Below are 60948 nucleotides of genomic sequence, written 5' to 3' on the forward strand. Positions count from 1 at the left end.
GTAATGCAGGGTATTGCCGCGCAGAGACCGGCTCTCTGCACAGCAATACCAGTGTCAGCCGCCGGCCTATCAGAGGCCAGCAGCTGACATCTGCGTCCCAGCGCAGCAGCGTATGACGTCACTGCCATGCGCAGATGTCAGTTGCTGGCCTCTGATAGGCCGGCGGCTGACACTGGTATTGCTGTGCAGAGAGCCGGTCTCTGCGCGGCAATACACTGCATTACAGCGCTGATGTCGGCGGCTGCTGGAGAGAGCCGCTATCGTTACGGGGTCTGTGTCTGGGGGCCACAGGTGCAGGAAGGACTCTGAGGGAACGGAGGACAGGTGAGCACTTTTTTTTTCCTCTGTCCTCAGTATAGGGGGAGCACTGTGGGCAGTATGGGGGACGAGAACCCTGAGCGCTGTATGGGGGGACGGGGACCCTGAGCGCAGTATGGGGCGGAGGGTGGCCCTGTGCGCAGTATGGGGGGGGACCTGGATGGGGGACATGTCTGCAACATAAGGACCAGGATGGGGGACCATGTCTGCAATATGGGGGACCTGGATGGGGGACCATGTCTGCAATATGGGGGACCATGTCTGCAATATGGGGGACCTGGAGGGGGGACCATGTCTGCAATATGGGGGACCTGGATGGGGGACCATGTCTGCAATATGGGGGACCATGTCTGCAATATGGGGGACCTGGAGGGGGGACCATGTCTGCAATATGGGAGACCTGGATGGGAGGCCATGTCTGCAATATGAAGATCATGTCTGCAATATGGGGGACCTGGATGCGGGACCATGTCTGCAATATGGGGGACCATGTCTGCTGGATGGGGGACCTGGATGGGGGCCATGTCTGCAATATGGGGGACCTGGATGGGGGACCAAGTCTGCAATATGGGGGACCATAATGGGAGACCATGTCTGCTTAATGGGGGACCATGTCTGCAATATGGGGGACCTGGATGGGAGACCATGTCTGCAATATGGGGGACCTGGATGGGGGACCATGTCTGCAATATGGGGGACCATGATGGGAGACCATGTCTGCTGGATGGGGGACCATGTCTGCAATATGGGGGACCTGGATGGGAGACCATGTCTGCAATATGGGGGACCTGGAGGGGAGACCATGTCTGCAATATGGGGGACCTGGAGGGGAGACTATGTCTGCAATATGGGGGACCTGGAGGGGAGACTATGTCTGCAATATGGGGGACCTGGAGGGGAGACCATGTCTGCAAGATGAGGACCAGTTCAAAAGGTGTATAGAAGATAAAATGGTATCACTAAAAATGTCACTTTGTCATGCAAATAATGCGGCCCCCCAAATTAAATGTTTTTCCGTGTGCGGCCCATATGCCCAGCTGAGTTTGAGACCCCTGCTGTATACAATGAAATTCATTGTTATTCTCATAGACCCTAAGTGGAGTTTAAATTTTCTCTAATACATAACAATATACGTGTGTCAGTTTTATTACTTCTGAATCAAAAAACTCAGGATAAACAATGCTATACATATAACCTAATGACATATTAATGAAATATACTGACAGAAAAATACATTTCACTTATGCATGTATACAGAAGCATTGTGCATCCTGAGCTTCCTGGTTCTTGTACAGAATGCCAGACATAAAATAGGCTAAAACATGTGTATTGCTCTGTATCAGGGTAAATCTATATTCCATTCACGGTCTATGGGTACAATTATGAATTTCATTGTGTAGTGTTTCATTAGCTTATCTGGTTGGGATCTATGACATTGTTCATCCTGAGTTTTCTAGATGAGCTCTCATCTTTAGACAGACAGTACAGCAGAAATATCAGATACACATAAGATACACTGTACACACATCAGATACATGGTACACACATCAGATACACGGTACACACATCAGATACATGGTACACACATCAGATACACGGTACACACATCAGATACATGGTACACACATCAGATACACGGTACACACATCAGATACATGGTACACACATCAGATACACGGTACACACATCAGATACACGGTACACACATCAGATACACGGTACACACATCAGATACATGGTACACACATCAGATACACGGTACACACATCAGATACACGGTACACACATCAGATACACGGTACACACATCAGATACACGGTACACACATCAGATACATGGTACACACATCAGATACACGGTACACACATCAGATACATGGTACACACATCAGATACACGGTACACACATCAGATACACGGTACACACATCAGATACACGGTACACACATCAGATACATGGTACACACATCAGATACACGGTACACACATCAGATACATGGTACACACATCAGATACACGGTACACACATCAGATACACGGTACACACATCAGATACACGGTACACACATCAGATACATGGTACACACATCAGATACATGGTACACACATCAGATACACGGTACACACATCAGATACATGGTACACACATCAGATACACGGTACACACATCAGATACACGGTACACACATCAGATACATGGTACACACATCAGATACACGGTACACACATCAGATACATGGTACACACATCAGATACATGGTACACACATCAGATACATGGTACACACATCAGATACACGGTACACACATCAGATACATGGTACACACATCAGATACACGGTACACACATCAGATACATGGTACACACATCAGATACACGGTACACACATCAGATACATGGTACACACATCAGATACACGGTACACACATCAGATACATGGTACACACATCAGATACATGGTACACACATCAGATACACGGTACACACATCAGATACATGGTACACACATCAGATACACGGTACACACATCAGATACATGGTACACACATCAGATACACGGTACACACATCAGATACATGGTACACACATCAGATACACGGTACACACATCAGATACACGGTACACACATCAGATACATGGTACACACATCAGATACATGGTACACACATCAGATACATGGTACACACATCAGATATACTGTACACACACATCGGATACATGGTGCGCACACATCATTTACACGGTGCGCACACATCAGATACACAGAGCACACACATTGGATACACGGTGCGCACACATAATTTACACGGTGCGCACACATCATTTACACGGTGCGCACACATCAGATACACGGTGCGCACACATCATTTACACGGTGCGCACACATCAGATACACAGAGCACATACATTGGATACAGGGTGTGCACACATCATTTACACTGTGCACACACATCAGATACACAGAGCACACACATTGGATACAGAGTGTGCACACATCATTTACACTGTGCGCACACATCATTTACATTGTGTGAACACATCACATACACGGTGCGCACACATCATTTACACAGTGCACACACATCACATACACGGTGTGCACACATCAGATACACAGAGCACACACATTGGATACACGGTGCGCACACATCATTTACACTGTGTGAACACATCACATACACGGTGCGCACACATCATTTACACGGTGCACACACATCAGATACACAGAGCACACACATTGGATACAGGGTGTGCACACATCATTTACACTGTGTGAACACATCATTTACACAGTGCACACACATCACATACACGGTGTGCACACATCAGATACACAGAGCACACACATTGGATACAGGGTGTGCACACACCATTTACACTGTGCGCACACATCATTTACATGGTGCACACACATCAGATACACAGTGCACACACAACATTTACACGGTGCACACACATCGGATACACAGTGAGCACACATTGGATACTCGGTGCACACACATCGTATACACAGTTCAAACACATCATTTACACAGTGTAAACATATGATATACACGGTGCACATACATCGGATACACGATGCACACACATCATTTACACGGTGTACACACATCGTATATCGTATACACGCATCGTATACATGGTGTGCACACATCACTTTGGGAAGACATATCTCGACTTCCTGAAGAAGAAGCCAATAAATGGATAGAGGCAACAGAAATAGAAATAAAATCCATGCATGACTCAAAAACATGGACACTAACAGAATTACCAGAAGGAAGAAAAGCTATAGGATGTAAATGGGTTTTTAAAGTAAAGTAACGAACAGATGACACAGCTGAACGATGCCGAGCAAGACTCGTAGCTAAAGGTTATTCTCAAAAATATGGAGAAGACTATGATGAAACATTTGCTCCAGTTGTCAAACATACTACAATAAGAACTTTGTTTGCAGTTGCAGAAATGAAACAAATGGAACTGAAACATCTGGATGTAAAGACAGCATTTTTGAATGGAAGCTTAACAGAAGATATTTACATGGAACAACCTCCAGGATTCAAAGATGAAAGTAACCCAAACATGGTGTGCAAATTACAGAAAAGTATATACGGTTTAAAACAAGCTGTTAAAGTGTGGAATGATAAAATCACAGAGGTGCTCACAAATGAAAAATTTAAAAGAAGCAAAGCTGATCCTTGCCTGTACACAAAAAGACTAATGGTCAGATGGATCTATGTACTCATATATGTTGATGACATTTTAGTTCGTTTTGAAAAAGAGATAAAGAGGACATACTAAAAATCCTGAATCAACATTTCGAGATCAAAGACTTGGGAAATGTGAAACCGTACTTAGGAATGAAAATAGAAAGAGAAGAAGATGGAAGTTTCCTACTTAATCAAAATCACATGATTCAAGACATATCCGAAACATTTGGATTGAAGGATGCAAAACCAGCAAAGTCTCTAATGGAAACTAATTATCTTAAAGAGATGAGTAGTGAGAAAAATGTGTTACCAAATAATGAAGAGTACAGAATGGCGATAGGAAAATTACTGTATCTAGCGACTGTTACAAGGCTAGACATTGCAGCAGAAGTAGGAATTCTGAGTAGAAAAGTGTCCAAGAGAAATAAAGCGGATTGGAATGCTGTGAAGAGAGTAATAAGTTATTTGAAATGAACCAGCAATGTTAAACTGAAACTGCCTACAAGTGATGAATGCATTTTATCTGTATACGTTGATGCGGATTGGGCTGGAGATCCAACTGACATAAAATCTACCAGTGGCTATCTTTTCTTTCTCTCAGGTGGACCAATTAGTTGGACTAGTAAAAAACAATCAATAGTAATGCTGTCATCAACAGAAGCAGAATATGTTGCAGCAGCACATGCGCGTCAAGAAGTTCTATGGTTTTAGACAATTGCTAACAGACCTAGGACAAGCACAGTTGGAACCAACAAAAATAAATGAGGACAATCAGGGATGTCTTGTTCTTGCTCAGATGGAAAGAGTTAACCCAAGAACCAAGCACATTGATGTGAAGTATCATTTCTTGAGGGACCATCAGGAACAAGGAATCCTGAAATTAGAATATTGTCCAACTGAAGATATGACAGCAGACATTTTCACAAAGGCATTGAATGCTGAAAAACATCAGAGAATAATGAAGAAATTAGGTTTGACTGAATAAGTCCTTACTGTTGAGAAAGGGTGTTGGTATATGCAACAGTTGTGGACTTCTTTGTTTGTGTGAAGGGGGACTTTATGCTGATCTGACAGTAGATGGCGATGTTGTGTAAAGTTTCCTTGTTTACTGTATTGTAAAAGAAAAAAAAGTCTCTCTTGTACTTTCAGTTTTGTTCTTACTTCCTGGTGCAGTACTGAGTGACTGCGCATTTTTTCCTTTACCTCATGTTCTGAGAAGTAAAAGCTTGTTATCCCATGTAATCTGCTCTGTGAAGTTTCTACCGCAACTGTGGGTATCCAGAAGCTGTGCAACACCAACGATGTTTCATTTGAGAATTCCAGTGAATTTTGGGATACTCACACGGGACAACATCAGGAGTCAGAGGCTGCGGACCTTTTAACAAAGCGTCATCTGTGACCTGTGTTTCAGGGGATGGGCTAGTCATTGCTTGCTTCGTGGTCTCCTTACAATTTCTACTGAGAGTGCTCTCTCCTTCTGGCTTGTCATTTCTCTCTAGAATAAGGCGCTAAGCTGAAATGCGTTGGTCTATCTGCACTGTCTCCTGGAATTTTCTTGGTGACCTGCTACTACAGTTTTTAAATTGTTCTAAATAAACTTTTTGCATTTTTATATATAACCTTTTTGGGCTTCTCTTTGCTATATTGTTCTCTCCTTCTGGCTTGTCATTTCTCTCTAAAGCTGGCAAGGGAGCGCACTGTGAATTCAAAAGAATATAGCACAGGAAGCTCATAGTGAGAATACGTCAGAATTTACAACCGACACATTATCATTAGAGTAAGGACTAGCCCAGCCCTGAAACAGACGTCGCTGATGCCGCTTTGTTTTTGGGAGGCAGCAGAGGCTACGGAGGTGACTGCAGCCTCTGCCCCCTGATGAGGGCTCATTTGAGTATCTCAGCATGCATTGGGAGTTCTCAAACAAAATTCCATTGGAAGTTTAAAAAAAAGAGGCAAGAAGTCAGACTGGGGAGGATACGTTAGGGAATTTGTAATTAAAGTGAGCTATAGTGTACAGCCGACAGCTGCTGCATTTTCACCCGTAGGAGGATTCTAAATTCACTTATAGCTCAGGTCAGTTTTAAGTCATATTGGTGGTCACTCAGTGGTTAATCTTTAATTCATATGGACTATATCATCTATAATGTTTGCAGTTATAAATCAATTATATATCTTTTATTATAATATTGATACATTGTTTTAAACTGTTAGAGTAATGGTAGATAGGCATAGAAAGTCTGACTAACAAGATTCATCTGAATAGATGCTGTGCAGGACTATCATCCCATAATTTACATAGGTTTAGCCTTGGACCTTATGTAGTAGGGTTGTCTTGCAGACCTGTGATGGTGAGGCAGGGAAGGTATTTTAGAAAGGTATGCAAGATGATAAAAAAGGGGAATTGTGAAAGAAATTGCTACATTTCCTTTTCATTTTGATTTTTGTTTCCTGAATATTCTTTAGTGGCGTTATCTTATGTCTGCACTTCATCCTTGTTTGTACTATATTGTGCAATATTTGGCTTTGACTGGATGGGAGTTTGGCTTCTGAAGTGAAGATAAAATTTCCCTTTTGAGATGGAACAATGAGAAACTCCAGGCTTCTATTCGGCCAAGGACAAACTATTTACGCTGGTATTTGAGACGTACAGTAGTTCAGGTGCCATAAAGACAATCCATCATCTCACAAAATCAGTATTTCTGCCAAATCATTGTCTTACCAATACTCATGCAAATAGTTATGCAACCATTATGCAATCTCTTATGTAACCAAGCCCCCCCTATAAAAAGATGGGCTTATGTTAGTATAAATGAGACTTTCACAGTGACTCCCCGGCACCTGCGCAATAGAACACTGCTGCACTGTACTCAGCCAAACGGGCCTGGGAGGAAACAAAGCTCGCTCCCTGTGAGCTGCGCTTTGCGCATGCGCCGGGAGGTGAGGGGGAAAAAAGCGCATGTCACAGGGCCCTGTGACGTGCAGGGAGGGGGGGAAATATGGTAAACATGTACATAGGCGGGGAATTGGTAGAAGAACAAGCAGATGGGCGAAGATAGCTTGGCATCCGGGGGACACCAAGCCTGTGAAAAACCATGGGCCATACAGGTATGTATAGATTTACTTTTCTATACTCTGTATGCCCATAGTAGAGGTCTGGTAACTCCAAAGTGGTGACAGATTCCCTTTAAAAACCACCAATACACATTAAAACATCAGTCATAAAGAGGCCTCATTCCTGATCGGCGATTAGGAATAAGTGTATAGCACCTGCAAGTGAGCAAAATTCTCATGAGTGACAGCTGTATACGAAAACTGACACCCTGCAGCTTCGGCCCCTACCGGTTTTGGAAACGATCGGGCCCAATTAACCCCTTTCCACTGTCAATTGCGACAACAGCACCTAAGTTGTTAAAAGGGGTTTTAAAGATTCCGTTTGATACCATCGCCCCCCCCGTGATCCTAATCGCTGATGGTGATAATTGCCATGGTACCCCAAGGTCATCTGATGACCCCACAGTACGGTGGTTTGTTGATTCTGCTATAAGCAGGGCCTAACAGGCTGTGTCAGTGAGTCACTGGCACGTCTTACGCACTGCAGTACAAGAGTAAACTTATTATTTCTGTGCTAAAAGGCTCAACGTATAAAAGTACTTAAAGTGTACGTTAAATGGTGGAAGGCAAAAAAATGAAACATCTCTTGGTTTCTGCGCTTCTCCCCAAACATACAATAAAAAACAATTAAACCAATTAAATAAGCCTTCACCCAGTTCCTTGGACAAAAAAATAAATAGAAAAGGTTACCAGTCTCAGAAAATAGTGACAATAACCTTTTTTGTTAAAGAAGGTTCTGAATTTTCTTAACTATTAAAATAAACCTCTCATGTTAAAAAAAAATGCTATTAACCTGCAGATATGGGGTAACTCTGCATGTTAATAGCGTTCTAAAGCTGTCCGGTGCCCACACTGAGAGCCCTGCAGCCGGGAGGAAATTAACTTTATTCCTCTCTTCAGCCTCGGGCTTTCAGTCATGCTGGTGCGGCCGGTGTAGCTTCCGTCATAGTGAGTGGTGGCTGAAACCACGCCCTGGCACTGACTGACAGCCGGCTCAACATTAGAGCTCAGGTTTAGAGCTGGCTGTCAAACAGTGCCGGGGCGCAGCTACAGCCATCGCTCATTATGCACTGAGCAGCGACTGAAGCTGCACTAGCCATACCCCTATGGTTGAAAGCCTGAGGCTGCTGCAAAGAATAAAGGTAATTCCCTTCTGGCAGCGGGGCTCTCAGTGCGTGAACCAGGCAGCTTTAGAACGCTATTAACCTGCAGATTAACCTCATATCTGCAGGTTAATAGCTTTTTTTACATGACTGTTTCCCCTTAAAATATAAAAAGTTTGGTATTGTAATCATACTGACTGGGAGAATCATATTACCAAGTAAATTTTGCTGCAGAATGACTTCTGTAAAAACAATCCCCAAAAAACAGTGAAGAAATTGCATTTTTGTCACCATTTCACCCCACTTGGATTTGTTTTCCCATTTAACAGAACATTATATGGTAAAAAGTTGTCATTAAAAACTACAACTCATCCAGTTTTTTGATCTTACAGTTTCCCTTTAACCCCTTAACGATGAATGATGAACATAGCACTTCATGAGCAAGTGTCAGTTCCCGCATCATGACGAGCTATGTCCATCATGAATTTAAGCGGTCACTGTGTGAAATCAAACAGTGACTGCTCCATGCAGACAGCTTCCACTGACAGAAATGCAGGGACCCATTTCATTGATCCCGCTCTCTGATTGCTGTTAGAGAAATTGCACAACAAATTATATAGCCCATTTTCTCCTGTTACCCTTGTGAAAATGCAAAATTTGGGGCTAAATCGAAATTTTTGTGGGAAAAAGTTCAATTTTAATTTTTTTCCTTGCACATTGCTTTAATTCCTGTGAAGCACCTGCAGGGTTAATAAACTTATTGAACGTGGCTTTGAGCACTTTGAGGGGTGCAGTTTTTAAAATGGTGTCACGTTTGGGTACTTTGTCATATAGACCCCTCATAGTCACTTCAGATCTGATGCGCTCCCTACAAAAAAATAGTTTTGTAAATTTTGTTTGAAAATTGAGAAATTGCTGGTCAACTTTTAACCCTTCTAAATTCCTAACAATAAAAAAATGGTGTTTCAAAAATGATGCTGTATGGAGGACCATGACAGGTGCATTATATTATATGGAGGACCAGGGCAAGTGCATTATATTGTATAGAGGAAAATGGGGGTTCATTATATTGTATGGAGAACCATGGGGGGTGCATTATATTGTATGGAGGACCATGGGGGTGCATTATATTTTATGGTAGACCATGGGGGGGTGCATTATATTGTATGGAAGACCATGGGGAGTGCATTATATTCTATGAAGGACCATGGGGGTGCATTATAATGTATGGAGGACTATGGGGAATGCATTATACTATATGGAGGATTATGGGGGGTGCATTATGCTATATGGAGGATCATGGGGCGCATTATACTATATAGAGGATTAAGGGGGTGCATTATCATAGAATGGTAGAGTTGGAAGGGACCTCCTGGGTCATCTGGTCCAACCCCCTGCTCAAAGCAGGATTCACTAAATCATCTCAGACAGATGTCTGTCCAGCCTCTGTTTGAAGACGTCCATTGAAGGGGAACTCACCACCTCTTGTATCAGCCTGTTCCACTCATTAATCACCCTAACTGTCAAAAAGTTTTTTCTAATATCTAATCTGTGTCTCCTCCCATTTAGTTTCATCCCATTGCTTCTAGTCTTTCCTTGTGCAAATGAGAATAAAGATGATCCTTCTACAATGTGACAGCCCTTGAGATATTTGTAGACAGCTATTAAGTCTCCTCTCAGTCTTCTTTTTTGCAAGCTAAACATTCCCAAATCCTGCAACCGTTCCTCATAGGACATGGTTTGCAGACCAGTCACCATTCTGGTCGCTCTTCTCTGAACTTGCTCCAGTTTGTCTATGTCTTTTTTAAAATGTGGTGCCCAAAACTGTACACAGTATTCCAGATGAGGTCTGACCAAAGAGGAGTAAAGACCGATAATGACTTCACGTGATCTAGACTGTATGCTTCTGTTAATACATCCCACTATATGGAGGATTATGAGGGGTCGCATTACATTATATGGAAGACTATGTGGGGGACCATTTTAATATTTGGAGGGCTATGTGGGGGGCCATTATACTGTATGCAAGAAAGTATACAGCATGAAGGTTTGTATGGGGTCCATCATACTGTGTGGAGGGCTGTGTGGGGGCCATTATACTGTTTACTGTTTGGAGGGCCATTATATAGTATGGGGCAATTAAACTGTATGTAGACCCATTATCCTGCATGGAGGGCTGTGTGAGGGCCACAGTTGGGGGATTATACTGTGTTAGGGTCACCATACTTTACCTTAGGAATTGAGGTGGGGTACAGTTGAGTCATTATACTGTGCATGTGGAGGCTAATGTGGAGGAATTCACTGTGGGGGTATCATATTGTGTTTGGTGGGCACTTTTGTTGGCATTATACTTTATGGGGGCACTGAAAGAGGAATCTAAGACTTCAGCAGGAGGAAAATGACTATACAAAGGCTGAAAAGTTGTGAGATATGGTCTTCTGTGACGCTGACAATTATTTTTTTTTTGGGAGGGTGGACCCAATTAGAATTTCTGCTATGGGGCCCCATGATTTCTATGTACGCCCCTGGCTATTGCTAAAGCTCGGCTTTTTACCTGAGAACCATTGCAGACAGCTATTGGCTTGTCTACAGTAAACAGAGGAGAGAGACCGAGCATGCATGTCCAGCAGCACTAAGCACATTAACTGCACCTGCACATTGATATACACTTTGAACACAAGAGGGTGCCATACTATATATTTAAATGAAGAAAATGACTGCATAATTGATGTTTATAACAACATGTAAATGCATATAACTCCTATTAACTATTTTTTTTCTAACATGAGATACCTACATAAGAGATATGAACACCTGTAGGGGAAAATGTAAATTTGCAACAAAGTATATATAAAGTAAAACACCTTTATAAATCAAATGTGTTTATCATATACATCACTGTATTATATAGAGTTTATAACAAAACGGGAAATTTTTAAAATGTTTTCATCCACCATTGAAGCTCGAGCAGGCATTAAAATATGTGTATCTGATACAATGACAGTAAGTGATGGTGGTACATATAATCCTTTACTTGTTCCATCAATAAACAGAGGTCCAATGAAATGTAAAACAGGGCCGAATGGAGTTTTCACTTTCCAGTATGAGCAAAAAGTGTCCCAGACCACAGAATATTTTTCATTGTTCGAGCTAAAAACCCATATATATTCTCCTTTTTGGAACCCAAATGACTTCGGGGAGAATCTGATGTAAATGCATGGTTAATTCTTTCCCATATCAACTTCATTGGCCAACATGCCTCATCAAATGCCGCCATCTGTACGAAATCCATCTCTGTATTGATTTCTGATGTCTTCTTTCTGTAATGTCTTCAGAAGTGTTAAATTGGTATTGATAATAAAGCATGTCTGGAATTAAAAAAAAAAAAATTCATGATGAAAGACGCAATCCAGCTACTATACCCCTCACCAAGTTTATCACACTCTGCAATTCTTTTATATAAAATTTACTCAGTTTCCTGCAGTTAAGCCCCATCTTTGCTTCTCTTTAGCCTCGGATTTCACAAAGAAGTTTTTCTTGTATACTTTGCTATCAGTACCATGATGCATCAGCACAGCATCACATGAGCATCCACAGCCAGGATCATCTGAGCCTCTAGGAAAGACATGGTAATTATCCTCCACTCTGCATTCCCTAGATAGGTTAACATAAGTAAACAGTCAGAGCTGTTTAGTCATCATCAGTAGCTGTGATATGAACTCATGTGCCTGCTTTATGAGACTGTGCTGTAATGAAGATTGTTGCTGTAATATCCCTGAACTGCACTGGCCGTGCTTAAGATTAAATCCCACTGTTAAACTGTTGAAAAAGACTCTTGTCAGATGTGTCTGGTCAGCAACTGAATCTATCATGTGCCTGAGAGAAGCTGCAGCCTATGGTCATCCTGAGTAACAGTTCCTCCAGGATTCCAATGAATTTATGAAACCCGTCTCGCCCTATCTGAACCTAGCGGTGTGCGTGTAACATTGGTGGCCCATATGGGGAGGACTGAGCGGGGATTAATGTCTAGAGGGAGAAGAGGAAAAGTGTCTGGAAAAATACAGCAGCACAGCACCTCAACTTAACTCTGCTACACCACTTAAAGGGGACCATCCCTAAAGAAAACTCACTAGCAGCAATGGATGTTGAAATACAAATAGACAGAATTAGTGAGCGGTTTCTTCAGTTAACCTGCGAAGAATTAAGAACAGTAGCATATAAAGATGTCAGAAGAACAGATTTCTAAAGCACACAACCGCAGGCAACTGTTAGCTGCCATTAATGCAAAAATGGATGAGCTGGGGGAGAAAGAAGCTGAAGACGTCATGGGGACATGCCTCCAGGAGCTAACACAGTTTCTAACCAGGTTGAAGTTGGAGGATGGAGGGACGGCACCAATTACCAAAAGCGGGAATCTCTGTCCGCAGACTGAACTACGGGAATTGAAAGAACAACTCAAAACCCTAACAACAGCCCTGCAGGAATCGACCAAAATCTCTTAACGGGTGACAGACTCAGACAGAACCTTTAACCTGCTCGGGTTAGATAAATCAGGAAGACAGTCCTCTCTAACACCACAAATCACCATAAGTAAAGAATTCAAGATCCTGGGAAAGATTGGAGAGTGTGAACAGAAAGAGAAACTGTCTTATATGAACTTGTTTCACCAGATTGATGCAGGCTTACAGAAAGGCTACCAGCCAGATGAAATCGTTGAGGGGGTGGTGAAGTGATCAGCCCAGGAATGAACCTCTGTAGTATGCTAGAAATGAAGAGTCAATTGACCTTGCAACAACTGAAGATGATTTTAAAAGGGCACTATAAAGAAGAGAGTACTTCAGAATTGTTCCACCGACTCATTAACCTCTCACAGAAAAATAATGAATCACCCCAAAGTTTCTTGTGCAGAGAAATTGAACTGAAGGATAGACTGTTGTTTGCATCCAGAGATGTAGAAGCGGACGAGAGGTTTGATGCTGGACTAGTCCAGAAGAAGTTCTTGAGATCATTGGGAACAGGGTTAATCAGCACATACATCAAGTCGCAGCTGAAACAGTACCTAGAAGATCCTGGCATTCTGGACAAAATCCTAATTGAACAAATGAATGAGGCAGCTAGTTTGGAGTCAGAGAGCGAACAAAAGATAAAGAAAGGCTCTGCTCCTAAATCAAAAAATATCACAGTAAAAGATAAATTCCTTACCAACACCAGGTCAGATTACATGGAGGGGGTGGCTGTGTAGTATTATACATGCACACGCACACCGATGGAGTTTGCATATTTTTAATGTTTAATGTTAGGACTCGCAAGTATGGGGACCCTTGATGCTGGGTTGCGAGCTTGCGTATTTTGGTCAAAATATCGACCCTTACCTCATGTGGTGTATTTATCTTATACACTATTTTTCATCTTTTTTACACATTTTTGTGCAGGATGCAGCCAGGCCTCTTTAGTGTTGGCTGGGTAAATTGGGGCGTCTGTCCTGTGGGGGTGCACGTATATAGTGCTGGGCAGCCCCCCTGATCTAATAGTATGGGCGTCATCAATAGGCTGCAAGCCAGACACTGTGCATCACACATATCTGAGTGATTGGTGCCCTATGCAAACTCCATCGGTGTGCATGTATAATACTACACAGTCACCCCCTCCATGAATTGGTAGGTTAGTGAGTGGCTGTCTGCCTCAGTATTTTGCACATGTGCTGCCCCGGCCTTTATCATGGAGGCTTGCTGCATCCTGCAATGCCTTGGTAATCAGACCTGGTGTTGATAAGGCATTATCTTATACTGTGATGTTTTTTTAAATTAGCTTCTAAATCACCAAAATGAGTCAGCTGAGGTTGGAGACCCCCAGTGGCCAGTCTGAAGATAATCATGGAGACCCTCCAGTGCCACCTCCGAGAGGGAACCTTAAAGCACCAACAAAAGAGAGGACCGCCAGCGCTGACTGGGAAGAAGTAATAGGAGAACTGCGAGCTGAGTTGATTGAGATGAAAAAGTTGATTCATTCCAGAACAGAACCTGCATCCCTCAGACCCAGGAGTGGGTTCCAAAACAGAAGATACCCGGCTTGTGAAGCGTGCCGTTCATCAAATCAGAGTACGGTATGTGTACACTGACTAAGATGTGGTGAGGAAGGACATTATGCCAAGGAATGCCAATGGTCATGGTCTTTTGGGTTAAAAGACAGGAGGTTGCCAGAGAGGGGCGACTGGTAACCACGACACAGAGGAGGTCCCAGAAGCAAATCCAAATCTCACCAAACCCCAGAACGGCATATGAGCTAAAACAGCTGCGTCATTACTATCCCCAAGTGTGTTTCCGTCTACAACAGCTGCAAGAGAGACAGGGGCATCAGTTACTTAATGCCCAGTGTGGAGGTCAAATGATGAACTCCTGGGAGGAGGATTCCTCGGTCAGTAAAGATAGCATCATCGGCCTAATCAGCGAAAGATGCTTTATATAGTGCCCGCTAGATGGACTCCTGATAACAGCACTGTGGGACACAGGAGCCCAAGCGAGCCTTTTAAATGAAGAATGGAGAAGGCGCTACCTGCCACATACGTGCCTTCAAACTTTTAGGACCAGTGGAACTCCACGGCAAAGCAGTCAACCTGACCGAAGTCCCTTTCATAGGCTGGGTGGAAGTGACTTTCCAACTGAGGGCCACGAACAACAGCAACACCATTGAGCTTTTGGTACCTTTTCTCGTGACCAGTGATCAGAACGTGGAAGAGGATCCTATCCTGGGTTATAATGTAATCAGTGAGGTCATCATGAAACACAAGTCAGTGACGCTGGTGGTGGATGCAACTGCCACATTGCTTGCCATACCCAATGTCGTGGTGGAAAATGTGATTCATAGAGTAAAGAAAGCACAGAATACAATGAACCTAAAAGAAGTCAAGGTAGGCTGGCGCCCAAACATCATTCCTGCAAACCAAATGGTGGGGGTGAGGTGTGGAGTCCAGGTAGAACTGGTAAGAAAAGTTCAGAAAAGACTGTTCATGCCAAAAGACTCATCAGAACTTCCGGAAGGCCTAGTTCAAGGTGAGACTGTGCTTACGATTCCTACTGGTGGGTTTACTCGAGTGACAGTACCGGTGATGAATACTACGAAACAAGGGATCCAAAGACTGTGTTAGGTCACATTGAAACCGTTAAAACTGTATATTCAGCCAGTGTGAGACCCGCCCACGGGTCTACCATGAATTCAGTCTCCCCACCAAGGAACAGGAGTTGACCAGGGGAGGAAATTGCACGACCCACCTCGGGGTCCTGGGATCCCCCAGTACCCCTAGAACACTTGTGTGCTGAAGATAGAGCGGTAGCAAAACAGATGCTGAGAGAAGAGTGTCATGCATTCTCCAAAGATGACTCTGATATAGGCGGTATCCCGTTGGTGCAGTTGGAAATCAATTTGAAAGACATGACCCCAGTAACCAGAAGTTACATGTCTGTGCCAAAACCATTACACCGTGAAGTGAAAGAGTATTTACAAGATCTAATCAACAGAGTTTGGGTCCAAAAGTAAAAGCCGTCTTATTCCTCTCCTATTCTTTGTGTTAGGAAGAAGGACGGTACGTTGAGACTCTGCTGTGATTACCGGGAACTAAACCGAAAGTCAGTACCTGATCAGCACCCGATACCACAGATTCAAGATATGCTGGATAACCTATCAGGAAGTACCTGGTTCTCTGTCCTCGATCAGGGTAAAGCATACCATCAAGGGTTTGTTGAAGAGTCCAGTAGACCTTTGACAGCATTCATCACACCATGCGGGATATACGAGTGGATCTGCATACCGTTTGGGCTCAGTTCAGCTCCAGAAAAATTCCAGAGGAGCATGGAGACATATTTAGAAGGATTGAGGGATAATATCTTCCAGCTGTACTTGGATGACAATGTGGTACACAGAAAAACTTTCCGGGAGCATGTTGAACACGTGAGGACCGTATTACAACGATATCAAGTCAACAATATGGAGTTAAGTTGACCCCCAAAGAAGTGTGAACTGTTCAAAAGGCAAGTCCGATTTCTAGGGAAAATTGTGTCCGGAGAAGAATATACCATAGACCCAGCAGAAATCGCTCTGGTACCGGCCTTAAAAGACAAGCGGCCCTCAACTGTCGGGGAGTTGAGGTAGATATTATTATTCCCCTCCTACTGTCGTACTTACGTTCGGAACTTCTCCAGGATTGCCGCCCCACTATACCTCCTCTTGGTGGGGGGGGGGGGCGACAGAGTCAACAACACCCACGGAGAAAAAGAAGAATGCGGGTAGAACTGGGCTTAAAAGAAGCAACGCCGTTTCATCCCAAAAGCCCATTCTCTGGACAGCAGACCACCAGGAGGTATTGGAAGAACTAGTAGACTACCTGGTAAAACCACCCATCTTGGGATATCCTGATTTCAACTTACCGTTTGTTCTTCATTGTGACGTTTCTCAAGTTGGACTGGGAGCTGCCCTGTATCAGCATCAAGATAGAAAATTGAGAGTCATCGGTTAAGGTTCTAGAACGTTGACAGACGCCGAGAAGAATTACCATCTACATTCCGGAAAATTGAAGTTCCTGGAGTTGAAATGGACTATCTGTGAACCATTTAGAGATTATCTCTACTACAGCAAAGAGTTTGAGGTATACACTGACAACAACCCTTTGACCTATGTCCTCACTACAGCCAAACTGAATGCAACAGGTCAGAGATGAGTCGCTGAACTAGCTGACTTCAATTTCAGCATCAAGTACAGGCCAGGAAAATGCAAGGCGGATGCTGACAGATTGTGGAAAATCCCACTAGAGCCTGATCAGTTCATGCAAGAAAGCTCAGAGGAAGTCAGTTTGGAAGCAATTGAGAGCACTGCCCAAGCAGTACAAGCTTATCAAAAGGACAACACACCATTGTGGTGTCCGTTGACGGTGGAAACCACCATAAAAGCGAGAGAACAAGATTACCCCCTGTCTATTCAACGACTACCAAAAGGAAAAATCCATAGAGCACAACGGGAAGATCAGATAAATGGTAGAATACTACTTTATGTGGACCAAAATTGGTTTCCAAGTAAATGGGAGAGAGATAATGAGTCACCAGCAGTATCTGTTTTAGTTAAAGAATGGATGAAGCTCTACCTCAGTGAAGACGGTATCCTGTATCGTAAAGGAGGTCAAAACCGGCAGTTGGTACTACCCAGAGTATTTCGTAGATTGGTCTTAAAAGAACTCCATGAAAACATGGGACACCTGGGAGTGGAAAGGACAACAAACTTGATCCGTGAACGTTTCTTCTGGCCGTACATGCAGTGAGATATTGAGAGATACGTGACCAGGGAGTGTGGGGGTCTGAAAGATAAACGTCCCAACACATCAACCCGGGCACCTATGGGCAACATCCAAACTACGTATCCGTTTGAGATGGTCTCAATAGACTTTCTACATCTCGAGACGTGCAAGGGTGGTGACGAATACATCTTGGTGGTGATGGACCATTTTACTTGATTTGCTCAAGCATATGCCACCACCAATAAAGCGGGTCGAACAGCAGCAGAGAAGATCTTCAATGATTTTGCTTTGAGGTTTGGGTTCCCTACGAGGTTACACCATGACCAAGGAAGAGAATTTGAGAACCAGATCTTTGCCAAGATAGGAAAGTACTGTAGGATTCAGAGATCCCACATAATGCCCTATCACCCAGAGGGTAATGGACAAGTGAAACGTTTTAGTAGGACATTATTGTCGATGTTGTGCACTTTAACAGCTGACGAGAAGAAAGACTGGAAGAGTTCTCTGTCAAAAGTGGTACATGCCTATAACTGTACAAAGAGCAATGCAATGGGTTACTCACCCTTCTTTCTATTGTACGGTCAATCGCCAAGACTGTCAATCGACATCATGTTCGATACTCCAGTGTCAGAGACTTACAGAACATATCCAGAGTTTGTTCGGAAATGGAAGGAACGGATGGCAGAGGGATACAACATAGCGTCCAAAGTGGTTACGCAAGGACAGAGCAAGAGCAAGGAGTACTATGACTGAAAATGTTATGGAGCAGAATTGGCACTGGGAAGCCGTGTGCTAGTCAAGAACAAAAGGCGGTCCGGGAAAACTTTGTTTGTACTGGGAAGACAAGGTGTATGTGGTCGTAAGGAGGAAAGCCGATGACAGTCCAGTGTATGAAATCCGATTGGAAACCAGAATAGTCCATCGGAATTTACTACTACCCTGTGATTATCTCCCACCACAACAAGACTTTCCAGAAGTAGAACAACATCGTCCGAGATCGACTAAGGGACCACCACAGACTGAAGCTCCGAAGATGGATAGTGATCTTGAAAGTTCACATGAAGAAGAACACACCGTTGTATTTCTCGGACCGGCAAGGAGAGGGATGTACCATCCTCAGGAGAGTGAAGTAAGTCCCCAGGCTCCAGAGTTTGTACCAAGGAGTACAGATATAGTCCAATTCAGATTTGATGATCTAACACCGTTCACTGAAGAGACCGATCGACACTTAGGAGTAGCAGAATTACCAGACCAGGTGGAAACGAACGATTCAAGAGAAGTACAGTAACTTACAGAGGCAGTTCCAAGATCATTTGAGGAAGTTCGAGAAATGAGTGTGGCAGAAGAAACTCCTGCAACCGAGGAACCCGTGGTATCTGAGGAACAACCTACCAGGAGGATGTCGACTCGAGAAGTGAGGAGGCCTGTGATGCTGACATATGAGACACTCGGTGAACCGAGTCAAGTGCCAAGGACTGTCCATTGGAAACAGGTATTTCTGCCTACGGACCAGGTAAGCTCACTTGAGTGGTATTCACCACCGAGAGATATTATGGACAATGTTACCTGGTGGAAAGACTTGTTTTGGCCTAGTGAGAGAGAGAGCTGGTTGAAGACGTATGAAAACCTCCAGCGGAAGAGATGCTGATTGTTTTAATTGTGTATTTCTTTCAGGAGTTCTACAAGCAAAAGGTCGTAAGAACAGGTTGTTATTGATGTTTGTAAATTTTATGCCAATATGACAATGCCAATTTGTATATAAAGTTATTCAACTTTTAGCACTGTCTCAGAATTGGTCAGCTTGACCAATTAAAACGAATATCGAGAACGACATTAAAAAAGAAGGGAAAGTGTGACATGCAGAAATAGTGCTGTTGCTTCAAAAGGATCCAGCAACTATAAGAGTTAACACAGTCACAAGAGACAGGGAGTGGTTAGCAGAGCCCCAGGGGGATTGTGGGGAACTTGTTTACTATTCTGGCTGCAGCCAAAGGGAGAAGTGGTATGTGATCTGTATCTCACAGAAGTGCAGGAAAGAGAACAGGATTCAAGTCTAGGGTGAAACTCAACACAGGTCAGATACCTTGCACTGTTAGTTCAGGAAATCTACCATCGGGCAGGAAGATAAGGAATGGAAGGAATTGTGTCACAGAGATCATCTTCCTCATCAAACCCTCCCCCCTCCATCTCCATGCAGAATAAAGAATGTTGTGTACTAGTGAGTCCTTGTGAAGGAAAAGCCTGCTGTTTACGTATAGAAGTGTGCTGCCAAGAGATCTAATTTGTGCTGAATTATGCTACTGAAGAGACTGAGGTTCCTGTGCCTGCTTTATGAGACTGTGCTGTAATGAAGATTGTTGCTGTAATATCCCTGAACTGCACTGGCCATGCTTCAGATTAAATTCCACTGTTAAACTGTTGAACAAGACTCTTGTCAGATGTGTCTGGTCAGCAACTGAATCTATCATGTGCCTGAGAGAAGCTGCAGCCTATGGTTGCCCTGAGTAACGGTTCCCCCAAGATTCCAATGAATTTATGAAACCCGTCTCGCCCTATTTGAACCTAGTGTCGTGCGTGTAACAAAAGCCTAGTTTTGTTGGTTGGCTCTGTCAGGCACTGTAGTAAGGGCACTAGCAGCAGCTATCTCAGTCATAGCAAATTTAAAGATGTGAATAATGTGTGGGAGCATTGAGCTCAGGACCTTTTTCATACTGACTCCGGGATAGTGATGATTTTGTAAAGGTGTCAGTTGTGTCAGCCAGACCTGGAGATTATCTGTGAACGAATGCATGGTCAGCAAGGCTACAGCATGTTAGAGAGGTGGTAGCTAGAGAGAGCCCCCTTAGGCTGCGTGCCCACGATGCCCACAATGTTTTTTAAGCACTTCCGTAGCAGCAATTCCGCCGTGGAAACGCTTAAAAAACGCTTGGTAGAAGGTCTGCAATGTTCCCCAATGATAATCCGCATTTGCTGAGCACATGCTGGGAAATTTCCGCTGCAGATTATCATTGCGGAAAAATCCGCAGCACTACCATTAATTTTGCGGAATCGCGGCGTTTTAGCCACCATTGACTTGTATTGGACCGCATAACATCCGCATGACTACATGTGCACATGCGGATATTATGCGGTTCAATGCGCAGATGGTACCTGTGTCTGGAGAAGAGGAGACTCTCCTTCAGTCCCGGGTACCATACTACCTGTAGTTAAAAAAGAATTAAAATAAAAAATAAACATATACTCACCTTCTGATGGCCCCCGGTCTCCTTCTCCGGTGTCTTCGGCTGCTCGCGGTGGTAAAAGGACCTTCCATGATGTCATTTAGTCATGTGACCTGTCACATGACTAAATGACGTCATGGAAGGTCCTTTTACACCACCGCGAGCCGCTGAAGACACCGGACGCAACGGAGAAGGAGATCAGGGGCCAGGTGAGTATATGTTTTTTTTTTATTTTTCACCATTTGTATTCTTTTTTTTACTATTGATGCTGCATTTGCAGTATCGTAACTTGGTCACACTATATAAATCCATGCCGTTTGCATGGATTTATAGTGTGACCAAGTTGTCAAGCACTTTTCCAAGTGATGCTAAAATCGCTTAGAAAAGTGCTTCACAACCCGCATGCGAAATCGCATGTTAAAAAAGCTTCACTTACGCTTCTACCTGGCAGAAAAAACGCATGTAAAATCCGCATGCGTTTTTTCTGCCAGAGAGATGCAGAAACGCTCAGGAAAAATCCACAGCATTTCTGCATCATGGGCACATAGCCTTACACTGTTTCACAAGAGTGCAACTAGGGTGCAGTGGTCACAGCGAAACACATGAGCCATGTGGCCCTATATCAGGAAGGTGGAGGTGATGTTATCAGTGTGGGATGATGTTGACAACAGACGCATGCTCAGTAGAGGAGGAACTAGCCCAGACCCTGAAAAGGACATCACTGACGGCTCTTAATTCAGGGAAAGGACAGGCGCTACTGCAATGACGGCAGCCTCTGCTCCCTGATGATGGTTTGTTTGTAAATCCCAGTATGCACTTGGGGTTCTCAAACGAAGCAACGTGAAACAGGAAGAAGATAAAAAAAAAACTAAAAAAAAGGAGTCAGATAGTCTAGTGAACAATAGGGATTTTTTAAGTAATGTATATTAGAAAAGAGATTAGGTAATGACATTAACCCCTTCACGACCTATGACGTTAATGTACTTCAAAGGTCATGTCCCTGACTTTAATGCAGGCTCATATGCCGAGCTCGGATTTTTTACAGCAGATAATGGCTGATTTAAGCCCAGATTCGGTTGGTCAAGACCCAAACCCCAGTCTTCACCAGTCAAGATGCCGCAGGTCAAGCACCGAAGATCAGACGGTGGTCATTGGATGAAGCAGGACGTCTGCCGTGCTGACGAGAAGACCCAAGTGAACCAGGCCTTTAATTCAAGCGTAGACGAACGGTACAGGGTGTGGGCCGTGGCTGCGCTTCAGAAACGAACGAGGGTGGCCAGTGTGAAGAACCCACTAAGTGACTCACATATGAGGCACTTGTGGCTTAGCGGAAAGTACCGGTGTCCCCCGTTAGTGCCAGTATAACAATCAAAGGCGCTTGAAGCGCATATTACAGCTACAAGCCTGGCGCTGGCAGTGACGCTCTTTGAGCTAAAGACATTAATAGTCGTTTAACTGTGAAATGAGACTGCACGCAGATAGAACATAGAGTAAGATATTGCATTTATTACACTGCTTTTATTGTCATTACTGCTAAGATTGTGTTAGTTGTCTCCATATACCTGCATCACCATGTGTTCCTATAGTTAAACGTTCTTTCTGTGGTAGGAAAATAAATAGCTTTGGTTAACTATCCCTGCATCCTCACTATCTGCATCATTACATCTAGATCATTTCACCCGATAAATGAGCATTTTGCTTGTTTATTGTGTGTGATTGGCTGCCTCTTTAGAAGGGACTGAAAGCTGTATTTTAGGTGTAAATGCAGCTTTCAGTCCCCCATACATAAGTCTAAAGTCGGTCGACGCATTCATATCAATAAGTATGCCTTACACTCTAATATGTGTGGTGCCCCTGAGGGTTCAGTCGCCACAGAGGTACTGCATCTCACCCAGAGGTGTGGTATCTCACTCTCAGGTAAGGAAGGAGTACAGCCCGGGACCCTAACACCTGCATCCAACACATCCACTTCAGTAGGGCAGGGCGAGATTGCTCCTATGGGAGTGCACAGTCCCTGGCTGGAGTGGTGGGGAACCTAGCGAGGGGGAACCATGTAGTGGGTGTGAGTGGAGGACGTAGATCAGGGGAGCACTGGTGAGGGAGTGATATAAAAGAGGGAACCATCTTAGAAAGACAAGCCAGTCAGAGGAGGAGAGTGTGTGGAGCAGAGGCTCTGCAGGAGCTCTGCTTCGGAGGCGGGCCTAGTGAGAGGCCCAGGACTGAGAGAGGAGAGGGAGCAGGAGAAAGGCTCCAGGAACAGAAGGGATCCCAGGGGTACGGGCAGTGCTGGAGGCCACCCGTACGCCCGAATCTGCCAGGCGGTGGAGGGATCGAGCCGCAGAGGGGACCGACCCCTAAACTAGTGGAGAACTACAAGGCTCAGCTAGGGACCGGAGGCTGCTGTACTTGCAAGGTGCAGTGGCCACATCCGCAACTATGTCGCCGAAAAGGTGGCCACAGAGGGTCCAGGGGACAGCAGGTCGCCCGACAAGACCCGAGGCTACCGGATTGGGACACTGGTTGCGAGGCACAGGGCAGGAGGGCGAGAGCCAGCGCAGGAAGACGACTGAGGAAGGCACATAGAAAGGGGTCCTGTCAGACACTCTTGAATCACCTGAGGGATTGCTGAACCCCTGCCTGGTGAACGCAGCACGATGTGGGAGGTTGTAGTCCGGACCCTGTAACCGGAGGAACTTATCAACTGTAAGTAAACTCGGAAGACTGCACCCCACTGTCTCTGTGATTATTGCTGCGCCATCAACCCCTGCACTACAACGCCCAGCATAACCTATAACATCTACACTGCCCTGGAGCTGAGTTCTACCTGTGGAGAGCTACACCATCCCTGCTGCACTCACATCAGCTCCAGAGGACCTGCTCCGCAGCAGCGGCTCCCTTAGCCGCATACCACAGGTGGCGTCACGTACTTTATACAATCACTATAAATCCCCAATCAATAACCCTTTTTATTGACCGCCCTGGGTCACGGACCGGGTCACTGCCACTGTGACATCCCCCAGCATCTACCAGCCCGGCACCGGGTACCCCACGGCCCAGTGGGAGCGTCATATGTATGTGTGGCGCCCCTGCGGGTTCAGTCGCCACAGAGGTACTGCATCTCACCCAGAGGTGTGGTATCTCACTCTCAGGTAAGGAAGGAGTACAGCCCGGAATCCTAACACCTGCATTCAACACTACACTACTACAGACCAGCAGGAGGGGCAAAATGCGCTGCTCCTCTGCTGAGCCCTGTCCCTGGCTGGAGTTGGGGGAACCAAAGTAGGGGGAACCATGTAGTGGGTGTGGGTAGAGGAAGCAGTTCAGGGGAGCACAGTAAGGAGCAATATGAAAGAGAGGGTGGAACATTCTAGAGTGAGTGAAGTTCTGAGGGGGTTGAGTCAGAGAGAGAGTCAGAGCAGGAGCTCTGCTCAGGAGGAGGGCCTAGTGAGGAGGCCCAGGAGAAGGAGAAGAGGAAGGAACGGGAGCAGAGGGAAGGCTCCAGGAGTGAAGAAAGGATCCCAGGGGTATGAGCAGTGCTGGAGGCCACCCGTACACCCAAATCTACCAGGCGGTGGAGAGATCGGGTCGCAGAGGGGACCGGCCCCTAACTAGTGAGAATTGCAATATTCAACTAGGTAACCGGAGGGTGCAGCATTTCAAGTGCTGCAGCCAAAAGCCACATCTATTTCACCGAAAAGGTGGCCATAGAGGACCCAGGGGACAGAGAAAACGTCACCCGACAAGGTCCGCGGTCACTGGATTGCGACACTGGGTGTGAGGTGTAGGAAGACAGCCAGAAGGAACACACAGAAGGGGGTCCTGTTATGTACTCAGGAGGTACCTGGGGGTTTGCTGTACCCCTCCCTGAGTAAGCACAGGACAACGTGGGAAGTTATGATCTGCAGTTGTAACCAGGAGCAAAGTGAGAACTGTGAGTAAATCCGGAAGACGGCACCCCACTGTCTCTGCGACTTATTACTGCGCCATCATTCCCTGCACTACACTTCACAGCAAAAGTGTTTAGGGGTGATAAAGTAAGAATTTTTTTGTTTGTCAGTTAAACTCATTGATGGTGATGTGTGTCGGGGCTCTTTAAATCACTGTAAGCAATAGCAGACACTTGTGCTAATTAGTTTGGCAGGTGTGTCCAATGAAAGGCAAGACTACTTAAGAAGGCTGTCCCACATTATTAAGCAGCCTACATTTTCTGCCAAAATGGGAAAGAAAAGGGATGTGTCGGCTGCTGAGAAGCAACAAATTGTGGAGCGTTTAGGTCAAGGCATGACTACAATCAACATTGCCAAGACACTTCATCGTGATCATCTCACAATCAAGAAGTATGTAGCTGATTCACAGTACACACGTGTGCGTGCTGATAAGGGAAAATTGAGGACTTTCCTACAGGCAATTACGTCAGGTTAAAAGAGCAGTGGCAAAAAAGCCTTGTCATAGCAGCAGACAAGTTTTTGAAGCAGCTGGTGCCTCCAACGTCCCCCGAACAACAAGATGCAGGGTCCTTCAGAGGTTTGCAGCTGTGCGTAAGCCAACCTGTCGACCTCCTCTATCCACTGCACACAAGCAGAAACGGCTCCAGTGGGCCAAACAATATATGAAGACTGACTTCAAAACTGTTTTGTTCACCGATGAGTGCTGTGCAACGCTCAATGGTCCAGATGGATGGAGTGGAGGAGGAGGATGGCTGGTTGATGGACACCCCATGCAAATACGGCTATGGCGCCAACAAGGAGGAGGTGGAGTAATGTTTTGCGCGGGAATCATGGGAAGAGAGATTGTCGGCCCCTTTAGGATCCCTGAAGGGGTAAAGATGAACTCCATAATGTATGTTGAGTTTCTCAAACAGCATTTCCTGCCATGGTTCAAGAAGAAGAACCGTGCATTCCGCAGCAAGATCATTTTCATGCATGATAATGCCCCGTCTCATGCTGCACATAACACATCTGCATCTCTGGCTGCTATGGGCATAAAAGGGGACAAACTTATGGTGTGGCCCCCATGCTCCCCTGACCTCAACCCCATTGAGAACCTCTGGAGCATCATCAAAAGGAGTGTCTATGATGGCGGGAGGCAGTTCACATCTAAGCAACAGCTCTGGGAGGGTATTCTGTCCTCATGCAAAACAATTGAAGCAGAAACCAGCCAAAACCTGACAAATTCAATGGACGAGAGAGTTCAAAAGCTCCTTTCGAACAGGGGGTCCTATGTGCAAATGTAACATCACCTAGAATAAAGTTTTGAGTTGAAAACTGTTTGATTTCAGTTTGTAATAACCTGCTAATGCTTATAATTTCAAAAATGACCATTTTTTTGTTCTTTATTAAAATGAAAAGGTTGAAAACGCTGCTGTGCATAATAATTTGGAACGTGCATTTTGAGTGCAGTTTGAGTGTTTTATTTTTTTTTAAATATACTGTTATCATAGGCAGTTTGTACAAAAACCTTTCAATTGTACTCTAATAGTTATTTGACTGGAAAATTACAATGACTGCAATTCATATAGGTAATTTGGGAAAATCTGAGAAAATATTATTTGCATAATAATTTGGAACACAGTGTACAACATCACCATTTCCTACCCTGGAGCTAAGCTCTGCCTGTGGAGAGCTGAACCAACTCTGCTGCACTAACATCAGCTCCAGAGGACCTGCTCCGCAGCGGCGGCTCCCTTTAGCCACATACCACAGGTGGCGTCACGAACATTATATAAAAACTATAAATCCCCTGTAAATATCCCCTTTTATTGACCACCCTGGGTCACGGACCAGGTCACCGCCACTATGACATCTCCCCTAGCAACGACCAGCCCGGCACCAAGTACCCCAGGGCCCATGTGGCGCGTCATATTGGCGCGCCAATCAACTGGTCAGGGAAGATATTATTTGGGCATATACAATTTTGGACTGCCGATCACTTCATTCTCTCTGAGATAAGCTGCTGACAGAGATGTTTGTCAGTTTCTCTCATAGAGAACACAGGAGCACTCGGCCAAGTGAGCGCTTCCGTGTATGGGAGAGACGGCCAAGATGGTTGTCGGCCAAATGATCAACTGAAGCATCATTTGGCCAACAATTCGGTCACAGTTATCAGATTCTAAATAATATTATCAGTAGGTCACACCAAAGGCTAAGCCTGTCCTGTTAACCCTTTCATGACATGCGCCGTACATATACGGCGCATGACGTGTCTTCGCCTTAGATGCAGGCTCCGACGATGAGCCCGCACCTTTCCGGGGACTTGACAGCGGATCTGATCAGCTGTCATGTGCTCCTAACAGCCGCGGGTGGAATCGCGATTCTCTCGTGATTATTAACATGTTAAATGCCGCTGTCAATCTCTGACAGCGGCATTTAAGACGGCTCCGCTGGAAGAGCGTCACAAGACCCGCCCATCGGCGCCCATGTCACATGACTGCGCATCGTCGATGGGTTGGCATGACAACCCGGTGTCTGCAGGAGACCCCTACAGTTGTCATTGCAGGGATGCAAGTGAACATTTTTGCTACATACAGCGCTATGTGTAGCACAGGCGATCGGATGATTGCAGCTTCTAGTCTCCCCAAGGTTTACCCCAAAATGGTATCAATAAAAACATCAGCTCGGTGAGCAAAAAATAAGCCCTCACCCAGCCCCAGAAGCCGAAAAATGGAGACGCTACGGGTCTCAGAAAATGGTGACTTTTTTTTTTTTAACGAACTTTAGATTTTTTTACCATTTAAATAAAAAAAAAAAACTATACATGTTTAGTATCTACAAACTCATAATGACCTGGAGAATCATAAAGGCAGGACAGTTTCAGCATTTAGTGAGCATGGTAAAAGAAAAACCCAGAAAACAACTGTGGAATTTAATTTTTTTTGCAATTTCACGACACTTGGAATTTTTTCCTGTTTTCCAGTACAACCAATGGTGTCGTTCAAAAGTACAACTTGTCCCGCAAAAACAAGCCCTTACACGGCCATATCGACAGAAAATGTAAAAATTTATGGCTCTGGTAAGAAGAGGAGTAAAAAACAAAAGTGCAAAAACAGAAAAGGGTCGCACCATAAAGGGGTTAAATAGGGAATATGACCTATTTATTCTACCTATTTCTCTACTCCCACATGGGTGACTAGCCGTCTTTGCCTCTCCTGAATTCCTACGCTGGCTAAGTGATAGCAATATGCCAATTTGACCATGATACTTGATTTCTCCCCAATATGATGACAAAATAGATGTCACATCTACAATCCAGGGGAGTAACTATAGGTGCAGGGGTTGCAATAGCACGCGGGCCCTGGAGCCGAGGGGCCTCAAAGGTCCCTTTGGCCCATGTGAAAAGACCATTACTATTGAAGATTTGCAATAACTAGGGGCCCCGTTGGAGCTTTTGCATCAGGGCCCATGAGCTTCAAGTTATGCCACAGCGAGAATCATTCTGACCCATGTTCACAACACATTCAAAGCCATGTAAATCTGCAATAACATATCCAGCAAATAATCATTATCACACAATAAGTGCAACATAACACATGCAATATCTCCCATGGGGAAAAGAACAACGGCCCCTGCAGCCTAAAAAATCCCTAGTATGTAATATACAGTGAGCCCCAAGTATAACAATGTGTGCAGAAAATAAGAAGAGCAATAGTTTGTAGATATAATGGAAGTAGGAAGCGTAATACTAATTATGAACCTATCCTAGTGATGCAGTTAGTATTATTTAGACGATATGAATCATGACGAGGGTTTATATAAATTGGGCAAAAAATAAACATTTAAGTCTCTTCTACATGTTTGATGCCTACCTGCTATATCATTTCTTCAGTGTCTGCTGCTTTTGACCTTTGATTTCTTAGGAAAAACTTATGGTCAGTGACCTCCTGTGTAATCAGTGGCTCCGTCCCTCCTTTCAGTACTGCAGCTCTGTGAACTCGGATTGGAACAGAGCCCTAAAAGATACAGTTACCAGAGTTCATAAATCCATACCCAAACCAGACTCTCTCTTAAAGAAGTTGTCCACTACTTGGACAACTCCTTCACCCCCACGCTTGGCCCCAATAAAATAAAAAAGCTTATACTCACCTATACTCAGGCGTTTTAATTTTATTATGGCCAAACATTTAGATCAAGAAGGGGTTGTCCAACAACCCCTTTAATGCAGACTCCTGACCACAATCCTCTGTAATACAAACCCCAGACTTCCTTTTGAAATAATGCCTAATCAGACTCCCCTCATGCTGTGGCACCCTGCTGTTCACAGGTACCACAGGACCCAGGGTGCATGGATGGACTTCTCCACAAGAGGCCCTCATTACATACAAACACCTCCACCCTTCCACCTCACACCACCAGAGGGAGCCTGTTAGGGATATATATATGGAGGGTGGAGCCAGGCAGCTCAGTCAGTGAGAAGTTCAGTCAGAGTCAGAGAGCGTGCTGACGCTGAGAGCAGCGAAGACGCAGCGCGTCTGCTGCTAAGTTCTGAGGGCCCCGAGTGTGGCCGACGGCAGAGAGGAGAAAGGAGAGAGGAGTTGAGGGGGCAGAGGAGCTTCATAGGCTCACCCCGATATACAAACCGGACACCGGGTCCGCGCCTACAGGGTCCCTTTATACCCAGTAGGGTTCACCGGCATTCCAGGACTACAAGTCCCTCGATGACCTGAAGCTAGGCCCATTACAGGATCAGGTACCACGAAGGCCCCAGCTTTACCAGGGATAGTGGTTGCCAGCAGAAGGTCCTACTACCGAGCGACAGGTGAAGGAACAACACGACACATAAGCTAGGCCCAGGCTGGCCAGGAGCATACAGAGAGGCAGACACGGACCAGGAGGCCTTATACCCACTCACTGGGGAGAAGTTCTGAAGTGCACCCATCCTACTGAGTACCCTGGACCGTACCTGACATCCGCACCAGTAAAGGTATTGAAGCGAATCCCCTGACTCTGTCAGTTACTTCTGCTGCGCCATCCGCCTGCACTACAAGTCCCAGCATCACCACCATCAAACTCCACACGGCCCCGGGGGCCGCTCCACCTCAGCTGCCATCCCATCACCCCCCGGAGGTCTGCAGCAGCGCTGGTAATCCTTACCAGGTACCACAGGTGGCGTCACAAACTATTTATTATATTTTTCCTATCCAAGTTACAAATCCCCCTTTTTGGTTGACCACCCTGGGCCACGGACCGGGCCAGCCACCGTGATATCCCCCACCAGCATCCACAGGCCCGGATGCCGAGTACCCCATTGCCCCGGGGGCGCGTCAATGCCTCATTCACACGACAGTGTTTCACGTACGGGTTATATCCGCGGTGTTCACCCACCCATTATAATCTATGGATCAGATCACATAGCCTTGTTGTTTTCCAGACTGTGTGTGTGTGAGACCCGCAGCAAATTTTAACCATTTTTGAGCCATTAAAGATAAATCTTTTTATTCAAAAACTGTTAAGAAATGTTTCATGATAAATTCCACCAATTCTATTTTTACCACAGACAGGGAACTCCAAGCAATCCAGGCATTAGAAAATCTCTTGCTGGGGCAGGCGAAGTATACAAGGGTAAGTTTCCCTCTACCATTAGTAAGGAAGGCCAGGGAGCCCCATAGGGCGTATAGGCCACATGACAAGATAGGAGGGTGGGAGTGAAGGAGTTAAAATTTTGAATAAGGGATTAGGAGTAGTGTGGGGAGTTTTGATTGGAGGGGAAGAGGTGGGGGGAGGAGCAAGAGATGATATAGGGAAGGGCAGGGGTCAGTTACCTCCTCTTGCTTCCTGGATCGCAGCTGAAGCAGACCAGACCCTGCAGTGGAGCCATGGCAGATCTTGTGGCCTTGCTGGACCTAGCGCGGCCTGTCTCAGCGATCCATGGGGCAGACTTGGTGCAGCAGCAGCTGCGGGTGACCTGTGCACAGTCGTCGGCTGCAGAAGAAGCTTCAGGGAGGCCTGCAGCGGTCACGGCCGCCGGAGCGTTACTCACCAGCAGGTGAGGTTCGGAGCAGGAGAAGCTCCAGGAGCCCCCTCGGGGACCTCTGCAGCCAGGGGAGCAGCGCGTGCCTGAGGCTCCTTCTCCGATCCCCAGGAGGAATCCTCGCCGGAGCCGCAGCCTACCAGAAGTGGGCGTGCCTGCGCTGCGGCCTACTTCCGGTTTGCGGCCTAAAAGGCCCCCGAGCAGCGCGGCGGTGACCCCCGGTGACAAGCCAGCCGTGGGTTATACCTGGCAAGATGGCGGGACGAGGAGTCCTCCCACGGTCTGCGGATGAGGGCGGGGCCAGCGTCCAGTGTACGGCGGGGGAGGAGTTGCTGTCTGCAGCGGTGGCCCCGATGTCATGCTGGGGTCGACCCCGGCGGGGGAGGGAGCGTGAAGGGCCTTCCCACAGTCGGCAGGGAGGAGCACGGCTTGCAGGGCGAGGTGCAGCAGAGCCATGAGGAACACTGGCGCAGCAGCAGGTGGTCAAGAAAGGGGACAGATGAGAGATGAGCGGCCCTCCTGCAGGCGGCAGGGTGGGTCTGTGGATGGGAGGATCTGGGGTCCAGGAGTGCCACGGGAGATTGCGGGGGCAGGCTGTCCTGCGGGGCCCTTTTAAGATCATCGGGCAGGAAGCGGCCGGCAGATGTGCGGGACCTTAGGGAGCTATCTTTGGATCCGGAGCGGCAGCGGCGTCAGGCAGCCCCTTCTGCGCCTTTATCAAGACCTGACAACGTTGAAAACATGGAGAAAAGCTGAGAGGAGGGCGAGATTTCATAGGGACCGTCAGAACATGAGCAAGTTCCATCAGGAGATGTCGTGGCTGGTCAGAGGATCTCTCTGAGGCAGCCTGATGAGGAGACTACCCTTGTTCATAATTTAACTGATGTGGGTGGTGCTCGGGGTGTGTTGGGGGTTAGTAATTCAGAGGGTGTTATAGGGAATATTCAAGGGGCAATTGGTGGGTGCACGATCTATGGGGTCAATTATTAGGTGTATTGCAGGGCTCGGCGTCACAGGGGGCAAGTGATGTGAGGTCGCCGGCAGTGGCGTGAGTGGCTTCCGGAGGTTCAGGAGCAGGATCTGGGCAGGCGGGAGTGCGCCTGCAGGGTGGTGGCTCGGTGGTATCACAGGAAAAAGAGTAATACTGAGAAAAGGAGGATGAGGTGGTTCTGTTGGATTATTGAAGTGTATGTGGCAGCCCAGGAGTCCGGGTGCCACAGTGGCATTGCCTCCCTCACAAGGGGTGATGCCATGCCTGGAAGCAAGGAGGGGTCCCCTAATCAGGTTTTGCTAGCATGCAACACTTTCCTGGCTCCAGACCAGCAAGGGGAGCTCCTCCCCTTAGCAACTGGGATCTGGAGGCGGGGTTAGTTTGAGGAAAGCAGAAAGGAGTTGAAGTCAGGACATCGATGAGGAAAGACCTAGGGAGTGGAGCTGCACAGCAGTTCACCCCAGGGGAAGCGCAGAAGAACTGGACACTGGAGTCCGAGGTTGTGGGGCACCGAAAGCCCAGCAGCAGAAACCGGAGGGCAGGAGACTGCAGGTCTTCTGGCCCCAACAGACGCCCGGAGGTTCAGCAGCACCATAGGACCCAGCACCGCACGTGGGAGCGACACTCCAGGAAGGTCCGAGCTGCCTGCCATACGGGTGAGCACAAAGACGTTTTACTCAGGGACGAGGGCCACAGCTATACGCAGCAGGGCCAAAGAGGTAACGCAAAGGGAAGGCCTACATCTCCACCTGGGTAGGTGGATCCCCCCAACTTGCTTCCATTCAGCCCGGATCTCTACTACCAGCTAGTACCTGTGCCCTGGTCTGCCTAACCACCGCAAGTAAAGATAAGAGGAAACCACCATTGCATTGTGGACTGATTATTAACTGCGCCATCCTCTACACCACACCATCACAGCAACGTCTACACTGCCCTGGAGCTAAGCTCTACCTGTTGAGAGCTAAACCAACTCTGCTGCATTAACAACAGCTCCAGAGGACCTGCTGCGCAGCGCCGGCTTCCTTTAGCCGCATACGACAAGTGGCGTCACGAACTGTGTATAAGAACTTTAATTCCCCTGTAAATATCACCTTTTCATTGACCGCCCTGGGTCACGGACCGGGTCACTGCCACTGTGACATTTCCCCTAGCAACGACCGGCCCGGCACAGAGTACCACACGGCCCAGGGGGCGCGTCATGTATGTCTGCGAGAAAAAATTTGGAAAGGGGAGTTTGTGGAAATTTTTGTTGTTGCTCCCGTTACAAGGCTATGAGGACAGGTATGCGTTGGGATCACAAGGATATTTCCTTATGGATGCGTTTAATGACAGCCCTAGTGTTTCAGCCCTTTCGGGGTGGTACCGGAGGGTCAGGATCAGCCAGTGGATCTTCGGTGTCTCAAAAGAAAGGTTTTTGTTGGCAGTTCAACTAGGGGCAATGTAAGTTTGGGGGCACATGCAAGTTTAAGCACGAGTGTTTTGGATGTAGGGGAAGTCAGGGGCTCAGTAAGTGCTTTAAACGAGCAAAAGGCAAAACAGGTGAGGGTTCTGGAAAGAGGGAGGACTCCCGTGAAGGTCGAGGCGATGCTTCCATTTTTAAATAGATATCCAGATATGGAGGCGGCTAGGTTAATTGAGCTGGGTTTTTCTGAGGGTTTCAGGATTCCTTTTGATCCTGGAGCGCCAAAATTTAGGCCGGGAAATTTGAAATCGGCAGGGGAACACCCTGAGGTGGTGATGGAAACGCTGTATAATGAAGTGGCTTTGGGGAGCACGGCGGGACCGTTTCTGGATCCTCCTTGACCAGAATTGAGAATTTCCCCTTTGGATGTTGTACCCAAGCTGGTACCAAATAAGTTTTGGCTTATTCATCACTTATCTTCTCCAGAAGAGGACTCCGTGAATGATGGCATCCCGGTAGAGTTATCGTTTGATAAGGCATTGGGGTTGGTAAGGGCAGGAGGGCAAGCTGCGTTGATGGTGACTCGGGCCGTGGGGTACTCGGTAGCCGGGCCGGTCGGTGCTGGGGGTGTCACAGTGGCAGTGACCCGGTCCGTGACCCAGGGCGGTCAATAAAAGGGATTAAAGAAAAGGGAATATAGTTTTTATATAATGTTCGTGACGCCACCTGTGATATGCGGCTATATGGGGCCGCCGCTGCGGTGCAGATCCTCTGGAACTGATGATGACGCAGCAGAGTTGGTTCAGCTCTCCACAGGGAGAGCTTAGCTCCAGGGCAGTAAGTAGTGATACTATAGGGCGGATGTGGTTGGTGCGGTGTAATGCAGGTGATGGCGCAGATAATAATTCTAGGACACAGTGGGGTGTAGTCTTCAAGGTTTACTCACAGTTGTTGAACTCCAGGTTACCAGGACCAGGGTAACCTCCCACACCGTCCTGTGTTTACCAAGGCAGGGGTTCAGCAATCTCCCAGGTGCCTCAGGAGTACATAACGGGACCCCAGTCTGTGTGCCTTACTCGGTCGTCTTCCTGCGCTGGCTCTCACCCTCCTGCCCTGCGCCTCGCAACCAGTGTCCCAAGCCGGTAACCTCGGATTTTGGCGGGTAACCTGCAGTCCCCTGAATCCTATGTGGCTACCTTTTTAGCGATGTAGTTGTGGTTGTGAGCAGCTGCACCCTGAAAGTACAGAAGCATCCGGTTTCTAGCTGTGCCTTGTAGTTCTCCACTAGTTAGGGGCCGGTCCTCTTTGCGGCCTGATACCTCCACGTTCCTGCAGATTCGGGCGCATTTGTGGCTTCCGCACTTGCCGTGCCCCTGGGATCCCCTCACTCCTGGAGCCTTCTTCTGCTCCCTTCCTCTTCAGCCAGTCCTCCTGGGCCTCTATGTCTAGGCCCTCTTCTCTGAGCAGAGCTCCTGCTTCCACCACTCTCCTCAGACTGAACACTGACTGGACTCTCTCTCAAGATGGCTCCCCTTTTTTATTCACCTACTGAAGTGCTCCCCTAGCTGCTTCCTCCACCCACTACTTGGTTCCCCCTCACTCGGTTCCCCCGCACTTCCAACAGGGACAGGGCTCAGCATAAGGCAGTGCATCTTGCCCCACCTGCTGGCCTGGAAGGGTGTAGTGTTGGATGCAAGTGGGTGGGTCCCGGGCAGTACTCCATCCTTACCTGAGAGTGAGATACCACACCTCTGGGTGAGATGCAGTACCTCTGTGGCGGCTGAACCCGCAGGGGCGCCACAATGGCAAAATCGGATATTGAGGCGGCGTTTCGCTTGCTTCCAGTGCATCCGGATAGTCTTCATCTGTTAGGCTGCATGTGGGATGAAAACATTTTTGTAGATTTATTGTTTGCCCATGGGCTGCTGTATATCATGCTCATACTTTGAGGCTTTTAGTTTATTTGTTGAATGGGTGGTTCTGGACATGTCGGGGGTCTCTTCAATAATTCACTACCTGGATGATTTCTTTCGTGTTGGGCCTTCTGGCTTGTTAGTGTGTTCAGTTTTGTGGGTAACTTTAAAGAAGGTGACGGTGTTGTTTGGAATCCCATTAGCCGCAGACAAGACGGAGGGCCCTGCTGATGTGTTTTTTGGGTATAGAAATTGACAGTGTGGCGATGGAGTGTAGGCTTCCTAAAGGAAAGTTGATGGGTTTGCGGCTGGCGGAAGCGGCAGTGCGACGCGTCAAGAAAATAAGGTTGAAGGTAGTATAGTCATTGTTGGGTAAGCTTAATTTTGCTTGCAGGATAATTCTGATTGTCAGGGTGTTTTCCAGGTGATTATCGGAGGCGTTGGCAGGAAAATCGTCGCATCATTTTTTCGCGTTACTCAGGAGATCAAGGCGGATCTGGAGGTTTGGGACTCTTTTCTGGCGAAATATAATGGTTGCACGCTGTGGATGGACAAAGTGGTGTCCAATGATAACTTGCAGCTTTACACGGTTGCTGCTAGGTCATTGGGTTTTGGAGCGTTTTTTCAGGGACATTGGTGCGTAGGTCCTTGGCCAGTGACCTGACAGGAAACAGGTTTGGTAAAAAAACTTGTCCTTGTTGGAATTATTCCCAACTGTACTGGCCCTGGAATTGTGGGGGGCCGAGTTTAGCGGAAAGAACGTTTGTTTTTATTGTGATAACCTGTTGGAGATTCATGCAATAAATTCTTTGTTGGCAAAATCTCCTCCTGTAGTGGCGTACCTACGTCACTTGGTGTTGCGCGGTTTGGAAAGGAATGTGTGTATAGTGGCAAGGCATTTTCCGGGGAAATTGAATGAAGTGGCTGATGCGCTGACTGGTTTCTCCAGCTGGTGCCATGGGCAGATAAAGTGGGAGCGGAATGTCCCAATGTGCTTTGGAGTCTAGTCAATGTGTAGTTTTTGAGTTAATCAAGAACTCAAGAAGGTATCAAAAAGTATTGCTAGAATGGGAAACTTTGAGTGCGTGCATGGAGGTGGATTCTTCTGATAAGGACAGGTTGTGTTTAGTTTAATCCTTTTTAGGAAAAGATTTAATTTCGGGTAGATCGGTGTCCGCAGTGTCGCAGAGATTAGCGACGCTGGCATTTCTGTTTAAGTTACAGGGTGTGAAGGATGCCACAAAGGAATTTTTGCTGAATCAGGCCATGAAGGATTTTCGGAAAGGCGTAGCTAGTCAAGATAAAAGGAGGCCAGTTTCTTTTGCACTGTTGAACAAGTTGTTGGGTTGTGTGCAATGTGTTTGTTATTCCCTTTATGAGATAGCATTGTTTTCGGCGGCTTTTGTGTTAGCCTTCTTTGGTGCATTTCGCATAAGCAAGCTAATCAGTCCTTCACGTATGGTGGAAGGGGGTTTGCTTTTGGGTGACGTTCATGTGTTGGATGATAGGGTGGAATGTGTGTTCAGGCATTCTAAGACTGATCAATGTGGGAATGTTTACGCTATTCCTGGTTATTTAGCCTGCCCGATTGTTGTAGTAAGGCATTTTATGGCAGTTCATGGTGTAATGCTGGGTGTGTTCTTTTGACATGTGGACGAATTTTCACTGTCTCGGTACCAATTTGTGGCAGTTTTTAAACATTGATTAATGTTAATGGGTAAAAAGCCAGAAGAGTATGGGTCTCATTCGTTCCGCATTGGTGCGGCGACTGATATTTATGTTTATTAATGAGGTCATTGTTTTGTTTTATTAAAGTGCATGTTTAATTTGGATCCTCGGTCATTCTTGCGTGTTTTGGGGTGCGTTACAGGCCGATGTTCGCACGGATGGTCGGCAGCTCAGGCAGGCTCGGTCCACGGCACTGATCAAGTGGCTGGGTATCCGCGGTATGACCTGGGGGAGAGTTTTGCCGGAGGTGGCATACTATTGTAGGGTGAATCAACCGCCGAATGTACTTGTGTTACATGTTGGAGGAAATTACCTTGGGGTTAGATCATCATGGAAACTCATCAGAGATATGTTACGGTTGTGGTCAGCGTATCCAGGAATCGTTATTGTTTGGTCGGACATTGTTGCTCGGCTGAACTGGAGGTACGCAAAATCGGTTGAGCGTATTAACAAGACCAGGATTAAGGTTAACAAAACGATGGCTCGTTTTGTAGCAAGGAATGGTGGTGTGGTGGTAAGGCATAAGGATTTGGAGGTGCCTTCTAGGGAGCACTTGAGATCGGACAGTGTGCATCTAAATGATATTGGGATGGATTTATGGTCTTTGGCCTTGAGAGAGGGTATTGAGCAAGCTTTAGGTGTGTGGCGGGCCCAGGCCAAGTAAGGTGTCACGTGTCCGGAGCTGTGGCGGGGGATAGGTCTGGTTCAGAAGCTGATATTAAAAATGTCCGTTTTGGTGGGAAGTCAGTATTGGAGTATAGTGCCTTCTGTTTAACCCATGTCGCATGCAGCCATGTGTTTCTTTAAAGGGAGGTTAATAATGAAAGGGGGTGGGAAAGATCCTCAATGACCAGAAAACCCTTCTTGAATTGTCAAGAAATCTGCCATATTTCCTCTACTCTCTCTTTGTCCCTCTTGAAATTTTCATGAGAACAGTCTGAGTAACTTAAAATATTCACTCATCACTGCGAATCAATGATAATTTTACTAAACAACAGATGACTTCATTAAATGAAATAAAAAAAATCATGAAACAGGTGGTAAAAAGGTAAACTGACAAAGGATCGAATGTGGTCATTTGGCATACTGACATGTATGAAAGGGAGGCTTCCTGTCAACTGAATGATGTCAAGTATTTTTTTGCAGATTGCCAATAAGAACATTTCAAAATAATATGTTCCTTATTTTGGATAAGACACTTGAGAGAGGCACTATCCCTAAACCATCATGGGAAGATCTCATGGTTGACGGTCCAGTTATTGCTACATTCTATTACCTAAGGTTCATGAAAATTTACTCAACCCCCCAGGTTGTCCCATTGTATCAGGACGTGGAAGTATGAATGAACAGATCTGTAGATGCCTTGATCATTGTCTTCAACCTTGTATGGTCGATCTTCCGTCCTACTTAAAGGAGTCGAGAGAGGTTTTAAGGCGATTGGATGGTGAAGTATTGGAACCTGACATGTTCCTTGTGACATGTGATATTGAGTCCCTTTATACCTGCATTAGTCATCAACAGGGGATGCCAGCAACCAAATTTCTTCTCAACACGCAGGGTCTATCCAGAGACCTCCTTATCCATCCAATGGACTCAATTTTGTTTTGGATCACAATTTTTTTTGTATTCAGGAACAGATTTTTCTTGCAGACTATGGGTGTAACATTTGCGCTGTCTTATGAAAATCTTTTTTGTAGGGCTATGGGTGAGAGATATGGTTCAGACATACAATATTCACATGAATGGATAAGTAATTTTGTGTGATCAAACATCTGACTTTGAGAGCCATGTTAGAGATCTGAAAGACAGATTTACACAACGCGGATATCGAGTAAAAGATATTGATCGAGGTTACAGATTAGCTAGAGTATGTAACCTTGATGATTTACTGAAAAAGATGAAAAATCTAGATGAACGTGTCCTGCCAGTCACCAGTTTCCATAGTCGAAGAGATGAAGTCCATTGGCCTATATTGAAACAGTTTTTTCTGAAACAAGAAAAAACTGGTACAAATTGAATGTAAGTGGATAACTACTTTATAAACATTGGCACCTCTTGGTTTATAAGAACAGCTCAGTTTTGTTTCCTATCTTTAATTGTTGTATTCTTTCAGGACTACAATTTACCATCTTTTTGTTCCCTTATTGTTTCCCAACATTTCATTTTATTTTCCTTATATTTGCGAAGTCGGCTGTGGCTTTTTAGTTTTATTCATTTTTATTTGTTTTCTCACTTCTTCTCTTTCCATCTAGGATGCAGTTCATCTCAGTGGCTAATATGAAAACAAGTCCCACATTTTTTCCTTCTTCCAGTATTTTTTACTTTGTCGTCTCATCTGGATATTGCTGCACATTTTTCCATTTAAATGTGTTTTTATATATTTTTTTCATTGTTCTGTGTGTTTTATACACACTATTTTATTCTACCACTATGCATACATTTTTTCACTTTCATATGTTCTCTTTCTTTGCTTACTCATTACACTATTATTATTTTAATTTTATAATTTTTTATTACTTACTATTTATTATCATTATATATATATATATATTTTTTTTTAATTTTTCTTAGCTTTTCATTTTATGATCTTCCCTATTCCCCTATCACTTTATTTAGATTTATTTTTTTTCATCATTCATTTCATTGACATGTCACAACGCAACCAATGATATTTTTTTGTTTATTTTTTAGCACCCTCACTTTTCACTCCATGCTTCCACATTCTGTCATTTTTCATCAGTTATTCACATACATATTGTTTTTCATTTTGCCTCTTTTTCCCACCAAGGTCTACTTTCCCCACTGCAATAGGCACGTTTCCCCCATCCAATATAGCCGCCGCCCCACATTTTCCCATATATTTCTACTTTCATAGTTGCATTGGGCAAGTTTTCCTCATCCAAGATGGCTGCCACTCCATTTCGCACATGCGCACTGGCTGCTCGGCTGGGACCCGGAATTTCAGCTTCAATGACTCCATCAGCGCCCTCCAATGCAGGTATTGATAGTGACCACGCCACATAATCATAGTGGAAGGCGTTGATAGAAATGGCCATCACCTCCACCACCTTTCTCACTCATTAAAAAGTTGGCTTCCATTCTCCGCTTCACCACCCCTTCGGAAGCATTAGTGAAACGTGCATTGGAGGGTAAGGTGGAGGCTGCACAGGGAGTATTTGGGCATCGGGACCTATGTTCAGTACTTATTATTGTGCCTGCTGTGTTTTATTGGTTTTTAATTAGTCCTATATCTTGTTTTTTTATCTCTAGTTGTCCAGCTATATTTATTAATTAATAAAATTATATTTTGTTACTTGCGACTTTGTAGGTTCTATTTTGTAATTATAGACTGTCTGCTCTCACTGATTTTCCTGCAAATCTGTATGTGATTACATAGTTCTAGGAGAATAGTAGACATATGTGTGATTACTAACACTTCTTCAGCTTTCATCATGTCAGAAAGTGTTGGGGAAGGGGCAGTACAGCAGAGGTTAGCTTTGTCTCATTATACTTTTGTGAGCTCTTTTCTCATAGTGCTGTCAGCTCAGCTGTACTGCCCCATCTCTTAGCTGCTATTAATCTGTGCTGCTGGGTGCCAACTCCGCACATAATCAGTTTTCTTCCCCTTCTGGCAGCAGACAGTATGGTCCCTTTTACTTCCCTTGCACATGGACTTTTCATAGGTATATAATGCTAGGACTTTTCATAGGTATATAATGCTACTTCAGGAGAGAGACCAAGCATGCATATCCAGCAGCACTTGGCTCATTAGGTGGACATGCACATTGATAAACACTTTGAACATATAACGGTGTCATATTATATGTTTAGATGTAGTAAATGATTCTTTACTCAATATTGTTTAACAGCATGTAATTGCATATAAATGCTATTAACTATTTTTTTAGAACATGAAATACCCACGTAAGAGATATGAACACCTTGACATTCAGGGAAAAATGTAAATTTGCAATAAAATATATATAAAGTTTAAAATTTTCATACATCAAATGTGTTTATCATCTAAATCACTGCACTAAATAGAGTTTAGAACAAAATGGGTAATTTTTAATATTTGCTTAGCTACCGTTGAAGCTCGAGCAGGCATTAAAACATTTGTATCTGATACAATGACAGTAAATGATGGCGGTACATATAATCCTTGGCTTGTCTCATCAATAAACCGAGGTCCAATGAAATATAAAACAGGGCCGAATGGAGTGTGCACTTTCCAGTATGAGTGAAAAGTGTCCCAGAAAACAGAATATTTTTCGTTGTAGGAGCTAAAAACCCATATTTGGTATCCATAGCCTCCTTTTCGGAACCCCAATGACTTTGGGGGAGAATCTGATGCATATCCATGGTTAATCCTCTCCCATATCAACATTATCGGCCAACACGCCTCATCCAATAATGCCGTCAGTGTGAAATCCATCTCTGTATTGATTACTGATGTCTTCACTCTAGAATGATTTCAGAAGTACAAAATCAAAATATTAAAATGGTATAGAATAGGGGTCTCAAACTCAGCTGGGTATATGGGCCGCACACAGAAAAAAATTGAATTTGGGGGGCCGCATTCTTTGCATGACAAATAGACATTTTTAGTGATACCATTTTTTTTCTATACACCTTTTGAACTGGTCCTCTTCTTGTAGTAATGCCCCATCCTGATCCTCATCTTGTAGTAATGTGCCCATCCTGGTCCTCATCTTGTAGTAATGTGCCCATCCTGGTCCTCATCTTGTAGTAATGCCCCATCCTGGTCCTCATATTGTAGCAATGTGCCCATCCTGGTCCTCATCTTGTAGTAATGTACCCATCCTGGTCCTCATCTTGTAGTAATGTACCCATCCTGGTCCTCATCTTGTAGTAATGTGCCCATCCTGATCCTCATCTTGTAGTAATGCCCCATCCTGGTCCCCATCTTGTAGCAATGTGCCCATCCTGGTCCTCATATTGTAGCAATGTGCCCATCCTGGTCCTCATCTTGTAGTAATGCCCCATCCTGGTCCTCATCTTGTAGTAATGCCCCCCATCCAGGTCCAAATATTGTAGGAATGTCCCCATCCAGGTACCCATATTGTAGGAACGTTCTCATCCAGGTGGCCATATGTGCTCACCCACGTGCCCTTATGTCCCTATCCAGATGCCCATAGTGCACATAACAGAGAAAAAAAAAATTCTTCTAACCTGTCTTCCGTTCCCTCGGCGTCCTTCTGCATATGCAGCATGCAGGCACCATAGACCCCTTGACAATCGCGGCCCGGTCCAGTAGCCGCCGACATAAGCACTGTAGTGCAGTGTATTGCCGTGCAGAGACAGGCTCTCTGCACAGCAATACCAGTGTCAGCTGCCGGCCTATCAGAGGCCAGCAGCTGACATCTGCGTCAGTGACGACATACGCCGCTGCGCTGGGACACAGATGTCAGCTGCTGGCCTCTGATAGGTCGGCCGCTGGCATTGGTATTGCTGTGCAGAGAGCCGGTCTCTGCGCGACAATACACTGCACTACAGCGCTGATGTCTGCGGCTCCTGGATCGGGCCACGATCGGGGTCTATGGTGTCTGCGGGCCGCATGAAGCAGCCGGAGGGGCCGCTTGTTTGAGACCCCCTGTTATAGATAGTGAAACAATATCTGGAATAAAAAACTAACTCATAATAAAAGAAGTAGTCCAGTTATTTTTCCCATCCCTACACCACCCTTGCATAACAAATTCAGAAGTTGCTTTATGTAAAGTGTGCTCAGTTCCCTACAATTCAGCCCCATCTTTGCTTCTCTTTAGCCTCAGTATTGATCCTCAGATTTCATCAAGTTATTTTTCTTGTATACTTTTCTATCAAACCCATTATACTTCAACACAGCATCACACGGGCATCTACAGCCAGTACCATCTTAACCTGCAGGAATGACATGGTAATTATTCTCAACTCTGTATTCACTATATTTAATATAAGTATACTCTCAGAGCTGTCTAGTCAACATTAGTAGCCGTCATATGAACCTCTTCCCCATCCCTAAATCCCTATGGAAAAAGTATGTGGCACAATCCATGCAATAACATCAAACAGGAAAGTCCCCTGAATGGGTAAAAAACAGGGGCATAATGATCATGGTCACAGAGGTCGCGACCCAGGCCCATGCAGGTGAGGGGCCCGCTGACGCCAGCGCAAGCTTCAACTGGATGTGCATCCTCGGGTACACATTATGCTGACGTGTATTGAGGTGCAGCTCTGCAATACACGCTGCCGACCAATCACATGCCAGCAGCTGACGCCAGCGTGTACTTGACTTGGGGCGCATGGCAGGGATGTCATGCGCTCCAGTCACTTGCACACTGAAGTTAGCTGATGGTCTCAAAAAGATATGCCACTGCGGCGGGGGAGCGGAGGGAAGGTGAGTAGAATATTTATTTTCTATACTTTAAAGAACAGTGGCAGAATGGGGACATGTATACCTCGTTGGAGAATATATATACCAGAATGGAGAACATCCATACCAGGATGGGGGATATGTATACCAGAATGGGGCACAGTATGGGAGATATATATGCCAGGATGGGACCCAGGATAAGGGACACAAACTAGGATGGAGCCCAGGCAGTAGCGTAGCAGGCAGGTAGTCCCTGGCCCCACACTCTGAGGGGCCCACCCGGAGCTATGCTACTTTTAACTGTTAAACTCTGCGGTAGAGCAGAGAAATACGATCTCCCTGTACTGCCACCATGGAGCCGAAATGAGACCTGTGAGTCGGGGGGGGGTGATCCAGTGCCAGCACCAGTCCCCCCTGCCTGTCATCGCATGTTCAACTATATTGGCATTCTGGAGGCCGATACAGTTGAAAATAATGATGAGAGGGAGCGTCAGCTGACGCTTCCTCCCACATCATTCCTTCTCGGTATCTGACGTCACTACATAGTGCCCACTGCACTGGGCTGTGTGGGCGCTCAAAACGCTCGCTGCAGAGACCGGAGCAGCGGGGGAATGAGGAAAGGTGAGTATTATATATATATATATATTTTTTTTAAAATCAGTGAGAACATTGTGGTGGCCATAAAACTGTATGGAGGACTATGGGGTACATTTTATTCTGTATAGAGGACTATGGGGGTGCATTATACTATATGGAAGAGTAGGAGGAGTTATTTATACTATATGAAGGACAATGGGGAGTGTATTATACCATATGGATGTCTATTAGGAGTGTATTATACTATATGGAGGACTATGGGGAGAGCAGTATACTGCATGGAGGACTATGGGGAGTGCATTATACTGCATGGAGGACTATGGGGGAGTGCATTATACAATATGGAGGACTATGGAAGTGCATTATTCTATATGGAGAATTATGAGGTGCATTATATTATATTGTATGGAGGACTATATTATACAATATGGAGGAATATGGGGAGTACACTATCCTCTATGGAGGACTATAGGGAGTGTGCTATACAATATGAATGACTATGGGGAGTGCTTTCTACTATATGGAGGACTATGGGGAGTGCTTTCCACTATATGGAGGACTATGGGGAGTGCAGTATACTATATGGAGGACTATGTGGAGCGCTTTATACTATAAGGAGAACTATGGAGAGTGCAGTATACTATATGGAGGGCTATGGTAGTACATTACACTATATGAAGGATTATGTGGTGCATTATACTATATGGAAGGCAATGTGGGGGCTATTATAATATTTGGAGGTCTATGTGGGAGCCTTTATACTGTATGCAAGCAATTATACAGTGTGAATGTTTGTGTGGGGTCCATCATACTGTGTAAAGGGCTGTGTGGGGACCATTATATTGTGTGGGGCCATTATACTGTATGTAGGCCCATTACACTGCATGGAAGGCTGTGGGGGGGTCACAGTTGGGGGATCATACTGTGTTGTCGTCACCATACTTTTCCGGGGGGAGTTGAGGGGTGGGGTACTATAGGGTCATCATACTGTGCGTGTGGAGGATACAGTAGAGGAATTCTACATCCACTACTAGGGTGCGCCACCATAGTTGTAATCAGGGTTTCCTTGTTAGTAGCCCACTCAGAAGTTTCATCCCCCTGAACTAAGATATGCCTCTGGGCCCAAGATAAGGAACATATATACCAGGATGGGGGATATATACACCAGGATGTGGCTCAGGATAAGGGATATATACCAGGATGGGGCCTAGGATAAGGGACATATATACCAGGATGTGGCCCAGGATAAGGGACATATATACCAGGATGGGGTGTTTATTTATTTATATATATATATATATATATATATATATACACAGTACAGACCAAAAGTTTGGACACACCTCATTTAAAGATTTTTCTGCATTTTCTTGACTATGGAAATTGTACATTCACACTGAAGGCATCAAAACTATGAATTCACACATGTGGAATTATATACTTAACAAAAAAGTTTGAAACAACTGAAAATATGTCTTATATTCTAGGTTCTTCAAAGTAGCCATGTTTTGCTTTCATGACTGCTTTGCACACTCTTGGCATTCTCTTCATGAGCTTCAAGAGGTAGTCACCGGAAATGGTTTTCACTTCACAGGTGGGCCCTGCCAGGTTTAATAAGTGGGATTTCTTGCCTTATAAATGGGGTTGGGACCATCAGTTGTGTTGTGCAGAAGTCAGGTGGATACACAGCTGATAGTCCTACTGAATAGACTGTTAGAATTTGTATTATGGCAAGAAAAAAACAGCTAAGTAAAGAAAAACGAGTGGCCATCATTACTTTAAGAAATGAAGGTCAATCAGTCCGAAAAATTGGGCAAACTTTGAAAGTGTCCCCAAGTGCAGTTGCAAAAACGATCAAGCGCTACAAAGAAAAAGGCTCACATGAGGACCGCCCCAGGAAAGGAAGACCAAGAGTCACCTCTGCTTCTGAGGATAAATTTATCCGAGTCACCAGCCTCAGAAATCACTGGTTAGCATCAGCTCAGATTAGAGACCAGGTCAATGCCACACAGAGTTCTAGCAGCAGACACATCTCTTCAACAACTGTTAAGAGGAGACTGTGCAGCAGGCCTTCATGGTAAAATAGCTGCTAGGAAACCACTGCTAAGAACAGGCAACAATCGTAAGAGAACAGTTTGGGCTAAAGAACACAGGGAATGGACATTAGACCAGTGGAAATCTGTGCTTTGGTCTGATGAGTCCAAATTTGAGATCTTTGATTCCAACCTCTTCTTTGTGCGATGCAGAAAAGGTGAACGGATGGACTCTACATGCCTGGTTCCTACCGTGAAGCATGGAGGAGGAGGTGTGATGGTGTGGGGGTGCTTTGATGGTGACACTGTTGGGGATTTATTCAAAATTGAAGGCATACTGAACCAGCATGGCTACCACAGCATCTTGCAGCGGCATGCTATTCCATCCGGTTTGCGTTTAGTTGGACCATCATTTATTTTTCAACAGGACAATGACCCCAAACACACCTCCAGGCTGTGTAAGAGCTATTTGACCAAGGAGTAGAGTGATGGAGTGCTACGCCAGATGACCTGGCCTCCACAGTCACCAGACCTGAACCCAATCGAGATGGTTTGGGGTGAGCTGGACCGCAGAGTGAAGGCAAAAGGGCCAACAAGTGCTAAGTATCTCTGGGAACTCCTTCAAGATTGTTGGAAGACCATTTCCGGTGACTATCTCTTGAAGCTCATCAAGAGAATGCCAAGAGTGTGCAAAGCAGTCATCAAAGCAAAAGGTGGCTACTTTGAAGAACCTAGAATATAAGACATATTTTCAGTTGTTTCACACTTTTTTGTTAAGTATATAATTCCACACGTGTTAATTCATAGTTTTGATGCCTTCAGTGTGAATGTACAATTTTCATAGTCATGAAAATACAGAAAAATCTTTAAATGAGGTGTGTTCAAACTTTTGGTCTGTACTGTGTATATATGTATATATATATATATATATTATATACACACACACACCAGGATAAGACCATGAAGGGGAACATAGATATCAGGATGGAGGACATGTAGATATACCAGGATGGGGCCAGGATGAGGGAAATATATACCAGGATGGAGGGCATATACATGTGCATCTCTCTAAATTAGAATATCATCAAAAATTAATTTATTTCAGTTCTTCAATACAAAAAGTGAAACTCATATATTATATAGAGTCATTACAAACAGAGTGATCTATTTCAAGTGTTTATTTCTGTTAATGTTGATGGTTATGGCTTACAGCCAATGAAAACACAAAAGTCATTAATTCAGTAAATTAGAATACTTTATAACAATAGCTTGAAAATGTTTTTAAAATCCAAAATGTTGGCCTACTGAAACGTATGTTCAGTAAATGCACTCAATACTTGGTCTTGCTCCTTTTGAATCAATTACTGCATCAATGTGGCGTGGCATGGAGGCGATCAGCCTGTGGCACTGCTGAGGTGTTATGGAAGCCCAGGTTCCTTTGATAGCAGTCTTCAGCTCGTTGCATTGTTGGGTCTGGTGTCTCTCATCTTCGTATTGACAATACAGGTCAGGCGAGTTTGCTGGCCAATCAAGCACAGTGATACTGTTGTTTGTAAACCAGGTATTGGTACTTTTGGCAGCGTGGACAGGTGCCAAGTCCTGCTGAAGAATGAAATTTGCATCTCCAAAAAGCTTTTCGGCAGAGGGAAGCATGAAGTGCTCTAAAATTTCCTGGTAGAAATGCTGTGCTGACTTTTTGGTCTTGATGAAACACAGTGAACCTACACCAGCAGATGACATGGCTCCCCAAACCATCACTGATTGTGGAAACTTCATACTAGACCTCAAGCAGCTAGGATTATGTGCCCCTCCACTCTTCCTCCAGACTCTGGGACCTTGATTTCCAAATGAAAATTGGAAATCTGCGACCTTGTGGACTGTGTCAATGACTGCTTTCTGGACATCCATCTAGTCAGCAGTCTTCCCCATGATTGTGCAGCCTACTGAAACAGACTAAGGGACCTTTTTAACTGCTTATCAAGCCTTTGCAGGTGTTAATTATTTTAATTTACTAAGATAATGACTTTTGTGTTTTCATTGGCTGTAGCCATAATCATCAACATTAACAGAAATAAACACTTGAAATAGATCACTCTGTTTGTAATGACTCTATATAATATATGAGTTTCACTTTTTGTGTTGAAGAACTGAAATAAATTAACTTTTTGAGGATATTCTAATTTAGTGAGATGCACCTGTATACAGTGTGTGTATGTATACAGTACAGACCAAAAGTTTGGACACACCTTCTCATTTAAAGATTTTTCTGTATTTTCATGACTATGAAAATTGTACATTCACACTGAAGGCATCAAAGCTATGAATTAACACATGTGGAATTATATACTTAACAAAAAAGTGTGAAACAACTGAAAATATGTCTTATATTCTAGGTTCTTCAAAGTAGCCACCTTGTGCTTTGATGACTGCTTTGCACACTCTTGGCATTCTCTTGATGAGCTTCAAGAGGTAGTCACCGGAAATGGTGTTCAATCAATCTTGGAGTTCCCAGAGATGCTTAGCACTTGTTGGCCCTTTTGCCTTCACTCTGCAGCCCAGCTCACCCCACACCATCTCGATTGGGTACAGGTCTGGTGACTGTGGAGGCCAGGTCATCTGGCGTAGCACCCCATCACTCTCCTTCTTGGTCAAATAGCCCTTACACAGCCTGGAGGTGTGTTTGGGGTCATTGTCCTGTTGATAAATAAATGGATGGTCCAACTAAACGCAAACCGGATGGAATAGCATGCCGCTGCAATATGCTGTGGTAGCCATGCTGATTCAGTATGCCTTCAATTTTGAATAAATACCCAACAGTGTCACCAGCAAAGCACCCCCACACCATCACACCTCCTCCTCCATGCTTCACGGTGGGAACCAGGCATGTAGAGTCCATCCGTTCACCTTTTCTGCATCGCACAAAGACACGGTGGTTGGAACCAAAGATCTCAAATTTAGACTCATCAGACCAAAGCACAGATTTCCACTGGTCTAATGTCCATTCCCTGTGTTCTTTAGCCCAAACAAGTCTCTTCTGCTTGTTGCCTGTCCTTAGCAGTGGTTTCCTAGCAGCTATTTTACCATGAAGGCCTGCTGCACAAAGTCTCCTCTTAACAGTTGTTGTAGAGATGTGTCTGCTGCTAGAACTCTGTGTGGCATTGACCTGGTCTCTAATCTGAGCTGCTGTTAACCTGCTATTTCTGAGGCTGGTGACTCAGATAAACTTATCCTCAGAAGCAGAGATGACTCTTGGTCTTCCTTTCCTGGGGCGGTCCTCATGTGAGCCAGTTTCTTTGTAGCGCTTGATGGTTTTTGCATCTGCACTTGGGGATACTTTCAAAGTTTGCCCAATTTTTCGGACTGACTGACCTTCATTTCTTAAAGTAATGATGGCCACTCTTTTTTCTTTACTTAGCTGCTTTTTTCTTGCCATAATACAAATTCTAACAGTTTATTCAGTATGACTACCAGCTGTGTATCCACCTGACTTCTGCACAACACAACTGATGGTCCCAACCCCATTTATAAGGCAAGAAATCCCACTTATTAAACCTGACAGGGCACACCTGTGAAGTGAAAACCATTTCCGGTGACTACCTCTTGAACCTCATCAAGAGAATGCCAAGAGTGTGCAAAGCAGTCATGAAAGCAAAAGGTGGCTACTTTGAAGAACCTAGAATATAAGACATATTTTCAGTTGTTTCACACTTTTTTGTTAAGTATATAATTCCACATGTGTTAATTCATAGTTTTGATGCCTTCAGTGTGAATGTACAATTTTCAAAGTCATGAAAATACAGAAAAATCTTTAAATGAGAAGGTGTGTCCAAACTTTTGGTCTGTACTATATATATATATATATACATATATATATATATATATATATTCGGTAGTGAAAAAGTCTTTGCCCAGAGGCATTGCTAGGGGTTCAGCTCAGAGGGGGTGAAACATCTGAGTGAGCCCCTAACCAAGTAACTTTGTACACAACTACGGTGGTGAACCCTGATCATGTGTATAGAAGAACCTCAGCCGATGGCTGCGTTGTTACTGAAAATAAATCTCTACACAGAGACCAACACTGATATAACCGCCATATGGTGACCATATAGTGGTAGTTACCAGTCCTGCAGAACATGTAAGAGATTACTGTACAGCTATATATAGTAACTTACAGCTGACGCTCTTTCTGGTGGAGTAGTCTATTTTACCGTCTTTTCCATCTAGCCCAGACCAACATGACAACTTCTCTAGCCAGGACTCATCTGTAACGAAAACACATTTGACTTCTCACATTTCTTGCACTGTCTCTGTCATCTATTCCCAACCTGCACAAAATCCTCATTCTGCTGATTCCCCAATACCTAGCTACAGCTGTCGAATGTGACCCTATTACTGCACCTGCTGTGTGGTACAGAAACAGCACTCCTCTTAATGCCCCACATAATAAATTCATCACTGTGTCACTTACATAGTAATAACGCCTCCTTTGTGCCCTCTAGATCAGTGATTTTCAACCTTTTTTGAGCCGCGGCACACTTTTTATACTTAGAAAATCCTGGGGCACACCACCAACCAAAATAGCACAAAATGACACTAAAACAGTCATATTATACATATAGTTAATAATATAGATTCTAAATTTATTTTACTCACTCAGTGTGAAACCTGGGCCTGTTTCGATAAACACAAAAGGGATATCCTGGCAGGAATGGTGGAAAGACACACACGAAGCTCTTCCTCAACAGTTCTCAGTTTCTCCCTGTTTTTAGTTTTTATCGTAGTCAAGCTTGAGAAGCCCAGCTCACATAGATATGTGGTTGAAAATGGGAGCAATGTCAAAATAGCTTTGTTGGCCAGAATGGGGAACTCCTTGGCAACAGATAACCAAAAACTGTCCAAAGGAAGATCAGCAAACTTTAGCTTTAAACCGCGATCTTGCTTCAGTTCAACGAGTTCCTCTTGCTCCTTTAAAGTCATGTCCTTTCCAGCAACGGATAATGAGCTGTATGGGTCCCTAACCCAGTCAAGGCATTCTGTGAAGGCTGAAGAGAAATAGAACGATAACTTCTCCTCAAGAGTTTTCAAATGTCTGCCAATCGCTTCGCACATTGCAGCAGTATTGTCATCATGCAGTTTCTCGGTGAGTGGGAACAGCTGAAGGTTGCCACCCTGCACATGTTGTTGCCAGAGCTGCACCTTTAAACAGAATCCGTTCATTTTATCAGTGCTTGTAAGCAGGTTTTCATTTCGACCTTGCATCCGTGTGTTTAGTTCATTCAGATATTGAAATATATCAGCCAGCTTTGCACACCACTCATCACTTGCAAGCAGCTTTGAATAATCGGACCTCTCGTTTGTAAGAAATATTTTAAGTTCCTCTCGCAACTCATACACACGGGCCAGCACTTTGCCGCGTGACAGCCACCTGACCTCCGTGTGGAGCAATAAGATTTTATGTTCCGCTCCCATTTCTGTACACAAAGACGCAAATAAGCGACATCTCAAAGGTCGCGTCTTCACAAAGTTCACTATGCACACAACATCATCCAACACAGGAGCTAGATCTGCTGGTAAGGTCTTTGCAACGAGGGCCTCACGGTGCAAGAAACAGTGGGTAGCAAGAACATCTGGGTTTCTTTCTTTAACCCTACTTACAAAGCCTTTGATGCGTCCGACCATGGCTGCGGCTCCATCAGTGCAGACACCTGTGCAGTTTTCCCATGTAAGTCCACTTTTATCAAGATATTCCGATGTGACTTGGAATATTGCCTCTCCTGTTGATTTTTCTGTCAGTGCCTTGCAAAATAGGAAGTTTTCTCTAATGGCTTCACCATCCACAAAACGCACATTGGCCAACAACTGACAATGTCCACTGATATCCGTCGACTCATCAAGTTGCAAGGCAAATTTCTTACTGATGCGCACCTTTTCCAAAACAACTGTTTCAATGTCCGCAGACAAGTCATCAATCCGTCTGGCAATTGTGTTATCAGAGAGAGGCACTTTAGCTATCTCTTTAGCTGCTTCAGGGCCAAGCATCTCATTTACAATAGCTTTACAAGCTGGTAGTATTAATGTTTCTGCCACAGTGTGGGACTTTTTTGATTTAGCTATGAGTTCAGCAACAAGGTAGCTAGCTTTGAGGGCTCTCTCGTTTACCTTTGTGCTTTTTCTCAAAAAAGTTGCCCCTTTCTCATTGTTTGTACGTAAGCGAACAAAATACTCCATCGGTTTATTTTGAACGGAAGGGTGTTTCGTTTGGAGATGGCGTTTAAGTTTGCTTGGCACCATAGCGCTATTGGAAAGCTTCTCACCACACACCAAGCACAGTGGTGTTGGTGCTGTCGCATCCCCAGTGGAAGTAAATCCAAATGAAAGATAGCTTTCACTGTATTGCCTTGAGCTCACCGTCTTGTCTTTTTTCTTTTGTCGAACTCTCATACTAGGGCCTTCATTTGGGTTAGGATTGTGTCCAGGGTCCTGTTCGGCATTTGCCTTTTCTATTCTCAAATACTTCTCCATCACTGCTGAGATAGTGTGCGCAGCCACACACTAAAATAGAAGAGTATTACATTATCTGCCACACTTAAAGGACCTCTGCTAGGCATCTTTCATTCCTGAGGGCTTAAAAAGCAGCTCTCGTGGTGACAAGAAGCTGATTTAAACCCCCCAAGAGTGAACTTCGCGAGAGCTGTATGTGTGTGATAATAACTTATATTACTACGGTCTGCATTTCCTGCTTGAATTGACACTAGTGACGTAGCACTCAGCTTTCTCTATAAGTAGAATAGAGCCGGCTGCCAAGTGCTACGCCACTAGAGTCAATTCAAGCAGGACATGACTGCTGAAGAACGGTACTAATATCATTTATTATTCCATACATACAACTCTCACGGAGTTCACTCTTGGGGGTTTTAAATCAGCTTCTTACCACCACAAGAGCTACTTTTTTAGCCCTCAAGAGTGAAATATGCCTGGCAGAGGTCCTTTCAATAAATTATTTATTTTTAAAAAAGTGAAATAAAAAAGGATAACCCCCTCATATATTCAATCCCATGTAACCTCATAAATACAGTCCCACGTATATGAGCACATGATTATCAGCATCATATACTGTGGTGATGTGCACTGTACAGCGCCACAGTATATGGTGCTGATTATTATGTGGCTCATATACTGCAATATAAAGGGGTACAATGAGAAGTACTATGGCCATGAGGCCAGAGTACAAGTGCCAGCTCATATACTCAGCATATGAGCTGGTACTTGTAGTACTCCAGCCTCATGACTATAGTATTTCTCATTTTACATTTCTCATTGTTATATGCAGTATACTGCTGGAGTACTAAAAGTACCAGCTCTTATGCTGAGTATTCTGCCAACAGTTCATATACTCAGGCAAAAGCTCATATAGTCAGCATTATTGGCGGGCATTACCTTGGCGGCGGGCAAATGCGAGAGTCTCTCCGCTCTCAGGATGACGCGCCGGCCTCGGTGACGTCATTAAGTCGCGCGAGGTTCAAAGCTTGCGCATGTGTTATTGTACACGTCTCCTACATTGTAAGAAGGCGTGACTGCGCATCGAGCGCATTGCCGGGAAACAAAACAGAGGGGGCACCATAGTTTGGGGAACTTTCCCCGCGGCACACCCGACCATGTGTCACGGCACACTAGTGTGCCGCGGAACACTGGTTGAAAATCACTGATCTAGAGGAAAGAGGCAAAACTAAGACTCATTGAGGCCCTTGGAGGCCATGGTGTCAAGCGTAACGATCCATCGTGCAAGAAGTTTTTTTTATATTGCCACCTCTCGTCCCAAGGTGTATCAAATCGATACCCCTAATCATGAGGGATCGAGGGTCGCAGTTGTGGAATTCTTTAAAATGACGGGGAATCGTTTTAAGTTCTGAGGTATCGGTCACATGCCTCGCCGCATTAATGTCCCTAACGTGTTCGCGGACCCTGACTGAGTTCTCTGGAGGCGAGTCCCACATAGATGAAGCATAATAGATCACTACACGAGATCCAATGTAGGATCTTAAATTGTCGGTCACCTCCAGCAGAGTCAAAGGTCTTGCAGCGAAGTACATTCGTGCAGGCCAGGCAGTGGCCACAGGTGTAGAACCCCAGTGTATTTTTGAAGGATGACAAAAACATACTGTTAGGAGGAACGTAATGGCTGCTGACTATAAGATCGCTTAAATTGCGAGACCTTCTGGGTGTCAGACAGTCGTTCGCCCAAGTGGTGAGCCAGACATGCTTCCTCACTCAGGATAGGCCAGTGTTTCATTAAAATTGCCCGCATATTATTCCACTCGCTATTAAACGTGGAAATAAAATGAATTTGGCCTTTCCCTGTGTCCTTTCTTCTACGTTGGTATAATAATTGGGATCTTGGGGTTGTTTTAGCCCTGGCATATCCTCTCTTAATAGAATCACGGCTATAGCCACGTTGTATAAATCGGGTCTGGAGGTCCTTTGCCTGTGCCTCAAACAGTTGGTTGGAGGAACATATCCGCCTCACCCGGAAGAACTGTCCGACCTGGACGGCCCTTATGGTGGCGGGATCATGGGCAGACGAAGCATGAATAAGAGCATTGACTGCTGTTGTTTTTCTAAAGACGACAGTCTGGACGGACGACAGAGAGTCGACCCCAAGGCTGACGTCCAAGAAATCAATTTTCGTTGAGTGGTATTTATATGTTAAATGAATGTTTAAATTGTTTTGATTTAGTCTGTTCATGAAAGTCCCAAGCTGCTGCGCCGTACCTTTCCACAAAAACAAATATACAGGTGCCAGCACAGCACATGGTCAGTGACCCACACCCCCTCGCCACCAAAGATGTGTCTCTCCCATAAACCCAAGAAGAGATTGGCATATGAGGGGGAACAGGCCGCACCCATGGCCGTACCGCGCCTCTGCAGGTAAAACAGATTTTAAAAGTAAAAAAAATTGTGGTAAGTATAAAGCGCAGCAGCCCAAGGATAAACCCGCACAAAGGGCCGTCCAGGTCGGAGGCACCCAGGAAGAGGCGGACAGCCTCCAAAACCAACATCATGTTCAATGCAAGTATATAGTGTCTCCACATCAGCAGTGACAAAAAGAGTATTATCATCCACAAAGATGCTGTCAAACCTAGTAAGGACATCCGTCGTGTCATTGATAAATGAGGGCAAGGTCTCAACCAGAAGCAGCAAGATCTGCGGCAGAAGTGTGGCTGAATAACACAGTCCTGCTCCTGCCTCAGCCGCCGACAGTAGAGCCAACCCTGATCCTGGCAGCTTAATCCATTGTATGACACAGTAGGGGGCTTCCACAGCATTTAGGCACTTTAGACAGGAGAGGGAGGCGCGATCTTGGTGCCGATGAGTTTCTATGGCAGCCGAGATCTAACAATGGACCCCATGACGGCCATCTTACTGCTCCTATTAGACCCCGGCTGTGGAAATGTCTATGAGGACACCGGTCAGACTTATGTCGCCTGCTCTGCACATATTAGAAATACCTAGGGCTGATTAGTTTGCCATTTGTAAATCTGATCCAGCAGCGCTGGGCTACCACTGACGTGATCAGGGCTATTGAGCTCCTAGATTGGGCAGAGGAGCTCAGTCTTCAGCAGAAGCTGGCCGAGGAGAGCGGAGCAACTTGCATGGGGCTGCTGCACAAGAATCAACTCACAAAGTGGAAATTTACCCGGCAACGCGGTGCCCGGGCTGTGATCTGCTGTGCAGGCTGCATAGTCGCTGCCTCCTAGGACCCGAACTTCACCCCTAACAGGCATAGCAGAGCTCGGGCGGCTGCAAGTGAACGGAGAGCGGCTGATTAGTAACTGCTGCATCTCCTGCAGCTCAGATAAGAGCCGTACAGAGCGGGGGTTCAGTAATGATGAATACGGGAAGTGTCTGCCCCTCACATGCCCTATATGGGGCCTCCAGAGGTAAAGTCTCCCCTGTAACCAGCGCCTCCTCCCACCTTCTCTGCTGGCATGCTCCATTGCTTAAAGGGGATGTCTGAAGAAAACAAGTTATCACTTATCCACAGGCTCGGTGATTACTTACTGATCGTGGGGTCTGACGCTGCGAACCATCGTCTGATCGGGAAGGAGTGGAAAGTCAGGGATCAACTGCAGCTCCATTCATTCTCTATGGGGCTCCGGAAAAGCCGAGCTCAGCGCTTGTACGCCACATAGGGAATGAATGGAGCGGATCCTGGAGTAATAACATGTCCTCCTCTCCTCAGCTTTCTGTCTGTGTAAGTGGCTCAGCCCTTGTCTCCCCTTCTGCACCGGCTTCTGTGCTGCTCCCTGTGGACTGGACGCAGCGGAGAAAAGACCGGGGGCCATCAGAAGGTAAGTATAATGTATTTTTTTTTTTCTACAGGTACCATGGTACCCGGGGCTGGAGGAGAGTCTCCTCTTCTCCAGACCCGGGTACCATTCGCACATTGAATCGCTTAATATCCGCATGTGCACATGTAGTCATGCGGATATGAAGTGATTCAATGCAAGTCAATGGCGGCAAAAACGCCGCGATTACGCAAAATAATAGGTAGTGCTGCGGATTTTTCCGCACTGAATCCGCAGCGGAAATCTCTGCGGCATGTGCATAGCACATGCTTATTATCATTGGGGAACATTGCAGACCTTCTACCAAGCGTTTTTTTAAGCGTTTCTGCAGCGGAATTGCCGCTGCGGAAATGCTTAAAAAAAACACATAGTGGGCACACAGCCTACCACAGGATTGTGCAGCGTAAACCAAGGTAGTCCAAGGACCACAGGAGCGGGCAAGCCCTCTAGCACATAACAGTCAATAAATTTTGAGTGCAATGCCCCTACCTGCAGATGTAGCACACGAACGACAAGAGTAAAATAGCCCTAGCTCAAGGGTGCAGAGTCAATGGCGATTATGGGTGTTGATCTAGAGAATTTATGAGGTTTGAGGTCCTGATCGAACCTAGCGTCGATCAAACTAAACCCCGCCCCACTGTCAAAAAAGTCAGAAATTACCACCATACTTTTGCCAAGATGGATCTTGAACGGTAAAAAAAATTGTGACCTACCCACAGAGGAATTAAGTACATCCCCGAGTTGCCAATTCCTTCCACAACTCGGGCACCTTAGTTTTCCGGTGGGTGTTTAGGAAAAGCGCGCACACAAACACACACACACATAGAAACACACACACACAGACACCCTTTCTGACGAACTACAGTTGGAGCAACAGAACAAGTTGCCACACCCAACAGCATGGGTTCTTCAGTTAACTCAAACCTAGGTGCCCTTGACCCCAGGCCCCCTGCAAATTGGAGTGTCTCCTTATGTCTCTGGCAAAGATGGCAGTTAACACACAAACGCCTCTTCAAACAACCAACACCTCCGACTCCAGAACTAGGAACTAGGCAGCATAAATCTAACACTGGGAATCCCAGATTGCCAGAGGCGAGCATATATAGGAGAGGGAGAGGCCAACACTGAACAGCTGAGACCATCAATGCTGGAAAGCTCTAGCAGCTCTCAACTGAACAGATTAACCTTTGCACTGCTAGCAGAAACCTTCACGGTTTAATATTATAGTGAAGTGCTTCTAATCAGTGGAGGAGCTCAGACGCCGCAGTCTTCTGGCCCCTCTAGTTACGGTAAACCCGTGGTACCTGGATTCCAGCGATGTGTCACTTACTGAGCTGCTTGATGCAGTGTTGATAAAATCCCTTTATTAGCTGCAGATATTCTGTCTATGAACAGGGTACACAGAAAGCTGTCAATCAGTGGTGCGGGTGGGGTTATATATAGAGCTCATGAATGTGGAGGACTACATGGTAGCAGGTTTACTAGTCCTTGAGTGATAAAACTAAAACAAGCAGCCAGTTATTGAGACTTGGCTGGAATCAGAGTCTCTGTCTCTATATAATCAGAATCTAATAAGAGTATAGATGCAAGTGTACAATAAATCTGGAAGAATAAAGAAGTAACAGTATATCATAAATTATATCTACCTTACAGGTAGCATAAGCATTATAATTATATACAACGTCACTAAGAAAAAGTACCTCATTTGCGTCGACCACCAATAATACACCTTGGCATGCAGAAAGGGACCTTGAAACTTCGTAGCTAAAATCAACATGACCCTACAAAAGTACAAAAACGTTAAAAGGGAAAACATGTTGGACAATTATGGACTGATGGATACAAGGCGCATTCTTAAATAACCATATTTAAATGTGAGGGGAGTCATTTCTTATGTAGATGGACAAAGAATGCTGAGCGTTTGAAACATGCTGCTATGTTGCATAAAGTTTTCACTTGAACCTTGTGGATTAATGAACTTTTAAAGATGAAATAATAAAGATCGATTTTATGGAGCTGGAGTTCCTTTTCTTTTTCCTGTGATTTACACACGTGTGGCCACACGATCTCCGGGCTGTGGGTGAGCTGGTGTTTTTTTTTCTATAGCATTCTTAAATAGGCTGTGCCAAGATCGCAACTTTTTGGCTATTCTGTACGGGTGTGACAACCGGGACCTCCAATGATCAGAAGAACAGATGTCTCACATTCCCTTTTTTAATGGAGTGGTGCCATTGTCTACGGGACTGATGGAGATAGCCGAGCTCTGAATTCGGCCATCTCCGGCAGCCCATTAGCCTTTGAGTGGAGCAGCAGTGCACACGCTCATCTGCCAATCCATGGGCGTAATATGGCTCGTGCACCTGATTTCCTGTGATTGGGAGTCCCAGAGATGGGTCCCCCAGCAATTAGCAAGCAATCTGTTCTGTGGAGAAGTGATAAGCTGTAATCTGAGAGCAAACTCTTTCAATGTTAAAATATTGGATAGCTCTTATGGGCGTCTATAAAAAACAAACAAATAAACAAAAAAACAGTGTTATATCTACAGGGTGGGCCATTTATATGGATACACCTAAATTAAATGGGAATGGTTGGTGATATCAACCTGAAACAACGGATACTGGAAGCCTGTGCTAGCATTTCTTCTGCGGTGTTGCTATCAGTGTGTCAAGAGTGGAAGAAGAGGGCTGCATTGACAATCCAACACAATGGGCAGCACTTTGAACACATTTTATAAGTGGTCATAAACTTGTAAAAAACTCATGAAAGAATAAAGTTACGTTAAAACCAAGCACACTATTGTTTTTCCTATGAAATTCTCAATAAGTGTGATGTGTCACATGACCCTCTTGCCATTGAAAAAAATAAAGTTGGATCCAAAATGGCTGACTTCAAAATGGCCACCATGGTCACCACCCATCTGGAAAAGTTTTCCCCCTCCCATATACTAATGTGCCACAAACAGGAAGATGATATCACCAACCATTCCCATTTAATTTAGGTGTATCCATATAAATGGCCCATCCTGTAAATTAATTATTATTATTAGAGCAGCTGCTGCATTTTGTATAACTCATTCAGTATCTGAACATCCGCAACAAGACCACAGAGAAACAAATCAAGAAGAAACGTCACACTCACCGGAGTGTCGATCAGGTTCAGGAGATACTTCTTTCCCTCTCGTAAGTGTAAAACAGAGACGCAGTCTGGGCCTTCACCGTAATCCTGGCTCCCTCTCCACCTGCAGCTTGGCCAGAACTTGCTTATTGGAGGCGGCTTTTGGAATACACCTTGAGGGAAGGAGCGAGACCCCAGAATCCACACTGTTAGCTCGTGGTGGCAGTGTCCCCCTCCATAATAGTCTGTCAATGGTAGCTTGTTTCTGTGTTTTATATATGTATTTTAGGTGTGTAAACCCTCTTCATTGTAGAGCAGCCTGGAATGAACGCTGCTTAAAAAAATAAATAATGGAGTAAGGCCTCATTCAGACCACAGTGATTTCTCTTGTAGGTAAAAAAAAAATGACCGATTTTCATCAGCTTTGTTTTCCATCCGAGAAGTTCTAAACTTTGATTTGGATCAAAATCCGACAGGTCAACGCGTTTCAGTGAAAAATACGCGGTCCGCAGAAATATGTGAACAGCCCTAGACTATAATAGATAGGAGTTCTGTGAAAAACAAGGATAGAGCTCGTACGAGATCCAACATTTCATTCTATAAATATACATAAATAATTAAGTAATGTGCCAAATAGCTTTTTGCTTTTGTTTATGTTCTGCGTGTACGGAGGGAAAGTTCCCAGTGCTAGTGTCTATGGTGCTCCATTAGGCTAGGGCTACCTTGTGACTATGTGTGGCGCTACTGATTGAGCAATAGCTCCAGTTCAAAGCAATACACTAATTTTAAAAGGAAATCTGTTAGACCTCAGATGTGGGCATGCAGGCCTTTGAAATGTAAATCTAAACCAATGGACACTTTTATATCTTCTATCTGTTGCTGCACTTCTAAGTAATTAGAATTTTGGTTCACATGCAAATAAGGAGTTAAGTCTCTGTCTCCTGAGATTATCTCCCACATCAAGCATCCGGTCTCTTTAGGCTACGTTCCCATTGCTTTTGGTGAGTTTTCGATGTTGCAGATTTTCTACAGCATTCCTGCACCTATTAAGTAAAATAGGTTACTTGTTTTTTTTTTTTGCTTTAAATCTGTAACATCAAAAACTCACGAAAGCTTATGGTGGGAACTTAGCCTCAGGTGTCAATGAAAGCTCACAGTTTTTTGGAACGTCAGGCACCAGGCAAGGAAAATCAGACAGTGAGCTATCAATCAAAATAAAGAGGTTGATGCTGGGCAGGGAAGCAACCT

General features: G+C 45.1%; 1 long non-coding RNA gene across 2 annotated transcripts; it reads right to left on the reverse strand.

Annotated features, from left to right (window-relative positions):
• Window positions 1–10332: 10332 nt before the first annotated feature.
• Window positions 10333–60433, reverse strand: LOC141234833 (uncharacterized). 2 transcript variants are annotated; one of them, XR_012300714.1, is made up of 4 exons: window positions 59725–60433; window positions 58287–58367; window positions 50413–50502; window positions 10333–12107 (listed from the first exon to the last, which is right to left on the reverse strand). It is a non-coding gene; the product is annotated as an uncharacterized lncRNA (long non-coding RNA). The 2 variants fall into 2 exon arrangements; XR_012300713.1 differs by lacking the exon at window positions 10333–12107 and adding an exon at window positions 39151–41700 and having other exon boundaries at window positions 59725–60430.
• Between the last annotated feature and the right edge of the window lie 515 nt (window positions 60434–60948).

The sequence above is a fragment of the Phyllobates terribilis genome, unplaced genomic scaffold, assembly GCF_046119375.1.
Source record: "Phyllobates terribilis strain yellow unplaced genomic scaffold, ASM4611937v1 Scaffold_644__1_contigs__length_891845, whole genome shotgun sequence".
Taxonomy (NCBI): domain Eukaryota; kingdom Metazoa; phylum Chordata; class Amphibia; order Anura; family Dendrobatidae; genus Phyllobates; species Phyllobates terribilis.